The sequence below is a fragment of the Lygodium microphyllum genome, chromosome 9 (genome assembly GCF_053477565.2).
Source record: "Lygodium microphyllum isolate KBCC chromosome 9, Lygodium_microphyllum_v1.1.10, whole genome shotgun sequence".
Taxonomy (NCBI): Eukaryota; Viridiplantae; Streptophyta; class Polypodiopsida; order Schizaeales; family Lygodiaceae; genus Lygodium; species Lygodium microphyllum.
Window position 1 is genome coordinate 92,024,236 of NC_141143.1, and position 65,557 is coordinate 92,089,792.

At 43.8% G+C, this 65,557-nt stretch overlaps 1 protein-coding gene across 2 annotated transcripts; it reads right to left on the minus strand.

Moving 5' to 3' along the window:
* Nucleotides 1-2,365: 2,365 nt before the first annotated feature.
* On the minus strand, nucleotides 2,366-54,847 carry LOC148031294 (dynein regulatory complex protein 9-like). 2 transcript variants are annotated; one of them, XM_087685719.1, is made up of 7 exons: nucleotides 54,212-54,843; nucleotides 53,993-54,133; nucleotides 23,682-23,885; nucleotides 23,552-23,598; nucleotides 23,337-23,439; nucleotides 2,981-3,165; nucleotides 2,366-2,785 (listed from the first exon to the last, which is right to left on the minus strand). In XM_087685719.1, exons 1-7 carry the CDS (start codon nucleotides 54,674-54,676, stop codon nucleotides 2,533-2,535), a joined length of 1,398 nt encoding a protein of 465 aa, XP_087541845.1. In that variant the 5' UTR covers nucleotides 54,677-54,843; the 3' UTR covers nucleotides 2,366-2,532. The 2 variants fall into 2 exon arrangements, with proteins under 2 accessions (XP_087541845.1, XP_087541846.1); XM_087685720.1 differs by lacking the exons at nucleotides 2,981-3,165; nucleotides 23,337-23,439 and having other exon boundaries at nucleotides 54,212-54,847.
* Between the last annotated feature and the right edge of the window lie 10,710 nt (nucleotides 54,848-65,557).

Genomic DNA, 65,557 nt, shown 5'->3' on the forward strand with positions numbered 1-65,557 from the left:
AGTTTTGGAGGCATTCTTTTTCTTCTCTCTCATATTGACATTTGGTTTCATCTTGATCCTCTTTCTCTTCCTTCTCTCTCTCTTTTGTTATCTTTTCTTCTTCTTCTCGACCTTATTTGCCTGAGTATATCTTTTGCTCTTCTTCCTTTACCTTCCAATTTAAGTCTATCTTTTCTTTTTTGGCCTTTGGGCCTAAGTCTATCTTGGCTTGCTCATTTTCTAATTTAGCTTTTTCTTGCTTCTTATCGTCTTCCTTTGGTTTCCGATCTCTCCAAACTCTCTTTTAAGTTGGCTCCTCTACCTCTTTCTACTCGTTCTTTCTTCTTCCTAACCTTCTTCTTTTTGCCTTCTACTTATCTAGTCTTGTTCTCATTCTTCTCATCTCATTCTACCTTCACTTCTTCAACTATCTTCTTTCTTGATAAATTGATCTTTTATTCTATCTTTGCTATGCTCCATATAGCAACTCTTCCAATATTCTCATGTTGGTTTCAAATTATGAAGGTTCAAGTTGCCGAGGACAAGAGCATCTTCTCTCCCTTTTCTTCTTCTTTATGTACCTTTGCTTCTTCTAAATCTTCTTTTGGCTTTAGGACCTTCTCTTCTGTTGCAAGGGAATATGTCTCTTGATTCTTCTCACACATATCCTCTTCATTATCTTCTTCATTACCAGGCTTATCTTCTAAGCTTGGCGTCTCATTCCTACACAATGGAGTGTTGGCTCCATGTAGAGAATTTCCTTGCCCAAGGTACTTTCTCCCTACCATTCGTCTTTCATCAAAGGCGTTCTTGACTCGTGCACTTGTGCGTCTCCTCCCTCTTCTCTAACTCTTACTTTTCTAACATCGATTCATCTTTAAGTTGGGTTGCAACCTATGGGTGCAAGAACTCATCCTTCTCCCATGTCCATCTATCTTCATCTATCTCCTTGAGAGTGGTAGACAATGGGATATTCTTTAGGAGAGTAACCTTCTCCCTCTGGGTAGTAGAATTGATGGTGTATTAATCTTCTCGTTTGTCTTCTTGTGGGTATATAGCTCCTTGAAAGTCTTCAAGATAGTAGTTTGCTTCTAGCTACTAGTACTCTTCTTCTTATTTTGGCTTGGACTCATCTTCAAATGTCACCTCCTTTTCTTTGTCCTCCTTCAGCTTCTTTGCAACTTTCTTCTCTTCTTTGGTTGGCTTTACTTCATGGACTTTGCCAGCTCTCATCTGCTTCAAGTATAGTTTAGCTTACTATTGCACTTAAGACCCAAATGCGCTCTCCTAATCCCTTATTATGCCTATGGCTCCATGCAACTCCACGTCGAGGTCTCCTGCCTTTTTCACTTGCCACAACTTGGCTCTTTCACACCATGATCAACTAGTAGTTAACTTTGTCTAGATCCTCATCTAGATCTTTAGCTTTCAACTTGAGATTTCTTAGCACCTTGATTCCTTTGTGGATCCTCTTCAGCTCTTTGATCCTCCATGCTTGCGTGATCTATTTGCACATTTCCTTGTATGTTCCAACATGTGGCAAAGCTTAGGTTCCTCTTTGAATGAGATGTCCTTTCATATTTATATGTCTTTTCATGGGTTGTCATCTTGGACAGTATGCCATATGCACCTATTGTGCTATGGCTCCTTCACAACTTGGTTGGTACATCAATGTCAACTTTGTGTTCACTCAAGTCCACCTCTATAACCATGAGCTTACTTCACTATTGAGCTAGTCTCCTCTGCGACAACAATGGCTTTGATACCAACTATTATGCTCCCAAGAGGAAGCACCCAAGTGTTTCAAGACTTCACAAAACTTTGTACAATGACACAACAAAAAGAGACACAAAATGTACCTACAAGAAATCCTTGTATTATGAAGTAGAAAGGTACAACATGTAGCACCCCTCAAGACTACACCCTTGTGATGCCGCACATGTGAGGGGTCACTACTAAGTATAGGGAATCACTTATAGAGTGCACACCAAGTTGTGTTTTAAGTCACCAATGTTGCCTATACATGTGCATTTGGCTCTAATGCACACCTACAAAGCGCCAAGCGTGGGGAAGGGGGATACTACCCGTGTGTGTCCCCTAACAATTCCTAATAGTATGGCCCTACAACAATGAACTGTCACAAATTATGATGACTTCACAAAGAATATTACTTGAAATCCTTAACAAGAAAGATTCGTCATTTAGATATACTACAAATAATAGATGCAATTTGAACAATAGCTCCTATCAGATGAGGAAAGGACAAGTTAGAACAATAAACATTTAAGCAATGAGACTTTACAAATTTATAGTATAATATTTGCAAAATTTATAGTATAAGATAAGGAAAGGAGAAGTTAGAACAATAGACATTTAAGCAGTGAGACTTTAGAAATTTTTAGTATAAGATTTTTTAATATTTTCTGCTGAATTGCTACTCACCAAGTTCTAGTATCATTGATTGACATTAAACCGTAGCTAATTTTGGGTTTTGGGGATGAATACACGATTTACAAATTCACTTACATCTAGCACCCACTTTTAACCAATGACCTACTTCTTAACATCCTTTTTCTTTTTCTTGCCTTGCCCCTTCTTTTTCTTTTTCAGTTCTTTTCTCTTCTTTGCAATCTTCTTGAGTTCCTGGCTATGCTGCAATCGCACCTTGAATCCACGCCAAACTTTTTGAATTTTGATGACTGCTCGTGTCTCTGTCTCAAATCTCCCAAGTTCCTCAAGATCTAATGTTTGTTCTTTCTGTGAATCAGCTTCCTGGGCCGCTCTTTCTGCCATCTCAGCATTATACCTGGGAGAGGCAGCTTTGTTAGTTGTATGGTCAAAGATTGGCTATTACCTTCTCAAGGGATGGATCCCTCGACACGAAACATAGTTCTTTTCGTGGTAGTACTTTAGGTTGATGTAAGAAATGTGTGTTAGTTATGCAACCCTCAAATTTCAGCCCTTAAATACACATAAGTGCAAATGCATGTCTCCTAAATACCTTGGTTCCAACTCTGAAAGCAGTTTCTCCTTCTCTACTTTCTGATCTCGTAGCTTATTCAGCATCAAGTCCATGTATTGAACATCATTCTCATGTCCTGTTGCTAAATTTATGGCTTCCTCCATCAACATCAGATTTTGCTTCTTTAAAAAATCTACACAGACTACATTGACGCGCTTTTCCACCTAGAACCCAAAAGCTTTTAATAGAACGCTCTCTCTCTCTCTCTCTCTCCTTCCTGTAATTTTCTCCTTTTTGTCTGAAGAAAAAAAACAACCTATCCGAATATCTATTACAAGTGGGATAGGGGGAAAAAAAAGAGAATTTCACCTAAAAGCATATTACATGGGGGTGGACTCTCTCTCTCTCTCTTTTTTTTCGTAAAAGGTAATTATATTAATTACGAAAAAAAATACAAGATTACTTGATTACAAGATACATGACGACAATCTAAGTCATCATGTGAAGAGATTCTAAGTGCTACAAGTTACAATGTCATGGCAAAGATGCAAAGGAAATTGCCCTATGCCAGGGACGTAAGTCCTCCCTAGAGAGCAAATCAAAATGCCGGAGAAGATCCAACTGCCAATACAAGAGGCCCTTAAGCCTGGCAATATGCCGCTGAATATTATAGGCGGAGTCAAAAAGAAAAGCATTCCGGACGGTCCAGTTATGCCAGCAGCCCCAATATCGAAGAAAATGAAACACAAGCTTCATATGTGGCTGTGCAGGAGCGGGGTATTTGGGCTGCCCAAAAACCCAATCAAAGGGGCGCAGGGTGGGACCAACCACTCCTTGCCAAACAGCCGACATAAATAACCAGACTTTCTTTGCGAGGGGGCAAGAAATAAATCGGTGGCGGGCGGATTCCACAGCAGTGGTGCAAAAGAAACAGTGACCATTGGAGATTCGCGCTTGGAGAGAGCCGAAGCAAGCGGAAGACCACCAACCATTATTCTCCAAAGAAAAACTTTACATTTGAAGGGTGTCTTGTTCAACCAGCCCGCCATCACAGTTTCCCTCCACCATGACCGGGATTTACGTAATCCCCATAAAGCATTCACTTTGGTGACGAGCCATTGATGATCTTTAATCAGAATATGATACACTTGGTTAGCAGAAGCTTTGCTTACGGTCAGCCGGCCTTGTAGGTCCCAATCCTGCCAGGGATGATCCGAAGCAAGGGCAGGAAAGGGTTGTCTGCTCTGGAGCACCCTCAAAAGCTGTTCCCATAAAGGCCTGTAACCACGAGGGATCCGGAAAAGCCGCCTGGCTGTACGAAAAGATATAAGCACATTGCGACTGGCAAGGGTGGCATCCGCAACTGAAGACAAACCCAAACGGGCCATCCGGTTAAATTGTGGTCTGAGGTCCTGTTTACCGTCCCATGCAAGTAAACGGGAAACTGCCAGCAACTCCAATTGAAAAGAGTTAGCAGCTAGGCGATCCTCCGCTGGATGCCACTGGGCCTTCTGAAGGACGTGTTTCCAGGAACACACCAAATGAGTGAGCAGCAACGAAGAAGAGCTGGAGAACCGCGAATCAGCATTAAGAACATGCCACCAAGAACTCCGGATCTGGGTATTGCCATGTTGAAGCCCCTGGCCCTCAAGGAAATAACGGGCTATATCGACCCATGGATGATGATCCGAGCACATGGCGCGGAAAAGCGACCAACGGAGTGCCTGCATGTGAGTTTGGGCATCTAAAATAGCTCCGCCACCCATGCGTTTAGGAGTGCACGCATGCGACCAAGAGATCCAGGAAATACCTACGTGCAATGAGTCTTTCTTCCATAGCATGAAACGAATGGACTGAGTAAGAGCAGTGAGAGTCGTAGTAGTCCAGGGCAACAATGGTAAGAAATATGTGAGCATTGGCAACATAATAGACTGGGCCACTTTGAGACGAACATGGAAAGGCCAGGCTTGAGATTTCCAATACATAAACTTAGCCACCATTTTCTGAGAAATCCACTGCAGCAGCTGCTTTGGGGGAACATCAACACCCAAAGGGTACCCAAGGTGCCTGACAATGGAGCCACGAGGAACAACCAGACCCTGCCAGTCCAAGGACTGCAAATCCGACTCCGTGCAGCTGAGAATGGCTGATTTGAGGGCGTTAATGCGAAGGCCGGACGCCTGACCAAAGAGGCCCCAAACATCCAATGCTCTTCGAAGGTTATCCCTGTCTGCACGCAAAATCATAAAAGTATCATCCGCCAGGGATTGGCCAATGAAGTGCTGTCCTGTAGGAAGCGACAGTCCTGCCAACTGAGAAGAGGCTGCCATATGAGATAACATCGAAAGAACTGGATGTGTGGCAAGGGCAAAAAATAGAGGGCTCAAAGGGCATCCTTGTCTGACAGAGCGGGCAAGGACAAATGGCTCAGTAACACCTCCGTTCAGCATGACCCGCGAAGACGCTGCAGCGCTAATAGTGTATATGAGACTAGACATCCGCGGACCAAAGCCCATAGCAGACATAAGTTCAGCAACGAAAGACCAGTCTAGATAGTCAAAAGCCTTTTCCAGGTCCAGTTGAATCAGTACGACCTCCTGATTGGAATGCCTGGCATAATCAATTGCCAGTTGAGCATTCAATACATTGTGTAGGATATTTCGGCCCTGAATAAAACCATACTGTAGAGGGTGCACAATGGCCGGGAGATGCTTATGGAGCCGATTCGCCATCACCTTGGAAAAGATTTTGTACATTGAACCCATCAAAGAAATTGGGCGCCACTGTGTCAACTTAGATGGCGAAGGAGCTTTTGGAAGCAGTTTAATGAGGCCTTCTTTCCATGAAGAAGGCATGATCCCCGTTTCCCACACCTGCTGGAACAAAGCCTGCAAAGGTTTCACCAGTTGGGTAGCAAAAGCTTCAAAGAACTCGTTAGTGAGACCATCCCAACCCGGGCTTTTATCCTTAGGTAAGTGTAGCAATACGTCCATAACCTCTGTCTCAGAAATATCAGACTCCATAGTAGTTTGCATGTCCTGCGGAAGCTGATTGCGGACCAGGTCATAAAAGGCCGAACGGGCCTGAGTAATTTGGACCGAAGGGGGAGAGGTGGAACCGAGAAGGTCATGGAAATAATTCCTACACATATGCACAATAGTCTGCGGATCCAGGATAAGGTGGCCTTCTGCATCCTCGAGTCTGGTCATATTTTCTCGAGCAGGAGAAGCATGGAGCGCTCGAAAGAACTTATGGGTCTGACATGCACTATCTTGCAAAGTTTCTGTCAGATGTTGCAGTTTTGCCTGCTGATATGATTTTAACTGGAATGCTTTAATAAGATCAGCCAGCTGCATGTCTAGTGCAAGCAGAAATGCATCATCCGGAGTGTCGACCAGCAGAGAACGAACCAAAGCCAGCAGATCCTCTGCTGCCTTGCAACGCTGCCGACAAAGAGAGGCATGATAAATCCCATACTGCCGAGCAACCCGTTGCACATTAGAGAGCAATCTTTCAAAAGACGCAGTGCCCTGAGAAGAGAAGTCCAAGACAAATCTGTCAATCAATTGCTGCATATAGCCCTGAAAGAGTGCATGCTTCAGGTAAGATGAGTTGAAGCGCAAAGGGAGGCGGTCCAGAAATCGCTTGAAAGGTGCAATGGGTTGTGCAAGCAGCTCAAGCTGCAGAGGGAAATGGTCTGACAAAGCATATTGCTGCAACACTTTAATGTCGAGCATCTCGGGAAGAAAGTCATCATTCTGCATGATATACATACGATCCAGTCGCGACCATGTTGTTGCATACTGAGCCGAATGGAAAGTAAATCCTGTAGAAGACGGGTGTAGCCAGGACCAAAGATCTTGCTTAAGAACAGAAAGAGCCAACTGATGCCACATACGACTTTCAGGCGCGTCCATCACCGAATGCTCCGATGTGGACTGGGAAGAATCCACACACATATTAAAATCCCCCATGAAGAAGCCTCGTCTGCCAAGTGACAAGGAGGCCTGCAAAGTCTGCCAAAGCTCCCGACGAGATAACGAATCATTCGGAGCATAGAGGCCAAGTAGCCATAAGATTTCCCCTTCGAATAAAATTTCAATCACCAAAAAGCGGCCATGAACATCATTTTTAATAAGCACGGGCTGATATTTGTCATGTATAATCATGAGCACTCCCGAATAATGCATGGCCTGTGTCCCTGCATAGAACAGTCGAAAGCCATTGCAATCCACTACTTTTCCGGCTTCACCGTGACTCTTGTGCTCAACAGCGCACAGGACATCCCACTGATTTTCATGCAATACCGTCCACATGGCATGTTGCTTGTGGCGAGAGCAAATTCCTCGCACATTCCACGTGGCTATTTTTATGTGTAGTTAAAACCAAATCAGGTACGAGGCACAGCTTGCCTTGATTTGACCTTGTCAGCAAGAATGTCCAGGACTCCCTCGTCCAAGAAATCCGCCAACACAGCAAAAGAGTTCTGAGGACCAGATTTGGAAGTAGACGGCATATCTGCTGACTTGGGGTTGAAACGGGGGTAACGACGGTCCCATGGGGTAATGACATTACCTCTGGTATCAAATGCCAGCTTAGCAGGGGGACCCTTTGGACGATCTGAATACATTTTTCTGGCGGGTTGATGACGGGGGGCAGAGGAAACCATAGCAGGAGCAGCGTGCTCAGAAGACAACATTTCCTTCCTGCGCATATATGTACGCATGGAATCTTGTGAGGGAGTAGACACAGTATTTTCCATGCCAGCAACAACCCTGTTGCCTTTTTTTGCACGTACTTCCACCCAATCAGTGGCACGGGAATCCAGACCCGAAACCTGTTGTTTACCTTTGGCCAGAACTTGGGGCTGGTGGATAGCATCCAGCGACGGGGCATCACACGCCATATCTTCCGTGGGCGGCACAGCATGGCCAACATCGGAGGTATGTCGCTGTTCCGGGCATTCAGCCATGAAATGCCCCAACTGTCCACAGGAAAAGCAGTGCCCTGCAAAATTGCCCCATTTCAATCTAAAGTGTAACGGATGCATGCCCGAGCAATTAAGGCGCAACCAAGCAGGCCTTTTTCTTGCAGTGTCCCATAGCATACATAAGCGGTTGCGATTCACTGTCCGGAGACTGGGAGGGACGAGAACAGTGCCCACCGCGGCCATAGCATCCTTCAACAGTGGCCAATAAACAGCCGGGCAATTTTCCACTTCCACCCATACAGGGCATTCACGTTGCAGCAGACGCTGAAAATCTGCCATTGGGCGCCATGGAACCACATGAACCAAGCGGCGTTCAAAAAATAAAGGCAGTTTAGACAGGAGAGCAGCACGCTGCGTCTCTGATTTTAACAGAATCTCAAAAAACCCCCGGGAGCCAACAAAAATCTCTTCAACACATTCCCCTTGTAGCAGACTGTGCAGCCACTGGCGAATACGGGAGAGCAGCGGGATTCGACCAGTGAAGAAGAGTATCACAGCGCGATCATAAAATACTGAAAAGGAGCGCAGGACAGTTTTTGGGTCAACGGTGGCGTCCAGAACATCGTCAGGCGCTGAGTCGGAAAAGGCTTCCTGATTATGTTGAACGTAGTCGCCAAGCAACGTGTTGGCAAATTCCAGTAAATGCTCCCAGTCAACATCCTGGGAGTCCGCAGGATCCGAAGCAACCTGAGCATAGGAACGATCCTGAGGAACACCTATCTCTTCCGGAGTATGCTTGGTACGTTTACCCGCAGGCTGAATGTCGGGACCAGGGAGCATCTCTTCGTTGCACGGAACCATATCCTCAGGTTCCTCGGCATCAGAATCCGGGCCAAGTGCCGCCACTGTTTGGTCTATGAAATCCAGATCCAAACCAGCCATCGTATGACAATTTGATCGTGAAAGAGGACTGACCCTGTCTTTCTCCCGCTCTCTCTCTCGCCCGCTGGTCTGTACAGATGCGCTGTCCAGGGGTGTACTCTGCAAAGACAGCTAATAAAAGCTGAGCTGTACGAGGAAGAAGGCTAGCAGGCAACGGCAGGGCTGAACCGTCAGCCACAGACTCGCTGCGAAGCAGGGGCGACAAGAGATCGGGCACGCAGCCGAGGGCGACGGAGCCTGCAGACGGGGCCTGCAGACTAGGACGACGGGGCTCAGGCGGCGGGGCCTGCTGACGAGGGCGGAGGGCCTGCAGACGCAGGCGGCGGGCCTGCAGACGGGGCCTGCAGACGCAGGCGGCGGGGCCTGCAGACGCAGGCGGCGGGGCCTGCAGACGAGGGCGACGGGGCGCAGGCGGTGGCGAGGGCGAACAGGTACGTGCAGGGTTTTCGCAGGCGCTGACGAACGAGGGCAGGCGATGGCGAACAGGGAGGTCTCGCGGGCGATGGCGATGGCGACAGGGAGGTCGCGACTCTCTCTCTCTCTCTCTCTCTCTCTCTCTCTCTCTCTCTCAGCTACATCTCTCTCTCTCTCTCTCTCTCTCTCTCTCTCTCTCTCTCGGTTGCTGATAACCAAAGAATAATCACATGATCAAGAAGCCAGCTGGCCAGCATGCGAAAGCCATATTCACCTCTGCAAAAAGCAAAACCCCGAAAAAGTCAAAAGTGTGATCGCAAAAAGAGAGAAATTGTTGAAGCCCTTGAAAGGTAAGACTATCCTGCACCACCGAGCACAAGCAGTGAACAAAGTCATACAACTAATCTCTGACCATGGAGCAGCCACATCGCAAATGACAACCCTTGCTGATAACATAGAAGCTACTTGCAACAACAATAAGCCTCTAATGCAACCAATATGACCATGAATTCCAGAGGCAAAGTTGAAGATGAAAGTATTTCTACTACAAGTATGTGCCAAAGTTCATTCCAATGCAAAGAAATGAAGCAAAATGAGAATGTTGTGAAATGTGTCAATTTGGGGTCACCTTCACAAGACCCATGCGCGATTTGTAATTTCTATGGATGTCATGGAAGTCCTAACCTTAGAAATAAACTCCTAAATCTGTCTAGCAACCAAGCAAGAAAGAAAAAAATGACATCCAATTTCCACATGTAGTGCAAGATACACAATGGCCACCATCGCCACACCATATCACCAGTAGGGAGGATTCAATAAGAACTCTCCGTGCAAACCTTGCCTTAATACAAGATCATTGACATCCACAATTGTAGCAATCTACCCTACCATTTTGTACAGCTGTCTCTCCAGGATCACACCTCATTGGCCTTTTTAGTAACCCACCTTTAATCCTATATCATCTTACAGTCCATTGCATTTGCTGAAAGTTGCACAAAATCATCAGAACATGTGTCTCTCCAGGACCACACCTTATTAGCCTTTTTAGTAACCCACCTTTAATCCTATATTGTCTTACGGTACATTGCATTTGCTGAAAGTTGCACAAAATCATCAGAACATGTGAAACTCCAATCTTGCCAAGGATCAAAAGTCCTCAAAATCAAGAAGAGGAATATGCTGCCCAATTTTCTCCTCCAACCTAGACCACACCAGCCAGTGATTTCTAGGCATGTGGAAGTATCATCGATGACGAAGGCAAGAATAAAATCTTCATCGGTGACAAATAGGAGAATCTCCCACCATCTTCACAACTAATCCTGTCATACTATTCAACTTCTTTATGAACTATAATTTCTTTGGCCAATGCAGCAATTTCTGCTTACAAGAAATTTGGCATTTTGTCTAGACTTTGGTGGGTGCCAACAAGTAAACGGCAATAGGTATTGCCAAAAAGATCAAGCGTGATAACAAAACTTAGGGCATTTAATTCTTTGAATATAATACAAAACATGGCACCAAGAGGTCGGAATACAAGTATTGCCATGAGATTCCCCACCTCCTCAGCAAAAGCTTCTACAGTATCCACCAAGGGTTCTACTCCAAACTAATGTCCTATAAGAGACTTAATCAAAGAGCCACCATGTGTGTCTTAACATCCAAAAGAGCAGCACCACCCATAGACTTTGGAGAAGAGACATGGTTCCAAGACACACAATCTGACCCAAACAATATCCTTGGTTCTTCCAGAGTATAAATTGAATCGGTTGGACCAATTATCCAAAGATTCCAAAGTTCAAGGTAACAATAGAAGGAAGAAGGAAATTATAACAATGCACCACTGTAAGACAAGCATGCAATGGCCAGCCTTGAGATTTCAAGTATTCAAATCTATCCTACGCAAGAATTTTCAACAGCTCTGGGAACTCCCACGTCATAGATACTCTAGATTGGCACTAACCTCATCTAGACAACTAGAAGTAGGAGGCGAGAAGAACTGTTGGTTTTCACAGATGGCTATTTGGATGAGCCTACATGGTTTGGATATTGACCATCTTCCACCTTTTGGATTATAGCCTTGACTGCCCTACACTCTCTCTCAACCGATAAGAGTTGAACCAGGTGATCAGAGTTGATATCTTGAGGATTGAGACAGCAAGGACATGGATCCATCCACCACTCCCTCTAGGATCGAGGATGGAGTTCTACAGGAGTCATTTCTTGTCTCTCCGATGATGGTTTCACTATTTAGCTAGCATATATGGACACGCATCTCTCCCATAGCGTATGGGTTGCTATCGGACAGATTCTGTGAGAGTGCGCTGCGGAAGAGGGAATACGAATACGGAGGGAGAGAGAGAGAGAAAGCAGAAAATAAGGAAGAGAAATCTACACTGACTGAAATGAATACTGAATACAAACAGGAAGGCGGAAGGAAACTGATCAGTCCCCCTGCACGCAGCCCACAGCGTCAGTGAGGGCACCAGATTAGGCTGATGATGATGGGTGCACCACCACGGGGGGGGAGTGTCGGAATCTGCAAGAAGACAAGTGATCAAGTGGGGAGGGGGGCTGCCTATAAATAGGAAAAAGGACAAACCCTAACCCTAACCCTAAAATGGGCACAAACCCTAAAAATGCCCTAAAATGGGCACCCCACATGACCAAAAAAGTGGCCGGGCAGCCAGTGGCTGCCCACTAAAAGAGGCCAAAAAGAAATACACATCCTAAGACAGCCAGTCAAGAATGACTAGCCTCCCCCATCATAACATATGACAGACATGTCAGAGCTCCTAATGTCCTTGTCTGACTCAGACTGAGGCTCACAGGCAGGAGATGACAAGGCATGACAAACATGACTGCTAACACCCCCTCTCAGATCCTAGATGCGGCTGAAGGCCGAAGAAGAAATAGAGCCTGGGGTGGCAAGAGAAATGCCAATGTCGATGAAGTCCGTCGATGTAGACTGCCGGCTGAAGGAGCTCCTCACGATCCTAGGAATCCCCCTCTAAAACACTAGGGGCCAGGGAATCCACAGCCGCATCACTGAGATCATCCCCTGCTAAAAGGGATGGGGGGTACGAGGGAACCACCGAAGGAAAAGGTGGGGGATGGGAAGGAACCTGTGGAATAGAAGGTGCACAAGCGGGAACGGGTGTAGCAATAGACTGCCTCGGAGGACCCTGCATCAAAGAAGGGGAATGGAGCCTGTAAAGCCTGCTCTCCTACCAACCTGTAGATAAGACAGCTCCTGTAAAAGAATCCTCAATAACAACGGCATGCTCGGTGAAAATCACTGGAAGGGGCTCGCCGAGATACATGAATAGAAGGGGGACGGGAAAGAGGAATAGACTTCGGACGACGGTCCTCATGATAGAAATCACGCCTCCGTTCAGATGAGTGTCAAGACAAAAGCTCGTCATCTGAGTCATCAAAGCCCGTAAACTGATGAGAAGACATCTTCGATATCTACAAACACCAAAACACAACAAGGGAAGGTTGCCAGTGCCGAAACACAAACACTAGAAGCTCCTGAGCTGGCCGCCTTGCACAAAACGCAAGGATGATGTCAAAGGCAAGTGCTAACGATGCAATCACCACAGAAAAAACAACCTCCTGCCTCAAAACGCAATGAGAAATGAGGTTGCCAGCTTGGAGGAGTGCCGCCAGAGGTTGAACGCAGCCACAGAAGCTGAAAACGCAGCTTGGTGGAGTGTCACCCAACTAGAAGAGGGCTGCCCAGGCTGAAAACGCAGATTTTGGGGATGACGCCAGCAGCAAACACAAAGATGTAACACCAAAACAGGCCGCCTTGATCAAGGAGATGGTGCAGAAGGTGACGCCTCAGCTGTTGGAGACGTCTTGAACAGCAAACGCAAGGTTGTGGGTGTTCTCCCGCGTAGATCTCAGCTCCGTATACTCTCCTTCGGCTCTGATACCATGTGAGAGTGCGCTGCGGAAGAGGGAATACGAACACGGAGGGAGAGAGAGAGAGAGAGAGAGCAGAAAATAAGGAAGAGAAATCTGCACTGACTGAAATGAATGTTGAATACAAACAGGAAGGCGGAAGGAGACTGATCAGTCCCTGCACGCAACCCACAACGTCAGTGAGGGCACCAGATCAGGCTGATGATGATGGCAGCACCACCACGGGGGAGAAAGAGTGTCAGAATCTGCAAGAAGACAAGTGATCAAGTGGGGAGGGGGGCTGCCTATAAATAGGCAAAAGGACAAACCCTAACCCTAACCCCAAAAGGGGTGCAAACCCTAAAAATGCCCTAAAATGGGCGCCCCACATCAATGACCAAAAAAGTGGCCGGGCAGCCAGTGGCTGCCCACTAAAAGAGGCCAAAAAGAAATACACATCCTAAGACAGCCAGTCAAGAATGACTAGCCTCCCCCATCATAATATATGACAGACATGTCAAAGCTCCTAATGTCCTCGTCTAACTTAGACTGAGGCTCACAGGCAGGAGATGACAAGGCATGACAAACATGACTGCTAACAGATTCGCACCTCCTCACATAGGCTTCAGATGGAAACAAGCAGATGGACAAATACCCTAGCAGAGGATAAGACTTGCCCTCTTTGTGGTCAAGAGCCTAAGATGGAGGAGCACTACATATGCAGATGAACAATATACTATGACATACGAGGATGGTACCACTGCCTCTTCTGTGATGGATTTGGATCGCGTCATGGAGTACGAGAGCCAGAGATGCCTAGGTCTTTTCCTCTTGGAGCTCGAGAGGCGTTGAACTGCACTACTGCGAGACAGGAGGCTATCTCACCCAGAGGGACACACACAGAGAGCAGTGACAAACTTCTTCTACAGAGCCGACCCTACTGACACTACCAGCCTAGCAGAGACAAAGCCACCCTGCTAGACACTTTACAGGCCACACCGTGGAGTCATATTGGATAGAGCCATTTCCCTTCGTCGAGCACGACGACCCCGTCTACCAAGACCACGTCCAAGGAGGCCACACCACATTCGGATTAGAGCCATTATCACGAGACACCGAAGACTCACCACTAGGCATATCAGTGAAGTAGCTAGGGACTGCATCATAGCTGAGATCATGTGCAGAACTTGAGATCAGCTACATCCCGTAGTCTCCACCACACTTTTGTACATGGTTCTATCAGATCTGGTTCTCCTTTCCTTTCCTTTTCTTTTCTATCGATGGAACAACACTACACATGGTTCAACCCTAGTATAGTCCCATCGTATAGTTAATTTCAATATTGTTTCATAGGCCACCCACTTATTTGTAATGCTATCTTTACCTTACTGATGAGATGACATTAGACATGGATGTACTCTAGATTTTGTCTCATAGGCCACATTGGCCTTATGTAGATGTTAATATATCTTTCTTTCTTTCTCTCTCTCTTTTTCGTGAAGATAATTGAATTAAGTAGTAAATATTTACATCAGACCATCAAGTCAACATTCTCTCTGTATCTCTTACTTTCTATTACATCAGACCATCAGGTCAGCATACTCTGTGTATGTGTGCGCGCGCGCGCGCGCTCTCTACAAGTCGTCTCCTTTTGGTCACACAAGTCACCTATAAATCATACGAATCTCCAAATGTGCAAAATTGAACAGCCCTGCTAGTGGTGTCAAAGTGCAAGCACCCTACAAGGTGTAGGGATGTAGGTGCAGGGCTGCAAGCAGGCACCCCAAGTAGAAGGCGACCAATAGGACAAATGGCCTGAGGGGCAAGTGGGCAATATAGCAAGCCTGCAGGCCCATGCAATGACAGTAGGCTTAGCATGCACCGCAGATTTATTGCGCTAGAGCTAGGCACACAATCGCCAAGGGCTCCTGTGTGTGTGTGTGTGTGTGTGTGTGTGTGTGATTATAGAATGGTTGGTATGATGATGATTATAGAGAGACATGAGCATGCATCCAGCACAAGGTGGCACTTGATGTATGCATACATAGGCATGCTCGGACACTCTTCAAACACTTAAGAGCAAAAAATAAGCAAGAATATTTGGCTTGATTGAAGGAGAGATGTATTCTATATTTGTGGGATAGTTTTGAAAGTTAGATAAGTACCATACTAAACATCAGATAGAACTAATCAGATACCATCAAACATGACAACTAGGGCCAAAAATGCATGCCAATATACTTTGAACTTGGGATAAAATAAATGGTATTTGATCTTGGGACAAAATAAATGGATCCACTAGCACCAAAAAAATAAGAAAATCTACATAAGATTAGGCAAGAACATATAACACTGCCACTATAAGTCATACTCAACCATTAGATCCTCCCATAACACATATGGCATTTGCTTAAGTTCAAGCTGGGACCACAGTTTCACAGATCTCAACTAGTCAACCATAAACTCCCTCTAAAACCACAATAAATGTTTTGCAATGTTAAGAAAGTTGGTGTGCCACCAAAAGTAACACTATCTAGAAAACCTGACACCATGATTCCCCTTCTCTTGCTGGACTAGTCATGTACTTTTGCTGCACAACCCTAACCATGATTGATCAATTCATAGAGGGTCCACTATATAGAAAACTACATATCAGATACAAATCCTAATCCCAACCTCTTAACAACTTAGCAATGAGTTCAAAGACATCTACAAGCCCAAATCTTAAAAATCATAGAATTTCCTGGATGATCGCAATTGCAAAGGCAAGTTCATTCTAAGAAAGTAACTAGGGGAGCCTCTTTTGACAAGCAGAAACCATCATAGCCTTAATCTCTCACAGGAAAAGCAACCCATCACTCCATACTGATAGGTTCGTCTTTATGGAGCAGTAGACTATCCTAAGTTATCACAACCCCAAACACAAGTTCATTCTGGGAGACTAACTAGGAGAGCCACTTCTTTCTCGTGTATATTCATTTAGATTGTGGATCTAGTATGATGGGTTCTGCTACTCAGTCAAACATTTATTAATTGACACATATAATAGTGACAATTAAAATAACTCATTCAAGCAATCAAGTATTCATGTATCAAGAAATCATAAGGTGACATCCATGATTGTATGCCAACTTAATACAAGATCAAAAAGCTACAAACATATCTGAATATGAATACAACTAAGGCAACCTAGAAAGGTGGCACACCAAGGTTGGACATATTAACTACAATCATGATGCAAGTTTTGGTCTATAGAATGAAAGTTTGAAGGATAGCATGTCCCAATAGAGTTGGAATGGCTTCGAAAATGTACATAAAAGCTTCTTTAGACAACACTTCATGTGAAGACAACCACCACCTATTGGGGGTTAAAGGCCGCATCTGCCCAGCTGCTAACCTTTACTTGTACTTATTGCCCACACACCTATACACTACAAGTGGTGACCACACATCATTGTTACTTTATTCTTTTTTCTTTACATGACAATAGAATGAGGAAAGGCACGTCACGCGACTGTTGGAGTAGCCACACACTGTCTTGCTCTTTCTTGCTTGAACCTCCATAGCTCTTACTTCTATCTAGCTTCTGCTTACACTTCCACTCTTGCTCCACCTTTCAATAGATATCAAAGCAAGAGTTTGAGAAGCTTCTTTAGAATTGTATTCAACACAATAAGAAGAGCTTGCTTGAAGCTTTTATGGCAACCACATACTGAGGTATGCACCAGTCCCATTGAGCTCTCACCTGCTTGAGCTTGCTCCAAACTTGTTTTAGGCCTTCCAGAGGAGTGTTTGAGCATTGGCAACTGCTCTATTGTGGCACATACAGTTAGTAGCACTCCCCACCCCTGCAGGAACAACCCATGCTGTTTACACCTGCATTTCCAGCCTCTGTCACACATGCTCCAAATCACCTACAACTCGTTGCTCTTTTCTCTGTGCTTGGACAACTTGGACTTGAGCACCATTTGAAGTGCGTATGCCTAGCCATTGATTGTGTAAACAAAGCAGGTCTGCTGAAATACACTATGGGCAGTGTGTATTTGAATGCCTATGGCTCATGTAATGCTTATGGGGCAAGTTTGTAACTTCCGGATGTTGATTTGATGCTTAGGCAAACCTTTTTGGATCAATTATAGCTCGAATAGCTTGACAATTCAAGGGTTTATTGCTGCAGCAAAGTTTGCTCAGCAAGCATTTAGAGTGAATGTCTATGTATTGAATGCATACATGCTATTCGGGTATGCTACATGGTTATATTGATGCTTGGCATTGTTGTTAATGGTTGGATATGCTTATGTTGAGCTCTACAACTTCGATTTGAGCTCGATTGGTTGCCTTTGAGCAGTGGCTATTTGCTTCACTGATTTCTACTTACTGCCTTGAAGACTTATTGAAGGTTTATGCTCCCGGATATATACATGATGTATTTTGGGCACCCGAATAATATGAGCTCTATGCATTGAGCTTCCTTATTTACTTTGGGTACTCCGGATTTGCTCCAATGAGAGTATTTGGTACTTCTTGAGTAGAGCTTGGTTCTTTTGAGTCAGTGGAAGACTCTCTCATGCTGTCTTGGTTCATGCATATACTATCCCTATAGAGGTTTATGACTGAGCTAATTTGCCTTTGATTTGGACACCTTGTATCACTTATTACCAATGGGTCATTAGTGGTCAATACGTGCTTGGCATGCAGACGTAGGTTTACCAGAGTGCAAAAACAGCCAAGGTAGATTTGTTCTTGGAGTAAACTATGTGGCTGATTATGTCATGTTAACAGATTGGTGAACCGTCATGCTTCCAGGAAGCAATGGACAGACAAGATAGTAAGAAATGGCAAAAATCAATGCTATCAGAGATGTAATCTCTAATGAAGAATGGCACTTGGGATTTGATACTTTTCCCAAAAGGACAAAAAGTGCTACCCTACAAATGGATTTACAAAATGAAAGTCACTTTTGGTTCTTGCCCAAGTACAAGGCACGCTTGGTTGGTAAAGGATACAAGCAAGAACATGGAATTGATTTTGATGAAATATTTTCTCCTATAGTCAAAGTGACTACTTTGCAAACCATCTTGGGCTTGGTTGCATCTGAGGACATGGAACTCATACAGAAGGATGTGACAACCGCCTTCTTATATGGTGATTTGCATGAGGAAATCTATATGCAGTAGCCTGATGGTTTTGTTGCCAAGGGAAAAGAGCACATGGTATGTAAACTCAACATCAACATTGGAAGACTCAGATTTAGCAAGTATTGGCGCAAAAGAAGTAAGCTAAGGAATTGAAGTTAGAGAACAAAAAGCCAAAACTTTATGATGCAAACAACTGGAAAGGGCTTAATGAGCTATGTAAGTCTACCATTATTGTATCACCATTAAAGCCGGTGTACTTCAATGTCATTGAGACTAAGGGTAGTGCTTATGCATTATGCAAAATATTTGGGATCTCTACAATAAGAAAGTCCTACAACACAACTATACTCGCTTAAGAAACTAATGGATCTTCACACAAAGAAAGTGACATCTATGTCTCCTCATTCAAATGAGTTTCATTTCATTTTCAGTCAACTTACTTCACAGGGTCTTAAGTTTGAGAGGAATGAGAATTCTCTTTTCTTGCTTTTTACACTCTCTTGAACCTTGAGATACATTTCGCATTGCTATGAATGCAAACCCTCCTAAAGGTGACTTTGAGCTCAAGGGTGTAAAGGGTGCTTTGCTTACAGAAGAAGTAAACAGGAAGCATGTTGATGCAATCCATACTTCTCATACACTTACAGTGAGAGGCAAAAATAATGATAATGGGAATAATAATCGTGGCAATGATTCACAACCCAAGACAGGCAAGTCTAAGTCTCATGGGCAATCACGCAGCAAGTCTTGTGGTCTTAAGTCCTCTCTTACTTGTCATTATTGTAGATAACAAGGTCACATAAAGCAACAGTGCTATAAGATAAGCAATGATAGGCACGAAAAAAACAAGGAAAAAGTCCATGATAATGCCAAAAAATTTAAAGGTCTCACAGAATTGTTCCTAACTCCAGTATTAAGATAGAAGAGATAAATGCTTTGAAGTACCACTGAGATGATTACATACTTGTTGCTTCATCACTTGATACTACTCAGTTGACCAATGCTCCATCTTCTTACTCAAGTGTTGGTCATAGTCACCAAATATGTTTCATATTGTTTTGTGTTTCAAGGTTTCAAGATTTCATTTCCCATTTCATTTCATCAGCTACCTTGAGGTTTTGAGGTTTCAAAAAATATTATTAACAATAATTAAAATTACTACATATTAGTAATATTAGAGGGAAAAAACTAGATCCATATATAGTATTATTTGAGGAAGAAAATAAACTTATAAAATGAAAATGTTCATTCCACCTGGATCTTTGAGTCAAAAGTCAAAATCCTAAAACCAAAACATTTATTTCACCTCCTAATGTAGAAATTAGCATTCATGACTCACAAATCAAAATGAATAGACTACAATATACATATAGTATATAATGTAAAGGAAAGTAGAAACCAATCTTCATGAGTAAAAACCTTGTAAGAAGGTATTTTCACTTGAGATGGAAGCCCACGGTAGAGGGAAGGGTGAAGGAGGAGTGTGTGAAAGAGGAGGAGGATAAAGAGAAGAAAGAGATAAAGTGAAGATAAAGGAGGACAAGGTGGAGTATGAGGAGCTAGAGTAGAAAGAAATAAAGGAGGAGGAGGAGGAGATAGAAAAAATATGGGTTGTAATAGCAAAATAGCTCGCACATCCTTCTAATTAAAGAAATTATTGTAAAAACTTTTTTTACTTTGAAACCCTGTTTCACGAAATGAAACAAAGTAGGAAGAGATGGAGGAGGTGATTGGGCACATCGGGATGGTGGAAAAAATATAAACTATAAAAGAAAATATCCCTCATTTTTTAAAATAAAATAATTTTTTTTTAATTTCATTTCGCAAAATTATTTTTGTTTCGCAAAACAAAATGAAACATTTCGTATATTTCTAGGTTTGGTATTTTGCCAATACAAAATGCATTTTTTAATTACTATGGTGTTGGCTTCTTGTTTTGGGAGCTTCATTTCATGTTACTTTGCATCATCATTGGTTTTTTTACATACCATATTGTTACAAGTTCAGTTAGACTAGGAGATGACACATCATTCGATATTATTAGCATGGGTGATGTGAGACTGGAGTTTGATACTGGTGCTCCATTTGTGCTTCATGATGTAAGTCATGTCCCGACTTTGACTAAAAGCCTTATATCCACTAGAAAATTGAATGACAATAGGTATCATGTCTCTTTTGGTGATTTTACATGGAAGATTACCCGTGGTAGTCATGTTTTTGCTAGAGGTGCCAAGGTTAGCAACCTATACCCTTTTCTTATATCTAGATCTCTTAATCATGTCTTAGCCATGACTAATCTTCCTCATGTATCTCTTTGGTATCACCATCTTGGGCATATATCCCTTATAGGAATAAAAACACTCACTTATTTGCAATATTTGTCACCTCTTGACTACTCATGTTTCGACAATTGTGATCATTGTTTATATGGCAAGCAAATATGTAACTCTCATACAAAGACTAGCTCTATACGCATTAGTGAGCCTTTAGCTCTTGTTCATTCAAATGTTTATGGTCCCATGCCCTATCATGGTACTAAGTATTTTGTCACATTCATTTATGATTATTCGTACTAGGTTTAGGTCTATCCCATAAAGCAAAAGTCGTGTGTTTTCACTATGTTTCAGCACTTTCCTAGTTAAAAAATAGTATGTGCATAGGCTGAAATACCTACGATTTGATAATGGTGGTGAATATGTCTCTCAAGCATTTAAGTAGTTTTATGATGAGAGGGTTATTAAGCATCAGTTGGCTACCTCATACAACCTATCCCAAAATGGTGTTACAAAGCACATAAATAATACTATTTAGGAAAGAGTTTGCAATATACTTGGTCAAGCAAGATTACCATAGTACTTTTGGGCTGGGCCACTTACTACAATAGTTCATTTTATTAATAGATTCTCATGCACTACTCTTGGTGATAGAGTTGCAAAAGGAGGTATGGTCTGATAAACCTCTCTTATATGTGCACTTGAGTATTTTTGAATGTGAGACTTTTTGCCCTATTCAAAAAGGCAATCGCAGTAAGTCGAATCCAAAGTTGAATCCACTCACTTATGAGAAGGCCATGCGCAGAGGTGATAGTCACTCTTACAAAGAGGGCCATGCAACCTAAGTATGATTCATTGCAGAAAAAACCGTACATGGGATTTGGTTCCCTTGCCCAATGGAAAACATGCATTAACATGCAAGTGGATGTACAAGTTAAAAATATATATAGTCAAGATGACTACCCTACACTTGGTATTGGCCTTGCTTGCATGGATGGATCTGAACTTGTACCAAATGGATATAAAAACGGCTTTCCTTCATGGAGAGTTGTATGAGGACATTTATATGAAGCAACCTAAGGGCTTTGAGGGAAAGGGCAAGGAACCCCTGGTATACACCCTTTATGGATTCAAGCAAGCACCTCAGGAATAGTATCATAAGTTTAATACCTTTACACATTCACAAGGTTACTCCTATAATGATATGGATTTGTATATTTACATGAAGAAGGCTTGTGAAGGTAGCCTTACCATTTTGGTGCTATATATTGATAATATGCTGATTGTTGAGAGTGTTTATGATGAGCTAGATGCTCTGAAGACTCAGCTCAAAAAGAGTTTTGAGATAAAGGACATGGGATATGCCTCTCACATACTTGGTATACCCATTACACAATCGCTCTAAGAGACTCCTCTACTTGTCATAGAAAGAGTATATTCATAAAGTCCTTGAGCACGTCCAAATGCAAGGTGATAAGCTTATTGGCTGCCCATTATCTTCTCATGTGAAGATTAGTCTCAGCCAAGACCCCATATGCATCCACGATGGGCAGCTTGATGTATGACATGCTAGCCACTAGACCTGACATCACATTTGCATTGAAAGTTATGACTCATTATAAGGCGACATTGCAACACCGTGGAGGATATCACAAGATACCTTAAGGAAACTACAAATATGTGCATTTTTAATGATGGCCAGGATATTTGAGTTGTGGGCTATACAAACTCTAATTATGCGGAACATATAAACAGTAGTAGGAAGTCCATCTTTAGCTATGTCTTCATCTTTGCAGTTTCTCAGATATCCATAGTGCAAAAATACATGGCCTTGTCTACTACCGAGGCTGAGTACATTACAGCCACTGAGACTTACAAGGAGATCCTATGGTTAGGCCGTGGCAAACCTTGGTATGACTATGACTCCTACATTGCATTCACACTCTATGAGTGCTATTCAATTAGCACGTAATCTAGACTTTTATGCGAAGACCAAGCACATTGAGATCCGTTATCACTTCATCAAAGAGGTGGCTTAGGATATAGCAGATAGAGCTTGTCAAGATCTCGACTAACATAAATCTTACAAATCTACTCACTAAAAGTCTCCTAGTGGAACATTATCCCTTTATTAGAAAGATTATGGGTGTAGGATACAATGATGTCTATTCCTCATCCTATTGTATTTATATGTACACTTTGTACTTTATCACTTCTTTTTTTTCTCCACACTCAGACACATTCGCCTTTAAGTGGAAGGTTGTTGGAAGTTAAAAGGCCACCGGCCTATCTGCCTACATTTACTTTTACTTACTATCCACGCACCTATATTCTACACGTGACAATCGCCCATCATTGTCACTCTATTCTTATTCTTTACGTGACAATAGAATAAAGGAAGGCAAGTCACACACTGTGACTATTGGAGTTCCCACACACCGTCTTGCTCTTTCTTACTTGAACTTACATAGCTCTTACTTCTTTCTTGCTTCCACTCCTGCTTTCACTCTTGCTCAACCTTTCACTACCTAACCAATGATGCTTTTGGAAATGGATATACAACCTATTGAGATGCAAGCTATCATGAGGGTGTATAAACATGTGAAGAATGTTAAGTGTGTAGACTGCCACATTGGCTTGAAATCTTAGTTGCACAAAAAAAGAAGACAAACAAACACAGATTTTCTCTCAAATTGAAAAGGGAACTTGTTGAACAAGTAATCTGATAATCTAAAATAAACCTCTAGCCCTTGAAAACATCATTGTGAAGATTATTAGAGCTTCAAGTTGACCTCTATTTGATTTTCAAGTTGACTGATTTCATCTCTTAGTAATTTCAGTCTCTCCTCCCTTAGTCTGCGCTTACAATCTGCTTCAGCTATTGCCATATCTGCCCTACAGTTTTCACTATCCGTTTAGAGTACTTGAAAAGCTAAAATCTTCTGAATTAAACTAACAATTAAAAAACCTTCTTTGCATTTTTTTAACAAGAGCAAACTTCCCTTACCTGTACTGTGCAGTCAATTTGTTTTGCTTCTTCAATTCTTTGATTGCCTGAGACACCCAGAATCATCTTAGCCATGTAGACATAATGATTTACGGAGTGAGGAAAGCATCAATGCTTCCATTGGCCACACCTGTTTAATTTGAACTAAAGATTTGCTCCAGTTGACAACAGCCTGTTTATGTGCCAGATCTTCTACTTGCATTTGCTGCCTGAGTGAGTGCATTTCTGCATTCAGGCTTTTAACATGCTCCAGGCTTTCTGGCACTCTCTTTGCAGCAATGTCATGCTCTAATATTAGATTTGCTAATAATGAATATGTACCAGATTTCTCCATCTGCAAATTAAATTGGAAGTCTCATTCACTAGAGCCAAGATCTAGAGCACTCAACTTTGATGGTTAAATTCAACGGGTGCTGGAAAAAAAATTTGTAAACAAAAAGTTATTCCACAAAACAATTGGACCCCTACCATTATGTCAACTTTCAGAAAGGTAGTATACAATTATTGTACCCATGCTGTGACTAACGTGACAATTGTAATTTGGAATTGTGCAGTTAATTATTAAGCGTGTTGTGCTGCTTTTAGATTGAGTGCTTGCTGTGCTATCAAAAAACTTGGGAACCAAAGGCAACAAAAATGGAAGTCTGCAACTCATCCCAACAGCTTACTAAGCCACCTGAATTTTCATTTCAAAACTTCTGGCATTTTTCTAGCTCTTAAAACAGCCCGAAGAAAGCAATTTTGCAGTTTGGATGCCACAAGACTTTTCAGTAGGTCAACTGGCTCAAAATTTCCTATAAAAGGGGACTCAGAAGGCAATCCCACTTTTATCCTGATTCCCTCATCTCATTCTATGCCAACTCTCCATCATCTTCTTCATTATCTTCTCTCTTCAACGACTGCTGCCATTCACCCAGCCAGCTAGCACCCTTCAACTTGATGGCTGCCGCCTGCCCAGCCAGCTGCCGGCATCATCAGGAAGCTGTTGCCAGGCTTCTCCTGCTGCCACCTCTTCCCTGAGAGTTGTTGACAACCTGTTGGAGGCTTCATCCTGCTCAAATCAGCTGTATTATGTAAAGTTCTGACCCACACAAAACTCATAATGATCTGGGCTAGAACCCCAATAGAAAGCAGCAAAAAGTCCGAAAATACAATTTCTGTTTTTGGCTGAAGTATGTAATTGAGGAAGAAATTGGTAAAAATTTGAGAGAATAATTGCATTCCCCAAAGTTTTTTCTCTGTTACACAATGCCCTAGAAACCCTGATTTTGATGTATGAAAATAAAAAACTTCAGGCACAATCTGCAGTGGATAGTCACAAGTGATGGGGGACGGGGATGGTGACAGGGACAGCCAAAAATAGGGGGTTGCAGGACGGGGGACAGGGACGGCATTAAAAAATTCAAAATATATTTAAAAGATTAACATTTTTTTTGCAGTAACTTTGAAATTCAGAATATGCATCATCAAAGTAACATACAAAGGCGTAACTTCAACAACTCTAGCCAAGCTTTGAACCAGCTTCTTGCAAATGCAAAGAATTATTTCCAAGAACTAGTGGACTAGGCTACAATACTCAATCCACCCAAAGAACATCGGCTCTCAAAGGGCCTTGAAACTGTATCAATAGACTAGGCCCCAGCTGTTGGAGGGGCTTGAAACAGTCTTAGTAGACAAGGCTACAACACTCAAACAGTTCTGAAATAATCTCAATAGACAAGGCCACCCTGCCAGCCTCAAAAGGGACCGTCACTGTCCCCATCCCTGTCCCCGTCATGGGATTAGGTTGAGTGGTTTTCCCCTCAAACAGTTCTAAAACAGTCTCAATAGACAAGGCCTTGCCAGCCTTGAAAAGGACTATGAAAGGGACTATTGAAGAAGAGCAAGACAATGAGGAAGAGGATAAGGATTATGAAGATGATGACAAAAGTAAGAAGAGGGAAGATGATGATGATGGTTAGATTCTTCTCCTGTGATCTTACATGATTATCTATCCTTGGGTGTTGACCATAATTAGCAAAGAAAAGTTGGATTGAGTGGAGGTAGGGAAGGAATTATTGTATGCAAACTCACCAAGGGGTAATAGATCCACCCAATTGTCTTTATGATAGTTGACTGTGCATCTAAGATATTTTTCAATTCACTATTTCTATTTGTCCATCACTCTATGGATGATTGGCTGAAGAAAGATTCACTTGTACTCCCAAAAAATTAAAGATGCTTCCCCAATACCCAGATATAAATTGGGGACCGTGATCACAAACAACATCATCAAGTAACCCGTGGTGCCGATATACCTGTTCCAAGAAGAGCCTTACTGTCCCTTCTCCATTCATACTCTTGGTTATTGGGATAAAGTGTGTCATTTTTGTGAATCGATCAACCACCACCAAGATAGAATCATACCCTCTGGAATAAAGTAGTTCAACAATGAAGTCTATCAATAAGGATGACCATGGCTTACTTGGAATAGGTAATGGTCGAAGAAGGCCATGAGATCGATGATGAGGGATTTTAGCTAGATTCCGCATGTCACAAGAACGCACAAAGTCCTTAACTAGTTTCCACATTTGCAGCTACCAAAAATACCTTGAAGCCAGCTTGATTGCCTTTTTAACCCCAAAATACCCTGCTAAGGGGAGATTATGTCTCTTCTTAAGTATATCCACTTGCAAAGGACCAAGAGGAATGCAAAGGAGTCCTTTCTAATAGAGCAATCCACCAATGTCCTGAAAATCCCTTTGAGTTTGTTCTTGGTCTTGATGTGATTACCTCCTTATGTCCTTGCCGAATGAGTCTTTGTAATTTCCTTCTTGACCTTTGATTAAAATTCTAAGTCTTCTAGGGCTTTGCTGATAACTACCTTTAACTTCAGTTGCTCACGTTTCAAGATTACTGAATTCTGTTGGTTGGTCGTGGGCTTCATCACCTTCTTTTGGTGCCAAGTAGGATCTTTGAGATAAAGTATCTAGCTTTCCTTGTTGGTGGCCAAGCCTATAGGTAATGACGAAGTCAAATTGGGATAGAAAACCACTCCATCTTGCTTGGCGATGATTCAAGGCACAAGAAGTCATAAGATATTCCAAACTCTTGTGATCCATATAGATAGTGAACTTATAAGGGCCACCTTCAAGTAGATGTTGCCAAGTCTCCGAGGAGTCCATAGTAGCTAGAAGTTCTTTATGATGAATTTCATAATTGATCTCTATAGTAGCAGAGAATTTTGTTGAGTGGAAAGCTACTAGATGAACTCGATTGTCATCACCAATTTGGGGTGGAACAACTCCAAGGTAAAATTTGAGGCATCTGTCTCCATGATAAAGGGTTTCAATGGATCTACATGGATGAGAATGGGTACTAAGGTGAAGGCTTGCTTTGATCTTTGAAAAGCTTATTTAGCCTTTTGATTCCATACAAACATATCCTTTCCAATTAGGTTGGTTAGAGGGGCAACAATATCGGAGTAATCCTTGATAAAGATTTGATTAAAATTTACAAATCCCGGAAAGCATTGAACATATCGTATAAATGAAGAATCTCCCATTCTAGAACAATTTGTACCTTCTTAGATCCATGAAAATTCCCTTCTCAAAAATGACATACCCCAAAAACTCAACTTCAATTTGATGGAAAGAACACTTTTCCAACTTTGCATACGAGCCTACTTCCCACAATTTATTTAAGACTATTTTGATCTAATGATCATTCTCAACTTGGTTCTTGGAAAAGATCAAGATGTCATCCAAATAGATCAAAATAAAGCCATCCAAGTATTCTCAGAAAATATCATTCATCATATGTTGGAAAACTGTTGGAGCATTTGTGAGGCCAAATGACATGACAACATATTGAAAATGTCCATATCTTGTGCAAAAAGCTGTCTTCCATTCATCACCTTCCTTTATCCTAACAAGATTGTAAGCCCCACCAAGATCTATCTTGGTGAAGACTTTGGCTTTTCCAAGTTGTTCAAGGAGTTTTAGAATCAAGGAAAGAGGGTAGCAATTCTTAATAGTAATCTTATTGAACCCTCTATAATCCATGCAAATATGGAGGGATCCATCTTGACAAATAGAATTGGAGCCCTTGCTAGAGATTTTGAATGACATATGAATCCCTGTTAATATAAAGCTAAATGTTGGATTTGCAGATAGAAGGATACCTTCTTTTAGGTTTCTTGAAGCTTTGCCCAGCCACATGGTCTCTATAAGGCTAGATGTCAACGTTTCTTCCCGACAGTGATGGAGTAGTAGCAGCATAAATTCTCATCATTCCTTTGTTAGGACAATATTTAGCTATGTGTCCTAACTAGCCACAATACATGCATAATTCATTAATACACCACCTTTGCTTTTCTTAAGCTTTCAATGGCTTGAACACATCATATCCATTTGCATAGGCTCTGCCTCGAACACTTGCCCTTCTTGGGCAATTGGGTCTTCCAAAGTCTTCATCATGCTTGAATTCAAAGTGGCTCCTCGACGTCTTTACTGCCTTCTCTCAAACAGGCGGTTGTCACATTCAATTGCTTGAGAGAGAAATTCATTAAGTGTATGCACCTTTGGCATAGTGAGCAAAATATCTTTAACATTAACTTTCAATCCCCAACAGAATAGAGTAATAAAATAATATTCATGCCATGTTAAATCATTTGTAAGCTGCCGAAATTCTGATGCATATACCAATGCAGGTCTCAACCCTTGGCATAAATTTCTAATCTTTGTTTCAGCTACTCTTGCTCTATCTACTTCTCCAAATGTGGCAGAGAACTCTTGTGTGAAGGCCTCAAAATTATATAGCAATGGGGATTCCTTCTCAAGCAAGGGGGCAAACCAAGAGAGAGCTATACCTAAGAGAAGAGCTCCTACAAGACTGACCCGAGAAGCTGTTAGCCTCTCACTTTTAGTGTTGTCGGTCTATCATGTCCCGATTGTGAGCTCCTGTCAGAGTCTGACGAAGACATGGGAGCTCTGGCATTTTAGTGTGCATTTCCTGAGTTCTGTGAGCATTTTTCAGCATTCGCCAGCTTGGACCACTCCATCAGATTGACTCCCTGATTTTATTGCCACACCACTTTTTCTGCATTTTTTAATGCAGCCAACTGCATTAAATGCTGTTGGCCAGCTGACAGCTGGTTGACCGGGCCAATTTGGCCTTTTTCTGCTATTTATAGCAGGCTGGCTGGCTGGGGCAGATCACTAATTTTGCTGGCTGCTCCTCTAATTGTGGGCACACTCCGTCTCCAGTGCTGCTGCTGCAATCATCATTTCAGGCCAGATCTAGTGCCCTCACAAACAACTCGGGCTACATACAAGGACTGATCAGTTCATCTGTTTGCATTCAGTATTTATTTCAGTCGGTGCAGATTTCTTTGTTCCTTTATCTTCCTGCTATCTTCTTTCCCTATGTTTGAGTTCCTTAATCCGTTGTGCACTCCCACATGGTATCAAAGCCAAATGAGAAATCACAGAGGAGCTTTCCATTGCAATGGCCACCCCGAACTGACCAGCAAACTTTCCCAGATTTGCATTTGCTGCAAATGCAGCCTTCCTCGCATTAGGTGACTGCTCTCCCCTGCTTCTAGTCTTCTTTGCTGCCCAGGCGACTACCTACTAGGTTAGGCGAAGTCATCTTGGAGAAAACACAATTTTTTCTGGCCTTCCGCCCCCTGGTAACAATCTCTAACTGTAGGCGACTACTCCTGGGCACAGGCGACACCATCTAGGAGCAGGCAACAACTAATTTCTCCTATTTTCCTGCTCTCTGCTTGTCCAACGCAGTTTTCAGTGTGATTGCAAGTTTTTAAGGATGTCTCAAGACCAGTTTTTCAACTTTACTAACTTGGAGGATGAGGTCTCTCATCATTCTTTTGAACAATGGCAAGATTACTGGAGATCTAAGTCCCCTGTGCAGACTCTACGATCAAAGCGCCCCTCTCCTTCTCCCTCCCTTCATATTTCTCATAAGGTGCAATCTATCGGCTTGAAGATGCCTTTTACATGGCACCCACTCTACAAGTACCCATGCTTCTTTCCCTGCCCAAAGAAAACAAGTTGGATGGTTCCAACTATTCTCTATGGTCATGTAAGGTGGAGTGCATTCTCAATACCTTTGACCTTTGGGAGCTTATTTCTCCCCTTGTTCCCCAACCCATGAAGGACCTTGCCCTTGGGCCATCAATGGATCGTGCAGCCCTTTGGGATTGGCTCAACTCTAGTGCCTAATCCTTCCTCTTTACGAGTTTAAAAGATTCTATCTTAGTTCATGTTCACATATTGAAGACTACGGTAGAGTTGTGGAAGAAGCTTGCCTCTCTTTATCATTAGAAGGCATTTTCCCATAGGATCTCCTTGGAAAAGGAGCTTCAAATGCTCAATGTTGATGACTCTGCTTCCATAAAGGATCATATCAACAAATTGGAGGATATGCGGGATGAGTTTGCATCCCTTAGGAGGATGATATCTTCGGAGGATATGGCTAAGATTCTACTGACTCAACTACCATCTTCTAAGTACGATGTCTTCTATACCAACCTTCTGACTTCAAGGATGACTCGAGATACTCTTCTTTGGAAGAAGCTATCACCGCTTGTCCTAAAGCATGATGAGCATCTCAAAGAGGTAGGGACTAGTGGATCCGGCTCCATGAAGGCTTTAATTGTAGGTACTCGGGGCGGGAAAAAGAAGGGGAAGCCTCAAGCTAAGAAATAGAAGGACAAGAAGGATGATTCCAAGGATGAGAAGAAGAAGCAACCCAAGTGCCCACGTAGTGGAAAGGACACTCATCTTGAGAGGTATTGGAAGAAGTACCCCCATTTGGGTGCATGAGGGTGGACTCTACACACTCACAGCCCTTGTTGTGCAATCTTCACACAAGCTTGGACTACTTTGGCATGCTCGGTATGGGCATTTGAATCTTGATGCTTCGTATGGGCATTTCTTGGAGTACAAGAGCAAGGCATACTTCCGTTTCTACGAGTGGAAGGTGTTTGTAGAGAAGCAAACCTCCTTCAAAGTTCATGAAGTTCAAGCTCATCATGGCGGCAAGTTTGTTCTAACCTATTTTTTTATTTTTGAAGGGATCAAGGCATTCAGATGGAGTATTCCCATTCGAACACACCATCTAAAAATGGTGTGGTGGAGTGAGTCAATTGAGCCATGCTTGAGGTGGCCCAATCGATGTTGGAGCATAGGGGTCTTCCCCATTCTTTGTGGGGTGAGGCCGTGGCTACTATGGTTTATAGGTCATCTACTTCAGCATTGCATGATATGACTCCCTTCTAGGCTTTCTTTAGAAAGAAGCCTTCTATTTTTTGCTTTCACACCTTTGGATGCGAGCCATACATCCATGTGGACAAGAAGAAAAGGTGAAACAAACTTGAGTCCAAGTCAAAGAAGCTTATCTTCATTGGTTACCATACAACCACGAAGGGCTATCGGCTCTATAACACGTCGACTCGTGAGATTGAGGTGAGCAAGGATGTGATCTTCCATGAGGATGAAACCTCCGAGGATTCGATTGATGGTGCTTCAACTACAGGTGATTCTTCGTCTTCGACACAACCCCCTCCCCTTCCCCACCATCATCCCCTCCCCTTCCTTCCAGGTTACCCCTTGGCATCCCTTCTTTCTTTGTGACTCCTCCCCCCCTCCTCCTCCCACACCCTCTCCCCTTCCACCCTTGACAGCTCCTTTATCAACTGCTTTGTCATCGAGTATTCCTACCCCTTCCCCCGTCTCCTTAGGTTTCCTCAGGGGGGATTCAGCCATCAAACGGGAAGCTATCTTTATCAAGTGAGAAAAATCCTCCTTCCCTTAGTGAGGGGGAGTTCCTTACACAAACAGGTGCTTTACAGGTACTAAAGGGTACACGGAGATTCAAGGATTACTCACTTCCTTGAGGTACCTCTTAGCCACGCAGGTCGGCCAAGTTACAAGGTAGGCGGGATAGTTAACTCTATGTAAACTATGCTCTTATGTCTTAGATTCTTCAAGATCATGAGGCTACTACAATTGATGAGGCCATAGTCACAAGTGACGCAAAACAGGACGGGAGATGAAGAGGAATTGCCATCACTTGTGACTATATAGTCACATGGAATGGAACGTGAGATGGAAAGAAGCTACTATCCCCGCAATCCTTAAGTCCAAAAATGGCTATCACTTGTGACTATGGAAGAGGCTCTTGCACAAGATGTTTGACACAGTGCTATTCATCCAAAGAAGCGCAAGGTGATTGATGTCAAGTGGGTTTTCAAGACCAAGTATCTTGTAGATGGGACCTTAGACAAGCATAAGGCACGGCTTGTTGCCAAGGGATTTTCTCAAAGGGCAAGTTTGGATTATTTTGAGACTTTCGCACCGACAACTCAGATATCCACTATTCGAGCTATTCTATCTTTATCCGCCCATCATCGTTGGCCCGTTTATCAAACAGACATGAAGTCGACTTTTCTCAATGGCATCTTGAAGGAGGCAATTTATGTCTCATAGACTCCTAGTTTTCTTATGCACAGGAACAAGGACCATGTTTACAGGTTGTAGAAGGCTCTTTAGGGCCTGAAGCAAGCTCCCAAGGCTTAGTATCAACAGATTGATCAATTCTTCTTGGACAATGGCTTCCATTGATTGGATCATAACCCCAACCTTTATTACAAGGTTGTGGAGGATAGGTGCATCTTGGTCATGTTGTATGTTGATGACCTCATCGTTACAGGGAGCAACACATCGGAGGTCGATCATATTGGGCCAAGAGTTTGACACGACGGATCTTGGGATCCTACACTTCTTCCTTGGATTGGAGATCTATCAAATGGCACATGGCATTTTTAACTCATAGCACAAGTACATCTCCAAGCTTCTTTCGAAGTTTAGTACGGCTGAGTGCCACCTATTTTACACCCCTTGGATCCAAAGTCCAAGCTTTTGGCAACAAGAGATCCCCTTACTGATGCCACCCACTACAAGTACCTCATTGGCTCTTTGATCTAGCTGATCCATACTTGGCCGAGCATCTCTTTTGTGGTGGCTTTGTTGCCTTCTTTCATGAAGGCTCCTACATAGGCTCACTGCAGAGCCACCTACGCTACCTACAAGGGACTCGATTCTATGGGATCATGTATGGAGAGGGAGCTACTCTTTCAGGATGGAGTGACTTTGATTGGACAGATAATGTGGACTCACGGTGGTCCACTACACGTTGTGCCTTCTCCCTTGTGCTCAGGAGCCACCTCTTGGAGCAATAAGAAGCAGCCTGGCTCTTTCATCTACAGAGGCTTAATACCGGGCCCTTTGTTCTATAGCTCTGGAGGCAATTTGGCTCCATCATTTCTTGGTAGAGATTGGGTTTCCACAAAAGGACCTTGTTTTTTTCCAAGAAAAGAGAACTCTATTAATAACACCTCAGAGAAAGTCCCCCTAAGGTAAATACAAAGTACAAGAAACTCTATGAAGAGTAACTAAGTACATCAAAGATACAATGGTTGTGTAAACAACCAATCTGGTGGGCTCTAGTGCCAGACCATCTGAGGGGTAGTGTGAAAGAAGGTGTCTGAATCCCAAATCCTCAGGAAAGCCTCTCTTTTCTTCCTCATCCCCTCAAAGCTGCCCTGCAACCTCTCCCATCTCCCACGGAGAGTATGGACTATCTCTGTCCAAATCCTCGATAAAGACTCCCCAATGGATATATCCTGAAGATCAATGACCTGGCTACATCTCGCAATCCATATGTATCAAGCTATAATGCTGGAAATCAGCTCCCATCTGTGACAATCTCCCTGAGTCCACTGTGTCTATGAGTAATCTGGGGTAGGGATCCTGCTCAGATGTTGTCCAATGATGAGAAAAGAAATGCTCCCCTAAGTGTCCTCATAGCCGCAAGCTGGACCTCTGTCTGTGACCCAAGCTGCAGTCCCCCCACATCGCCACCATGGACTCTGTTGTACCATGGAATACTATCCTAAGAACTCTCCTCCAAATCTCTTGGGCTCTAGGACAGTCCCAGAGGCAATGTCTCTATGTCTCCTCTGGCTCACCACATTGCGCACAAGCCACTGGGTCCCTGCCATATTCAAGCCAAGTGCCAACTGCTAAACTCCTATGGGCTAGAAGCCATAGAAAGAGAGATATCTTCCTGGGCCTCAAGTTGTCATGTAGCCGCCTCCAAAAGTCGTATAGGAACTCATCTGAGACTCCCTCCCTATGCCAATGAGGGATGGCTGCAGGCTGTGCTCTAATCTTGCTCATTTGTATCCTCCGTCCCAATCTAGTAGTGTAGCCAAAGAAGGGAACGTCGGATGGCCTATCAAGGAAGGGATCCCTCCACACCCACTCTCCTGGATCCCACTAAGGTCTCTATAGAGGCCTCCTCTGGTATGCCCAATATCTCCATCCATCTATAAGACAAGTGGTTGGGTCTGGGTCTATGTGCCATTTTCTTTAAAAGTGTGCCACTACTCTGATTCTCTACCTGGAGCAGCCACTGAGTGCTATAAGGTCAAGGTCCTCTCACTGGAGGCGGCCATCCTCCTCAACTGTGAAAGTGAGTGTCCTGTCTTTGCTAGATGCAATGACTGCTAGAAGGATATCCCCTCTAGAGAAAAGACCAATCCAAGTCTGAGAGGAAGCTGTTTCAATTTGCCAATCTGGTGGAACCCCTTCCATCACGGCCTCAATCATAGCCCTGGCTCCCCTAAGACCATGTAATCTCTGCCTTTGGGTCTCATGTGGTAACTCCTGAAATGCAAACCAATCCCCCATTGATATAGCGACCTGTAAAGAGAATCTCCCCCATGATAAGTGTGTCCGCTGCCCAATGGTGTGGCCTGACTCTAATCTCAAATAATAATTAAAGAGAAGAGGTTGTCTCCTCTTCTCTTCAATAGTAGTCGGGGGGAGCTGGTGGAGCCCTGGAGATACAGATCTCCAAGCTCTAATAATGGCAGCTGCAAATCTAACCTCGAAGCTCCTCCCTAAATCTCTGGTGCTGATCTGAAATATCCAGTGAATGCTGGGCTGCCATGGTCCTCCATGTATAGGTGTCAAGTCCTCTAGCCTCCCCATCAGAAGTTCCTTCCAGAGCTCCTCTCTTGGAAGCAGACCCCTAACAATGAGCTTGATCAATAAGGCTTTCCTCTAACTATCTGGGTCTATGATCCCCAATCCTCCTCTGGATCTAGGCTGTATGATGACATCCCAAGCCACCTTTGCTCTGGCTGGACTCACATCTCCTCCTGACCAAGTGAAGTTTCTGATGAGGCATTTCACCTGGCCAATACACGACCTAGAGAATGCCCAACAAGAAGTGATGTGCCACATGGTTGCAAGAAAAACTTGGTTGGCAACCACTACTCTTCCTGCCACCAAGAGTCTCGCCGAGCTCCAATACAAAAGCTTCTGTCTGATGCTCAAAAGGAGGGGTGCCAGCTGCTGCTCTGAGGTGATGTCAACCCCCACATGGCATCCGAGATATCTCACAACGGTCCCGCGGGGAACCCATGTGAAATCCTCATGTGCTCGCCACTCTAGCTGTCTAGTGTTGCATATCCAAAATCCAAAGGATTTGTGCCAATTAATTAGTGCTCCTGATGCTCTGCAAAATGTCTCCATGGCTGTTACAAAGGCTCTAAAGTTGCCCTCATTCCCATCCAAGTAAACTGTTGTATCATCAGCAAACTCCACATCAAGAAGCTCCTCAAATTCAAGGATGGGTAGCCTGATGCCTCTGATATCTATAGATCTGTCTCTCAAGAAGGAACCCATGGCCTCTACTACAAATAGAAACAAGAACGGAGCAAGTGGACATCCCTGTCTAACTGATCTATGGATGCAAAATCTATCTCCTCTTGCCCCTCCAGTCATGACCTAGCTATGTGCTGAAGAATAGAGAGCCGCTACGCCCTTGACCCACTGCTCTGGAAAGCCCATCCTCAGCATTGTGCCCTCCAAGAACTCCCAATCCACGTGATCATATGCCTTCTCAAAATCGAGAAGGAGCACAATAAGGTCTTGCCTCCTGGATCTAGCCAAAGCTGTGGTCTCCCAGAAGGTGAAGATGTTGTCCAAGATGCTGCGCTCTCGGACAAATCCTGTCTGAGTGGGGTGTATAATATCTGACATCAATGGTGCCAGCCTAAGACTAATCGCCTTTGCGAGGATCTTATAGGCAGTTCCAAGCAAGGTGATCGGTCTCCACTATGTGATCTCCAATCTATCTCCACTTCCTTTCGGGATAAAATGAATCAGCCCCTCAGAGAGTCTCTCTGGCATAGTCCCTGATGCCATAATCTCTTGAAAGGCTGAGTAAAGACCTTTTTGATAAGATCCCAGTAGCTCACAAAGAAGGATTTATCTAGTCCATCTTCCCCTGGACACTTGCCTAAGGGTAGTGTCCAAAGTGCCTTCTCCAACTCCTCCTCTGTAAAATGGGCCATCAGATTTCTGCTCATCCTGTCTATAACCACCCTCTGCATGCTCTGCCAAACTGCTTTTTTATCTCTCTCATATCTAAGGGGTCCTAGTAGGGATGTATAGTATTGTGTGGCCACCTGTCTCGCCTCTAGAGGGCCCTGTGCAATGGATCCATCAGCTCTCCTGAGTCTCCAAACACCCTGTCTAGAGTGTTTAGGCCCTGTGGTGTGGAAAAAATTCCTATTAACCCTGTCCCCAGACTGAGTCCAAAAAGAGGTTCTCGCATGAAATATGTACTCTGATCTAGCTTACTTCATGGAATCAATCTCTGCCCTGGCGGTATGCATCCTCTCAACTATCCATCTGCATCCTAGCCGTCTCTCCTCCTCCCTTTGTAAGGCAACCAATGATGCCCTAGCAGCTCTTTCCTTCTCTAGAAGGCTCTGTCTCCTCGTGGCCTCCTCTCTGAAGAGGGAACTAATCTCCTCTAGGCTCTCATCCAAGTCACTAGCTGCCCGTCCAGCTGAGAAGGGTCTATATCTCCAGCACTGTGTGACTGTTTCTCTAAGATCATCCTCATAAAACAAGTGCTCTGGAATCTTGACACTTGAATGGGGTTCCCCTACTCTCTCAAGAAGAAGTATCTAAATCGGTGAGTGGTTCGAGAGGGTCGTGCCAGGTATGATGCCTGTAAGGCCGCCTCTGTCGCAGGCCCAGTCATCCACATAAAATCAATCAATCTTGGAGAAAGTCCTGGCTCCTATCGCCCTGTCTCCCCTAGAGAACTGAAGTGAGCCTGTGGTCCTACCAAACTCTGCTGTGAACCATGGGTGCTGGCCTCTAATCTGGAATAAGAACTCCTCCCAAGCATATTGCTCTCCTCCCCTAATGATTTCTGTGCATCTGCCTCTCCTGTCCTCAAGAGCCTCCACCATGTTAAAGTCATCCCCTACCATCCAGTGATCAACCTATGGTAGAGACTAATTGAGGGTGGTCCAAAATTGTCTCATGTCTCGTTGGCCATTCAAGGCGTAAATGGCCAACAAACCAATGAGTGCCTCCTCCACTCTCACCGAGACCCACATGGCTCTCCCTGGAATCAGAATACCCTAGCCCTGTACCGACTGAGTCCACTGCTCCCCAACACATATACATGCTCCAACCTGTATCTCGGTAGCACCTACAGCTGCTGCCCAATAAGTGTGACTCTGACCTGGCAATAGCTTCTGTCAACATCGGGATATCCTGTCTACCGAAAGATGGTGCTCCTGTAACATAAGAAAATCAATCGATCCTCTAGCTAGAGCTCTGTGCAGATCTTGTCGCATGAGGCTTTGTCCCTGCCTAACGTGACGACCTCCGAAGCCTCATACATTCCATAGAGAGTATCCTCATGGAGTGTGTCTCAACCTCTCAGACCGGCGTGGCTATACAGCCCATGCCTGCCTCCTAGTATATACCCGATCATGTGTCCTCTCCGCTATCTCTACTACGGGGTGTAATGGGGGGAAGTCCTCAGAGTAGGCATGTGAGTCCTCTACCTCCTGCTCACTGTCCTGGGCTATCACGGCCTCCTCTACCTGTTGTGTGTCGGGTACCTGAGATGGGCTAAGCTCGGGAAGCTCAACCTAATGGAGCAATGGTCTGAGGGACTGTGGCGAATCTGAAGCCTGAGAAGCTACTAGTGTCGCTGCCTCCATGGGCTGAGAAGCTACTAGTGTCGCTGCCTCCATGGGCTGAATCACATCCATCTGCAGTGCTGCCCCTATCGGTGGCTATGGGACCTCTGGCTCTTGGGCATCCATAGGAGCGTCTATGGGAGCAATGGGGGGCTGCAGTGGCTCTGCATGGGCTGACGGCCTGAGGTCCCTGATCACTCTCCACCGTCTCGGCTCTAGGCCCTCGTGGCTCTGCCTCTCATCAGCGCACTCTCTCTGCTAGCGTTGTCTCCTCCTCTGTCTAGCCTTGCGCCGTCTCTGGCACTCTGCATCACTCCTCTGATGCATCTCAGGTCTACCACCTCCCTCATCCCTAAAGGAGGTCTGGAGTCGACGTGTCCTGGGGCATGTCCTAGGGCATTCAGCTGCAAGATGTCCAATCATCCTGCAAGCAAAGCACTGACCAGGGAGGCCTATATAAGAGACTGGCTGGATAAGAAAGCCCCCGTGAATGGAGGGAATTCTAATATTCTAGGGAAGGCATTGCAAAGACTCTGTGGGTATTATCACTCGGACTGATGGGTATCTATGTGGGCCTTCTGAGACTGCGTTAGCAAAAGTCCTATCCCTTTGTATGACGTGGCTGAATGCACTGCCAATCTCAAAAAGGTATGGTGTAAAATACTCATCAAGGCCAGGAAAAGAGATGGTGATGGCAGTGCCATCTCCAAGCAATGAATAGTCTTGGCCCTCGATTCATCTGTCAAAGTATGCTACTGAGGTCCTGACATCAAGCAGGCTGGTAGCAAGGGCTATCTCCATCTGCTCGGGTGAGCTGAACTGGAGTCTGAAGCATCCCTTTCCAAGGGGCACCACTCGCGTGATCCTGGCTGGGGTGCTGATAAGAGCAGATTGGATGGAGTCCTTAAGACTGTGGATAGGTGGACAATCTCCAACCATTCTACAGGCCAAGGATGATGCTTCTAGGGATGTCACTCTCTCCCTCAGTGCCAGCTCTGTGTCCAAAGCAAAGCGGATTGGTGGGAAGGCATCGGTCGAGTGCATGCAAGGGGCTGCATTGGAACCCCCTAGGGAAGGTGGAGGACCGGCTGCGATCTCGGGCGATACGCTAGCTCCATGTGTCGGTGGTGCAAGTGGTGCAGGTGCAAGTGGTCTGTTGGCACAGGGTATAGCCGTTGGTCTGCCTGTTGGGATTGTGCGGGAGAAGGGGAGATGGATGTTGCTTGTGCAAGGAATCTTACAAAGGCTGCAAGGGTGGATGAGGAGGCTGAGGAAGTGTCCATGGCTGCAAAGCGAGGGGTTGCTGCCAGCAAATAGCCGATGAATTGATGATGGGTCTTGTCGGATCTAGCTCCCCTGCAATTCTGCACAGAAGAAGTCGTTTGCTGGGCCCAGGGCAGTGTGCACCCTAGCAGGGCAACTAGACAAGAGGGGCGTAGAGCAAACAGGACACGTGCAACAAGTAGGGGCACAGGCACAACAACGTGAGGGTAGTTCCTGCAGGCTGCATCTTGTCACTGACATCCTACTCTCACGTGCATACTCTGTCTCTGATGTGGGCGCTCTACAGACAACAGGAGACTGTAGGCGCACATATAAGGGGTGCAGTTATGGCGTGCAAACAGGAAGCATGGGGTCTGTGGCATCTAGGAGGAGGACAAAAGCATTTAAGCATTATTGATTCTAAACGACTTTACAAGAGCTGTGTCATATCTACGTCAGTACTGAAGCCTGCGCTTCTTCGTAAGGAAGCTGGAACAGAGATCGCGCCTGACAGTCGAAACCCTAATCCACAGGTCTGACGCTTGACGCCTGATGGGATGATGACACCTGACGTCTGACGCCTGATGCGTGATGGGATGCTAACGCCTGACTCCTAACGCTTGACACCTGACACGTGATGGAATGCTAACGCAAATGACGCCGCCTGATGCGAGTGATGCCTAATGCGTGACGGGACGCCGACGCCAACGCCTAACTCCTGACACTTGACGCTTGATGTATGACGGGATGCTGGATGAATAAACCCTTTCACACTTTCCAATTCTAACAATGAGAGTAATAGGGAACTTCCACAAACAGGACCTACAAAGCTATGCATGGACAACCAGAGAACCCGATATTTCATGCTCCCACGAAACACATCGAAGTTCAGTACTACTATGTTTGAGAGCAAATCGCAGATTTCGAGTTAGCGGTGGCCTACTATCCTATTGGATCTCTTCACAAAGCCTTTCCCCAAGGCTTCTATGCTTCATCACATGAGATTGTTGGATCTCTAGATACTCCCAAGATCCGAGAGGGGGCATTAGCCTATCACTTTTAGTGTTGTCAGTCTTGATTGTGAATTCCTGCCAGATTCTCACAGAGGCATGGGAGCTCTAGAATTTTGGTGTGCATTTCCCAAGTTTTGTGAGCATTTTTCAGCATTCCCCAACCTAGGCCACTCTGTCAGACATTATCCTGACTCCCTGATTTTATTGCCACCCCAGCTGTATTTTTTCTGCAATTTTTTTATGCAGCTGACTACATTAAATGCAGTTGATCAATCAGCCAGTATCAGATCGGCCAGTTTTGGTCTTTTTCTGCTAGTTATAGCAGGCTGGCTGGCTGGGGCAGGCCACTTCCTTTGTAGACTGCTCCTCTACTGTGGACACACTCCTCTATCTCCAGTGCTGCTGCTGCTGCCATCATCATTTCAGGCTAGATCTAGTGCCCTCACTGACGACTCAGGCTACATGCAAGGACTGATTAGTCCATTTATTTGTATGCAACATTTATTTCAGTCAGTGCAGATTTCTTTCTTCCTTCATCTTCCTATTGTCTTCTTTCTCCATGTTCGAGTTCCTTCTTCCGTTGCACACTCTCACATAAGCATGATGCATCATTTGGGTAATGATTTGGTTGCATATGTATAAACAATCATATCTGCTGGAGTAAACCTTTGAATTTTGACCTTGTGCCATCAAATTTCTTTGGAAGACTAACCTTGGTTCTTTCCTATGTTGATCATGAAGGTTGCTAGTAGTAGAGCTGATAGACCTATGGTTTGATGTAGGCTTGTCTCTTGAATTTCTTGAAGTTGTTGTAGGTCATGCACAGCTAAGCCCAAAGCTTGTGGTTGCTCTGCTTGTAGCTTTGCATTACTTTCTTGAAGCTCTTGATTTGTTGTTGGATGCTTTCTAAAGAAGCAACAATACCTTCCATCATGCACTTCATCACGACTAGGCATGATCGTGGTATGAGAGACTTGCCAAACTATTATGAGCACAAGTGCTCTAAAGTTGCTCCTCCAAGGTCGACCAAATGCGGCTATAGCCTTGCGGCACCAAAAAGCACTAGCATATGCGACAGATGTAATAAAGATGCGGCTGCCCAGGAATGACAACATTTGTCACCATTTGCCGCCCCAAGTGAGCCATCCTATTGAATTTATCTCATTGTAAATATTTATCTAGCCAATCGAGTAGCCTAGAAGTGGCCCAACACTTCTATCTATAACGAATTAGCCTCCTGTCAAAGATCAGGAGGATGCCAAACTATAAAACAAATAATCTTTTTTTTGCAAGTAAAATGTGGCTAAATATATTACTCAGAAAGCTGATTACAACGGAGTGCTCATGCTCAACAAACTAGCTGCAGCTTATGCAAATCACAAATCCATCATGTATACAAGCCTCTCAAGGTGATCTGGGGGGGATGGGGGCAAGAATCCATGGAGGGGGGGGTGTATCGCCATCTGGGCCTGCCTGCCTGCATCATGAAAAACAAGTCCTGGCCACCCCAAGTGCGCAGAAAGTGAAGACGGAGCTCCTGACGAGCTCGAGACTCACCCTGCACCTGGCCCCATCGGCCACGGAGGGAGTGGATGATGGAGGTCCACAGCCCTGCCAAAGTCGCTTGTACTCAAAGGCATTCCCTGCCAAAAACCTCTTGATAGCGTGTCTTCCAGATGTGCCATCTTGTAAGACTTCCTATGATCTCCCATACCTCTAAGCGGTCTACTGTGGGCTCCAGTACTTGGCGGCTAGGTAAAGCCTCCAAGCTAACCACTGCGCAAGACCCAACCTCAATGATGAAAATCGTGTCCTACATCCCGGCCTCATACAAAAGGTGAAAGCCCTAGCTGACTGCCTGCCAGCAGAAAGCCCCCCACAAGATACATCCGAGATTGGGTGCCACGCGGCGGAGGATACAGCGGCTCCTCTCCACACGAGTTGTGCTGCCTCGCAAGACCAAAGGCGGTGCTTTTGGGTTTCCAAGTATTGCTATGGGCAGTGCTTACACCCTCCATCCTGTTGCATCTGGGCCAGCTAACTCTCAATCACCAAACCTCCATGTGCCAAAAGCCAAAGGAAATATGACATCCTTCTCAGCCTCCAGCTATCCCACAAGCGGCACCAAAAAGTCCGCCGAAAGGCATCCATGATGTTGTGCTCCGCCCAATATCTGCTACGCGAAGGCGCACAATCCATGTCCTCCTGCATTAGTTACATGTCTACCAATCCTAACTGTGTACTCCAAGAACCTCAATGACTTCTTGGCAACTGCAATGGCCAGCCATAGCCACTCTCCAAGGTCCCACTCGAGCTCATCAAGTGGCCTGCTCTCCCATATCAAGGGTCCAAACGTCAAGTCTTCCCCTAGAGACCAACCCCACAAATCCTTCTCCAAGGAAGGACAACAATCTCCTTATCCTACTGCCATCTGTCAAGGACCAAACGCCTCCCATCCTGCACGATGAAGGAAATTCCGTAGGGGGCACCGCCCACTCAACCTATCACCTGTAAGGGGATACCTGCTGGTGAGAATCTAGTAGTATACACCTCACTGGGCTCCACCAGCTTTCGGATTAGGGGGTCAAGCCACTCCTGAGGGATCGCTGAGTTAATCTCCCTTCTCCTCACCCCAACTCCTCACTGACAACATAATGCCAGCTGCATCACCTCTCCTGATTCAACATCCTGTACACCTCCTGCCACGTCCTGATAGTACGAGCAGGGCCAACCTCCCATCCACCCCACTGGATGTGGGGGCGCTCGCCAATCTGTATCCTATCCTAATCTCTGACCTAGGGATTCGGGACCACCAACTGGCGGTCTATCTTCTCCTGGCATCCTGGGGGCCTTTGAATTAGGGACTTGCAGAGGCCCTGCCACACACGAAGTAGGCTACAGAGAAAGAAAGATCTAGGTGGCATGATCCGGGTAATCGTGAAGATCTATCTCAAGGATGGCCTCCAACCACCACCAAGCCTCGGTCTGCACTCCTGGTGGAGACCCTCCTGCAAAAGGACCCTCCAGGTCTGTCCTCCTTGAGTGAGCCCACAAACTACTAGCTTGCCCAAAAGGGCCAGGCTCTGGCACTCTGGGTAGATGATCCCAAGCCCTCCCTCAGACCAATGCCGGATGATGGTCGCCCTGTTAAGAAGACTGCTAGGGTTTGCACTGAGCACACACAGAGTGTACGACCACGACAGAAACACAAAGACACAGACACAGATGGCAAAACTCAAACCCTAAATGCAAAACTCAAAACTCAAACCCTAAATGCAAAACTCAAAACTCAAACACAAACAGAAGAAGGGAGAGAGAGAACACAACTCTGAAGTGAATGAATGCTGTAAATGAATGTAAGAGTGTACAGTGTTCTCAAGGGCAGAGCAATGTCGGAGTGTAACATCCACTGAAGACGGATCCCAAGTCTATGACCACCAATCAGAGTGTAGAAGTGCTGAATAGTGAATGGCAGCAGGCTGGTCACCAAAACGCAACAGTCTGGAGGCTAGAAAAAACTGGTAAACGCAGCAGTGTACCACCGATCGGGGGCTGGAAACTGTGCACAATATGCTGTAAACAGCAGGCTGAAACAGTGTCTGAGAGTGTCAGGGCATGCAATGCTGAAAACGCAGGCTGGCTGACCCTGGAGATGATGAACAGCAGTCTGGGACAGTTTGGAGCAGTCGCCGGCAGCTAAGAGGTGTCGCCTACAGCAATGGACAGGCTGAAGCTGATGTGGCTGCAGTCGATGATGGCTGGACAGCAGATGGAGGCGGGCTGCAGGCTGGAAACTGGGCGCCAACAGCAACAGAGGGTGTGTGGGCTGGTGTAACCAGCAAAACAAGGATGATTGCTGAATGGGGGCAGCCTGTCTATTTATAGATGTGGAAGGGCATCCCAAAAATTAGGGTTTCCACTAAACTTTCTCGAACCGCTCCCCGTTTTTAGAGTTTCCACTGAACTCTCTCAAACCGCTCCCCGTTTTAGGGTTTTACTCTAAAAGAGCATTTTTAGTGTGTTTTGGGGCTGTTTAAGAGACTAATCAACAAGTAATGCATATTTTAGCTCAACACCCCCTCTCAGGCCCAAAACTGAACCGAAAGCTTACGCCAACCATTGTGATGTTGATGTACCCCAAGGCGTCCCACCCCAAGGCAGCCAAGGCATTGGACAAAGGGTGCACGTCGGCTGCCCAATGGCCTACAAGACTACAGAGGCGATGGTTATCTTACGAAGGGAATCCAAGTAGTCACCTCAGAGAGGACAGGGCATCGGACAAAGGGTGCACGTCGGCTGCCCAGTGGCCTACCAAGCCCTACAAAGACAGATGGAACTACATGAAACTTTTGTGTGTTGTTTTTTTTTTTTAAGTGAATGTGGTAAATTTTATGGGATGTGACCGATTGGGAAATAGTGACCCAGAAGACAAGAGTAGGGATGGTACACCCAACACATCACAAAACAACACAAGCTAACCCTGAGTGGTGAGAGAGACCACCTCAAACCTAAAAGCAAGGCTTGATATTCTGCCTCATTGTTAGAATGGACATCCTCCAAGCTGATACCTTCTCCATAAAGTTTGTCACCTTCGGGACTGAACACCACTATTCTTGCTGCCGCTCTGTCTTTAATACGCTTGTAGGCCCCATCAAAGTAGAGGGCATGGGCATTCTCCACCTGTGGCGGGTCCTCAAGAGGAGGTGTCTCCTCTTTTACCTTTCCCTTCTCTTTTTCCTTGTTTTGATGGCATCTATGGGTCAACAAATCAGCTAGGCAGGCCCGAGTAGAGTCCTCCGCCTTGAAGGTGTAGTCAAACTCTTGGAGTTATATCACCTACTTAGCAATTCTGGGTGAAACATCCATGTGTTGTAAGGCATAGGGAAAATGCTCTTTTGTCACAATCACTGTGAACGGCCTAGGGAGAAGATAAGGCCGAAGCTTTCTTACAGCAAACATTAGAGACAAAACCATCACCTCCACCATCTTGTACCCTCGTTCTGATGCTCTTATTACTCTGCTAGAAAAGTAAACCGGCCTCATAAGGCTAGTTTTATTTAGCATCCTTTTGTATTAGTGCTGCCCCTAGAGTATCTTCCCCAAAACACGGGTTGACAAAAAACTCTTGATCCCAACAAGGCTATAAAATTATGGGAAGGGTGCTGAGAGCCTTCTTCACCTCGTGAAAGCACCTTTCGCTTTCGTCACTCCACAGGAGCTCCTCAGAGTGGGTCAACTGTTGACAACTACCGCATCTGGCGCGTAATGATGTTGGCCATCCTAGAGTCCTATGATTTGGCGGAGCTTGTACAGGAGGAGATCGACCGGCCCTTGGTGAGAGATGAGTCCAAACTCTCTTCCGATGCTCGTGCGGAGTTGGCCAAGGCACAATCTCACTGGGACAAACTGAATGCAAGGATTCGTTCCTTTCTTTTTCTGTCTTGTACTACAGCCGTGATAGCTCACATCGAGCACTTAACGGTGGCTCGGGAGATATGGCTGGAGCTTGATCAGATGTATAACCGGATGACCCTTATGAAGCGGGTTTCTTTGGAGGTTCAGATGCGGACCTTGTCCGTGAAGAAGTCTTCTTCATTGCGGGAGCACATCAACAAGCTTAGACAGCTTCAGATGCAGGTTCAGAATGCGGGGAAGCCGATTTCCTCCAAAGACATGGCGATCACACTCTTGTCCCAGTTGCCGCCACGATTCAGTGCTTTCTACTCCGCCCTTATTGATTCGGGGCGGGAGTCCGTTCCTATGGTCTTGGACCAAGAGGAACAACTAAAGGGACAAAATGCTTCCAAGTCGGAGGCACTGACAGGTCAAGCCTCTCAGAAGAAGGGGAAGGACCAAAAGAAGAAGGGGGATAACAAGTCAAAGAAAGACAAGGACAAGGACAAAGAATCCACATGCCATATTTGTGGAAAGACTGGCCATTGGAAGAATGATTGCCCTGACAAAGACAAGGACACCAACAAGAAGGACACAAAGGATTCTGGAGCGGTGGCTGCATCCTCATCAGCTGCATTTCTTCATCTTGCTGTCATTGAGGACTCTACACCGAATGCTTCTGATGCTGCAATGACAGCTCCCCAGGCTCGAGAGTGGATTGTTGACAGTGGTGCCTCTCGGCACATGACTCCTTCATCAGATGGTGTTGCCCAGTTGCGACCTTCGCGTGGGCAGATTCTCATTGGAGATAGCTCTTTAGTGTCTATTGCCGAACGGGGTGAGATTCAGCTTATTCCAGATGGACGTGGTGGTACCCATACCTCAGAGGTCTTGCATGTACCAGGTTTAGGGTATCATGTACTGTCAGTTCATAAGATTTGTTCCCTTGGCCTTATAGTGGAGTTTGACAGTGATTCGGTGCGCGTCCTTGATCCTGGGTCAAGGAAGGTTCTCTCATCAGGATATGAGGAGAACGGCATCTACAAACTGGTCTTCTACCGCTCTCTCTACTCTTCTTCTTACCTCTCAGACACAGTCAGAGTTATGGTATGCTCGGTTTGGTCACCTCAACTATGATCATCTTCGGAGGACGTCACGTGGACAGCTTGTTCGAGGGTTGCCGGATATAGTGGTGAGCCAACAAGCATGCGTCTCCTGCATTCGTGGGAAGCAGCATAGGGATGCCATTCTCCACAAAGCTTCGCGGAGGTCTACTTCACTGATGGAGCTTGTATCTACAGATCTTTGTGGCTCTATGAGGAACGAGTCCTTGCGACAGAGCTCGTACTTCATGTTGATCATAGATGACTACAGCAGGATGACATGGGCCTATTTTTTGGCCTTGAAGTCAGAAGCTTTCTCCCACTTCAAGGATTGGGTTCTCTTTGAGGAGAACCGATCAGGCCGGAGATTGAAGACCTTGCGATCCAACAAGGGTGGTGAATTTGTTTCTAATGAGTTTGCTCGTTTTTGTGCAGATAAAGGTATTCACCAGGAGTTTGCTAATACCAATACTCCTCAAGAAAATGGCATTCTTGAACGGAAGAACCGAAGCGTGATCGAGATGGCGCACACCATGATGGAGCACGGATAGACACCTCAGTTTCTGTGGGCCGAGGCTGTGGCTAATGCAGTCCACATTCTTAACCGATCCCCCACTTCGGCCGTTGATGGGATGACACCTTTTGAGGCTTACTTTGGGACTAAGCCCGATGTTTCTTATTTTAGGGTTTGTGGGTGTGATGCCTATGTTCACATTCCCAAGGCTCATCGTGATAAATTTGAAGCAACTTCCCGAAGACAGGTATTTGTTGGCTACAGCTCCCAGTCCCAAGGCTATCGTTTGTATGATCCCGTCAAGCGGGATGTGTACACCAGTCAAGATGTTCGGTTTGTGGAGGTTCCGGCCATACCAGCGGCAGGTGAGGAGCATCCCGTTCTTGGAGATCCAGGGGAGAGTTGGGCTCCCGCTACAGTTCCTTTGGAGCCCGCGCCTTTTGATTCTAATTCTGTTTCTGACACAGAGTCTATTGTTCCACCGGTCACCCCCGAGGAGTTACCACCGGTGGATATCCCAGAGTCTTCAACTGATGGAGAGAGACGAGGGGAGGTCCGGCCTCCTCGTTGGGCCCGTGACACACTCCGTGATTCAGGGATCGAGGGGGTCCCTGAGGAGTGGAGACTACAGGATGGTCCGTGGCGGTCACGGAGGCACCAGGCACATTCTACAGAGCTTGTTTGCTCTAACTATTGTTTAATGACCCGTGTTATGCATGATCTAGAGCCCACCTCCGTGAAGGAGGCTTTACAGACCGCGCCATGGAAGAAAGCTATGGGAGCCAAGTTGGAGGCTATTGAGAGGAATGGCACTTGGTCACTCGTGCCACGCCCCCCGAATAAGAAGGTGATTGGCGTCAAATGGGTCTTCAAGACCAAGTACCTTAGCGATGGTTCTTTGGACAAGTACAAGGCTCGCCTTGTTGCTAAAGGTTTTGCATAGCGCCCAGGGATTGATTGTCATGATACTTTTGCCCCCACTGCTTGTATGGTGACTATTCGAGCTGTTCTTGCCTTGGCTGGCCATAGGAGATGGCCTATCTACCAGTTGGATGTGAAGTCGGCCTTCCTCAATGGTGATTTGAAGGAGGAGATCTATGTCGAGCAACCTCCTGGCTTTGGATCTTCAAATGGAAAAGTCTACAGGTTGAAGAAGGCCTTGTATGGCCTCAAGCAGGCTCCGCGTGCATGGAATGAGAAGATTGATTCGTTCCTTCAGTCACAGTTGGGATATCGGCGTTCTAAGGCCGATCCGCAGCTTTATGTACACACTTCCGAGGCTGGTTGTATGCTTTTTGTGTTGTATGTTGATGATTTGATTGTCACAGGTGATCATGCACAGAAGGTCCAAGAGACGAAGGCAGCTTTACATCGGACGTTCGAGATGACGGACTTGGGTCTACTCCATTTCTTTTTGGGCCATGAGATTTATCAGTCTTAGAGGGGAATCTTCATCTCTCAGCATAGATATGTACAGGAGCTCTTGGTTTCTTTTGCGATGGAGGATTGTCGGACCCTTTCTACTCCTATGGATCCGAACTGGAAGGCCACTTTCCATTCAGCTTCTCCCATGGCGGATGCTTCCCGCTATCGTCAGTTGATTGAATCATTGATTTGGCTCCTCAACACTCGTGTTGATCTTTGTTTTGCTGTTGGGCTCTTGGCAGGGTTTATGAGTGAACCTTAGACAGTGCATTGGCATGCTGCTCAGAGGATACTTCGGTATTTGAGGGGGACATCTGCTTTAGGGATTCATTATCCAGCAGGAATAGGTGGTTCAGATCTTGTTCTTGCAGGTTGGAGTGACTCGGATTGGGCCGGTGATGTGGACCACATGTGGTCTACTACAGGTTACTGTTTTACCTTGGGTGCAGGTGTTATCTCATGGAGTAGCAAGAAGCAGCCCACGGTAGCCCTTTCGTCTACTGAGGCGAAGTATCGGGCCGCGTCTTCCACCACATATGAGGCTGTGTGGCTTCGGAGATTGTTGGAGGAGCTTGGCTTCCCCCAGACTCGTCCTACTTTGCTACAATGCGACAATGAGAGTTGCATTGCCTTGGCACGGAATCCTGTTTTTCATGCCCGGACGAAGCATATAGAGATCCAGTACCACTTCATCAGAGAGAAGCTTCTGGATGAGACCATCACCGTGGAGTACTGCAAGACAGAGGACAATCTTGCAGATTTGTTTACGAAGGCGCTACCCCAGGCTCTACTTCGGAGACATTCTAGATCCCTCAGGCTTCTGCCCCGCCCAGGCTCTGAGAGGGGGTGTTAGAGATCATTGCCTGGTCGGACTGCACAGTCCACAGTCCAGTCGGACTGTACAGTCGGACTGCCACGCGGCCTGCTGCAGTACAGTCGGCTGCATTTATTGCAGCCGACCTGCATATTTTATGGGCCCTGATTCTGGCTATTTATAGCCGAGTTTTCAGTCTTCTGCCTACACTCTTCTGCTCGCAGATTTCAGACTGGAGGCTCGCGCAGATTCTGTCTCTGTTCGCAGATTTCAGACAGGAGATCGTGCAGACTGCAGCGGACTTCGAGGTGAACAGCAGGTTGCATCGTCGAGGTGGAGACACGCAGTCCAGCGCACTGCACCCGTGTATATATCTGCATATCTTTGTATACAGCACACTTTATACAGCAGATCTTCATCTTTCACTGTCTCTTTCTCTCTCTTCTCTCTCTTTGCATTCTCTCTCTCTCAGTACTACGCTTCCGCACCGCTGCACTCTGACAGAAAGTACATATCACCCTCATCCTAAGAGGCCTAGAGGGACAAGGGGATCAGGAGGTGTGGCAATTTTATTTAGAGAAGAGCTCTGAGATGCAGTCCAAACACATGCAATCCGCCCTTCCAAAGACTCATCTTGTAGGGACTGTGTTCTACAAGCTCCCTCCAAAGTTTGAGGATGACTATGATTGTAGAAGGGTGCTTGGGCAAGTGAACAATTCCCCTAAAATGACATTGTTCAAGTGTCACCCTTGCATAGCATTTTGCATGAGCATGATGATCTGCATTGCCTCTTGCATAACCCCATGCATTAGCATTCTCTCCTTGTAAACATAATATGTGCACATTTATCCCCTTTCAGTCAAAGAGTGATCAAGTTTGAATCCACCATATTCGGGACAGCTCACATGGCAATCTCATAGGTTAGTATCCCTTGCTTCCATCTATCTTTTTTGCTTCTTCACATACCCCCCTTACTTTTCCTTTGTCATCAACACCCCAATGGTCATTGGGATCACTTGTTTGTTTTTATGATGTGTTGGGTTTGACCATCCCCTTTGTTCTCCCCTAGGTGCGCAAATTACTCAATAGCACGAATAGTGATTGAAAATCTACACTTAACACTAAATCAAATCAAAGGTTAAAATAATCCCTTTAGAAAAAGAGAGAGAGGGGGGGAGGGAGGGGAAAAAAGCAAAGTCTGTTGTGGTTCCATTCACCTTCGCAAGTATGGTGGGCCATTGGCAAGCACCCTTTGTCTGATTCCTTGGCCTCTCTTGGGTGATCACTTGTGGGCTCCCTTGGTAACAAAATAACCATCATCTCTATAGTCTTGGTAGGACATTGAGTAACCGATGTGCACCCTGTGCATGATGCCCTAGCTACTTCACGTGGGATGCCTTAGATTTACAAAAAAGAAAAATTGGGCTTGGGCTAGTAGAGTCCCTTTCCAATTCCTGTTTTGGGCCTAAAAGGGGGTGTTAAGCTAAAAATGCATCATATGCTGATTAGCCACATTAAACAATCCAAAACTAGCTTAATTAATTAATTTACCAAACTTTCATTAAAAGAAATGTATTCCTAGAGAGAGTTTGTGTCCCTTAAGTCAAACCCTAATTTGGGAGGACCCATCCATCTGTAAATAGATAGGCCACCCACTACTTAGTTTTAATCTCATTTTTGTAGCTTGCGAATGTCATCTGCTGTCCACACCCTGTTTGAGGAGAATATCTCAATTTGAGCTGCTACCCACTATTTTCCTTCATTAGGCGCTTGCCATCCAACCTTCTACTGCTCTTCATGATTGTTCTCAACCTCTCCTACTTGCTCTCCAGCCTGGTGACTATTGTCTGTACCTTGACTAGCTACCGCTTAATGCTACAAGAACAACTGTTTGCATTGCAATCATACGACCAACTATTGTCTGTGTTGTTCATGGAGCCGCCCAATCTTGCCATGTCATCAAACTACGGAGAAACACCCTAATACAAAAACTCAAACACAATCATACGACAATAACACAAACTAATAAAAGAACACATTTAAGGTTAAGGTAACTCAAAGAACACGGTGAATAAGAAACAAAATGAATGTGAATAGAATACAATGCTCATACAGCAAACACACTATGCAGTGAAGGAATACTGACCCCCGAACTCCCATGTCTCGAGGACTAGGGCAGAGAGTGTGAGTTGGAGAGTGTGTCGTTCTCTAACGGATCCTAAATCGCAGCCACCAAGGCAGCCTCCCTAAACATCTAGCAACAACAAAAATAGCCCAAGTGTGGTTGGATCAATGTGAGACAAACAATTAGAGGAGAGAGAAAATCGCAAACACAATAGTAGATGATGATATGGCAGCTAGGCAAGGGGTTCCAACAGCAAAACTCGGATTTTGATATAGTCTAGATGGTGGAAACTGCTGGTATTTGCAGGATGGGAGCCCAAAACAGCAAACACAAGCTTCTAGTAGGTCGCCAGCTGATGGCATCACCTCTAGGGCAGCTCTTACACATAGAAGAGTCGTCGCCAGGAGCAAACACAAAGTTTGGGACAGGTTGATACCAAGCAATAGCAGATTTGGGGCAAATGATTGCGAAGGAGTGATGATAGAGAAGCGCCAAATGATAGGATATAATGAGCAACAGTTCCTCCTAAGATATACTCCGCGAACAAGGTGTGGAAAGCAAAGCTTTAGCAACTCCAAACCGCAAAAACGAGATTGACTGAGTGGGATGGCAACGTGTCTATTTGTATAAAGTTTAGGGCCTCCCAAATTAGGGTTTACATGTGGAACACAAACTCTCTAGGACGCTTCTTTCAAATAAAAGGATAAATTCATTAATTAACGTGAGTTTTGGGGTTGTTTAATTAAGGCTAATGATTTTTTAGCTCAACACAAACTGTTGTCTTTTGTTGTTCCTAGAGCCACCCTATCTTGCCATGTCATCAATTTACTGTGTTTTATGGTTTTTCTTCATCGCCTAGCTGCCACAACATCAAACCTTGCTGCATTTTCTGCTTTCTGCACTATTGCCTGTTTGATACTAATCTAACCTTTCATCAAAGTTGCATTTGTTGCTATCGCACTTCCTAGGAGGCTACCTACTGCAATTTGAGGATCCGTTGGAGTATGACACTCTTCTATTCATATTCTTTCCCTTGCTCCTAGGGGATTAGGAGTTCAAGGGTCAATATTTCACCTACCATAGTGTGTTTGCTGCATTAAGCATTGTGTTCATTCATTACTCAAATTTCTTTCATCTCGTGTGTTCATTGTCTCTATGTTAACCCTAACCCTAACTATGTTTCTTTATCAGTTTGTGTCTTTGTCGTACAATTGTGTTTATATTCTATAGTTGAGCATTTCTTTGCAACACTTATAGATAGTTGTCTTGGCGGAGAGAGGGAGACCATGCCCACAAGTGGTGAATCAGTGATGCCCAATCTTTATACCATTTTTGTGCCTTGGTATATGGATTCCATTTCCCAAGCATATCCTTCCCGAGTTCTACTCTTTGCAATCGTGTTCTTTCTTCTTCTTTGTGCTTGTGCAATCTATCATACAACAATTTCTCTCACCTCCATTTTTGACACATTATTACAATTTGCTCCAGTTGGATACGAGGACAAGGATCAAGCAACAATGGTGATGAGAATATGCCCATAGAGGGGAAACAATAGTCGACGAAGGGGCAAGCATTGATCATCTAATTATGGAACAAACAGTAGACTATGCTTCTCCTTCAAACAAGTCGTTCATAGGTTCAATGGTTTGCGACGAACCATAAGCTCTCCCCCTGACTCATCTTTTGACCCATTAACAATTAAGAACCCATTATCTATTTTAATTTAATTGAATCACATTTTCACATAGGAGAAATACAATTTAATTGTCTCCCAATTACTAGTTTTAGATGGATAAACTCCAAGGATTTGAAGAATTTTAAGTACAAATATAACTCTATAGAGATTAATCTCTAATATCAAAATAATATTTGTTGATAAGTACGGTGAAACATCACCAGCTTGGGTTTCAACAATGGGGAATCAATTAAGAGAAAAAAGCTATCACTACAAAGATTATCAATGAAACTTCTAGAGGCAAGCCTAAAATTAGTACTTTAGGTATTGTTATGAAACCACTCATTTCAGAATATGGTGAGATACCGTAAGCTGTTGAATCCCCTCATCTCCATCCCACCCACTATCAACTGCTTTACTCTAATGACTCTTGTCAATCCATAGTCATCAATCATTCCGAAAGAGTGGAAGTGCCAGGGTAATCTAAGCCACCCACAGCATCTTTCTAAACCATTTTCTAGACTGTATTAACATCATGCACAGCTGTGAGCAGATGATGGTCTACCAATTGGCAAACCCACTCTTTCAGGGGTCAATATAGGAGTGCGCATGATACCAAACATGCAGAAAATTCGAGCAGCAATAATCCACAGTGATAAATGAGGTTAGAGAGAACCATGAAAATCGTGCTGCATAAGTATGGTCAAAATCATTTAAATTATCCATTGCACCCTTGATACTGCTGATTTCAGGCTGTGATAAAGCAGTGACTCCATCGTTTTGGATATTTCCTGTCTTTATATATAACAGTATATTTGGTGAATGTGAGTCCAAGGCTCAACCTACATGATGGCACTTGTTAAATATCATGATAGTGTGCTTTTCAAGGAGAAAAATAACAGGAATACGTATAAAAAACCATTTATTGATGTTCGTGTAGCTTGCGCCATACCTACTTTCAAACATTTTATAAACTAAAGCACAATTTTGAAACAGAGACCTTGCACTTTTGCGAGCTATGATTCCCACCTCTGACAAAGTTGACTGGAGTGTGCTGTAAAGCCATGAAGCATCGGCAGCATGTTTCATTTTCTTAGAGGTATGATGGAGGAGGTTCAGATGAGGCGGTTTGCTGTCATCTAGAATCTCTTTCGCAGGCATATTGACGTCCTGCCAAGCAAACACGGTGTCAAGAGAAATATGAGATGATGAACGCTCGACTTTCCATGTGGAAAAAGAATGGCTCACATCTGGACCAGCGACTGATGAAGCAGGCGCAACCGGAGGGCACAACATAGAATAGCGCTCCAAAAAGACTTGGAAAGACCTGCAGATGAGCGAGCGCAATGAGGGGGACAGCACTTGGTTCTCTTCTTCGGTGCGCAGGTCTGCGGCCCCAGCCGCTTCTCCTCTGCCAGCAGCAGGCGCGGCCGCTGCCTCGGCATCATGCACCTTCAGACTAGGCGCCTGCGAAAGCGTCCCTCGAAAGCTTTGCTTGCTGCGTGCTAGGGCCGCTGCTTCTGCTGATGCTGCCGCCGCTCCGTCGAAAACGGCCGCCGCGGTCTGGTGAGCATTGCTCCCGTTCAGAGAAGGCACCTCCGAGAGCGTTACCCGCAGGCTTTGCTGCTTGCGTGCAGCCTGTTGTGCGTGAGCCTGTGCTTGTGCTTCTGCTGCTGCTGTTCCTCCCGCTGCTGCTATTGTGGCATCCTCCATACAGCGATGGCAGGTGGTGGTTGGAGGAGACGGCTCCCGAATTCATTTCTCAATACCATCCGAAATGCTAGTTTTGTTACCCTCGTTGTCCTTGTTTTAACGTAAGGATGATCGAGGGTACCATGCACCACCTCAGCTTCGTCAGTATAGTCTATCTCGCACGGAGATTGTCGCCTATAGGGGCCGAATGGCAAAAACGGTAAACCCTTTGCGCAGTCTCGTGACGTTGTCTTCCTCACAAGACGGCACTTTAACTTTTGGTCCAAAAAACCATCACACAAGATCTCCTAGCCAGCAAAAAAAAAATTATGTGAGAAATGGTGGAAGGTGTCGGAGAGTTCCCCTTCAAAAAAAAAAATTTGAGTTGCACACGGTGACAAGAACATAAACAAAAAACGAAGACTTCATCCACCAATCATCTTCATTTTTGCTCCATTTCCTCCAATGATTAATTAAGAAACACACAAAAAAGAGAAATTTTTCTAATATGAATGAAACTCTTCTGAGGGTAGTGATGTAACCGTACAGGGGGCCACTACCCTGCTAGCCCCCATACCCTAACCTACATAAAGTTAGTGAGTCACAACCCGTTGTATGTGACTCCTCCCCCTAACCTTGTGCAACCCTCAGGTAACCTTGCAATGTGTGCCTAAGACTCCAACCCACGACCTCCTCATTGGCACGCCAAGTGCTTATCCACTTACCTATGGTTTCTTGCAAATATTTGTAACCCCTTGTAAACACAAAAAGTCATTTGAACCTTTTCATGCTCACGTGTCACATCATGCAAAGGTTACCACCTTTTACATAGGTTACTATTTTACACATGCAAGGTAGATATGTCCCTTCCAAATGTTCATGTCATTTTTAGACATTGATCCCATCACTTGCAAGGGGCAACTCTCCGTGTGAGATAGTGATGAAACCACCCTAGCGTAATGTTTCTTCCAAAATCTTCCAAAACATGGAAGGAAGAAGCAAGAATGACTTCACATGCGGTCCATCATTTGTGCTCCAAAAATCCAATGTAAGTCAAGAAGCACATCTTGACAAAAAGAGCAAGGGTGGTCGATGCACACCACTAGACGCATACTGCATACACATGTCCCAACTCACAATTCAATTATGAGCTTGTTAATTGCAACAACTTAAATTTACAATACACTTTAACAAAAACTTCATTCACATGCATATGGGTTTGATATAATCCTTTGCATACATGCATTCTAAAGGACTAGAAATATGACCCTCTAAAACCACTTGCTCCAAATTTTTGGAGGGTCTTCACTGCCATCAATCAGTCATCAAGTGATGTTTCCATAATTTGTAAATATTTTCTGTGAAATATAATATCCATTTGATGGAAGAGATGTTGCCTCTAGAAGTTGAGATTCAAACAGTCTTGATGGTTGCAAGCAAGTGCATGCAAGTCTTAATGGGTGCAGACAATGTCTAGAGCTACACATTGTCATTATTAGTGCAAGCAACAATCATGGAGGTGGATCATCCAACATTCATGGAGATAGGGTGTGTCACTAGTTGTGGAGATCCTCTCCAACAGCTGTAGGTGAAGTTGTGTTTAGCAATTGTGGAGATTCTAATGATTGGTGGTGGTAGAGATGCAACAACCTACGTGCAATTTGGTAATGGGTGAGTTGGAGATGTGAAAAAACACAACCAAGGTTTTCTCTAGAGTAGTGCCAAATGGCAAGTAGTGGCAAAGGTTGTGGATTCTAACAGTCTTACATATGGGTTCAAGCAATCTCAAGGGACACAACCTTGCCCATGCAAGTCTTAGAAACTTCTACTACTTATGATCAACATTGGAGATCAACAACCTATCAATAGTCATGGTGTAGAGTATCATCAACAATACTAGCATAGAGTACCATCCAAAGTCATGGAGATCAAATAAAGGTTATGATCGTAGTTGCCTAGTGGTGAACCAAGCATGTAGATCCTATAGTGTAGCAATCATGGCTATCTGTAAATAAAGTAGTCATAGTGGTTGCAGCTTTAAAAAACATAGAGTGGGGTGTTCTCTATACAATCACAGGTATGGCAATCTATAAAATGCACAATTAGAGTTTGTGGGAATCACTTATGTTCATGTTTCTTCACTCTGCTTTAGGTTATGGCTTGGAAACTCCTACAGATCTAAGCTTTATGCAAGTTAGAAGCAAGAAATTGATGCAAGAGGAGATGAAATTAGGGAAAGAGAGGATAGTTGAGTTGTTGGTGAAGAGATAAGGTTATGGTGAGATAAAGAGAATATACAGAAGATAGTTGCTCAATTGAGAAAGATTAAAAACTTACCTCAAGAGCTTAAAGTAATAAACAACGGCAAATTGCTTGTGAATGCCAAACCCAATTGATTTTCTTCTCTTCTTTTGCTCCATGCTATGTATTCTTCTTTTGTGCACCTTCTCTCTCTCTCTCTCTCTCTCTCTCTCTCTCTCTCTCTCTCTCTCTCTCTCTCTCTCTCTCTCTCTCTCTCTCTCTCTCTCTCTCTCTCTCTCTCTCTCTCTCTCTCTCTCTCTCTCTCTCTCTCTCTCTCTCTCTCTCTCTCTCTCTCTCTCAATATAGACACCAAATTAGGGATCCATAGGCCAAAACATATGCAATGCTTTTCCAATAGTTGTGGCATACAAACAAGCAATAGTTGTGGGCGTGTGAGTAGGCAACAAGTTGTTGCCAAATGAGCTAAATTAATCCGATAATAACAAGATATGTATTTTGATAACCATGCAATTGCAATGTTTCTTTTAAGGTAGTGGGTTTGGAAAAGCAACGTATAGTTTGTGATCAATAGTCTTGCAAGCTACCTTTGATTGAAATCTCACACTTGAGATCACATAAGACAGAGCTTGAGATTGCTTTGAAAGCTTCTTTTAAATCTTTTGTCTGGAAAATAAATCTAACCTAATTTACTCTCTATTCTATGCCATCTTTTTTTCCTAAAACAATTGTCTTTCAATTTGGCCTCTTACCTAGCCATATGTGTTTCGGAGTACACAAAGCTTGCAATCACAGTGCAGGTTCCTAATCATTTCATTCCTCTCAAGTACCTTAATGGCTCCTATTCTATCACATGGTAAGAATACAAATACTTTCTAATGAGTTGATTCTATCTAGGTCTTGGAAATGGAACCAAATGTCATGATTAAGTGCAACAACGGTATATTGGTAGAGCTCTTATCCTTTCAAGAGCTCAATCCAACCTATGGCTCAATCTACCTCTCCCATAGCTAACTTGTACCATTCTAGGTGTTGGCGATCTCACGTTCGAAGTATAGCTCTTCTTAATTTGCCGATATTCATCCATCAATCTATCTATCGCCACCACTCCATTGCCAGAGAGGAGAATAGAGGAAGGAGAGGAAGAAGAATATCATGTGGAAATGATGATGATGTTTGAGAATGGAGCTTCTCACCACCAATCCCTCTCTCGTAGTCTCTCTTCCTCACTCAATCCCTCAGACCCTAGTCCCAACCTCTATATAATGTTCTTATAACATTTGTGAGTCTTCTAAATCTAAATCTTAAAAATTCTACAAATTTCACACAAGTGATCCCCACTCTCAAATTATTTGATAAAAATACATGTTTCTTATATCCATTAGCAATAAAATGAAAAAAAAACAAATATCTACCTTACACATTAACACTACTTAAAAATAATACAATGAGGCTAAAAAAAGTACATTACATTATTTTTTCCTTAAACGTCTTAGGCGCCAACTAGTCATTAGTTTTAGTTATTATCCTCCAAATTGACTAGCTTTTCCTATAGCTTGTTATCCCATTGGGTTAATAAGATATTGGGTACAAAGTATATGAGTTTACCTATAAAACCCACATCTTAACCCATTAAATAATGTGAACTCTACCAAAAAAGCATCCAAAGTGATTCATAATGCATAAACTCAAAATCCATGGCCAAATTATCACCTCTATTACATCTTACACTACAAGGGAAGGGTGGAATAGCGATGCTAAGTTTTGACACAAATTAGCAGCGTTGCTATTTGTGTCGCAAATGTGCGCAACTAGCAATGGTACTCAGACAAAAAAAATGCGACTAAAACCAGAGCGCAACATTTTGCGAAAGAGTTTGCAAAAGAGAGAGCAAAAGAGGGAGGGAGATGAAGAGAAAGAGAAGGAAGGAGAGCTTCTCCCCGCTGCATCACCGTTCGCAGAGAAGAAAAGGAAGTGTACAAAGGGCAAAGAGGAGCCGTCGTGAAGAGGAGACAAAGAATCCATCTTCGAGCCTTTGCGTGAGTGCATTGCTCCCTCTTGCTTTGTTCTTGTTCTTTCTCATTTTCTTTTGTTTGTTTTTGTTGAGAATGAGGTGCATTGAGGGAGAAAGAGAGCAAATGAGAGAGGGAGAAGAAGAAAGGAAAAGGAAGAAAGAACGAGAGAGAGTGTGTGTGTGTGAATAAACATGAAACATGATAGAGAGAGAGAGAGAGAGAGAGAGAGAGAGAGAGAGAGAGAGAGAGAGAGAGAGAGGGAGGGAGGGAGGAGAATGAATGAGAAAACACAAGGGGATAGAGGAAAACAAAGAGAGACCGTAGTCATGCAAGAGGACATTTCATGGTTAAAAGCTTGGTGAAAGAAACTCCCTACACCTTAATATGTCACAAGGGCCATTGCACTTGAGAATGAATAATCAAGTCTTCACTAACATGAAGCTCAACTCAACTCACTTGTTTGGACACCTTTAGGAGTGTTTTCAGAGTGCTAGATAGAGGCAAAAGAGATTATGCCAACACTTCTGATACACACACTTCCAAAGTAAGTGCTAAAGGCTCAGTTCATACCTCGAGAAGTGAACTTGAGTAGTCAACCTAAAACTATTCTTAAGCTCACCTGGAACCGTTTGGTAAGAACAACTTGAGTGGAGGTAGCACTAATAGTGATAGTCAAGCCCTTGGACCTCATGCAGCTAGGTCATCGGAAGTGACTACATCTAAGAGATGACAACCCTAGGAAGACTAGGATCTCACCTTAATTAGCGTACAAAATCACTCACAAGTGGTTGGATCATCAAAAAGGGGAGTTCACACATTGTGTAGTGTTGTAAAAGTTGTGATTGAATGCTTGTTTGCATATGTCATAATTGAATTGGAAGTTTGAACACCATTATCATGAAGATACTTGCATTTATATTGAATCACATTGATTGTGGAAAACAAAAGCCTAGTTGTGCATGGTGCACCTACATACACTTGTTAGTAAAATTACAAATTTCTAACAAAGGAACACAATATACATAAAGAAATAAATTTTAAAAAAATCACAAAATACATAAAGAAATTTGAGAAATAGAGAGACCAAATATTGATTGACTCTAGAAACCCCTATAATCATAGCTTAGACAAAGAAAATACACTATGAAAAATGGACCTTATCATCAAAAATATTTGGGAGAGAAACAAAGAGAGGGGCAACAAAGAAAGAGAGAGAGAGAGAGAGAGAAAGAGAAATGGGAGAGAACATAAAACAAAGAGCGCAAATAAAGGTGCAAAGTAAGGGAGAGAATCAAAGAAGCGGGGAGAAAACCAAGATGAAAGTTGATGTTACTTTTGTTGAGTTATAAGAGAAGAAATCCCTTCTCAAATAAATTTAGAAAGAGAATGAGAATGAGAACAAAAACAAATTGTTTGTTGTAACGTAGAAAAAATGGAAAATGATGAAGGTCGTAATGTTCAAGATCGCGAGACATATCTTAATCAGCATGTTCCATGTCCTTGCTCTCAATGCAAGCTGGCAATAAGTAAAAACCTTGATGAGACACTTTCATACCTAACTGACATAGTTAGGATTTGTATAGCCTATAGGGATCTTAATTTTAATTTATACATATTGGGACCTAAAATGGGCCCAACACTGACTCTAGGGTTCTAGTTGGGCCTCCTATACTCACTAAACCATTCTCATGGCCTTGCGACCAGAAGCGTCGGGTGGCTATACACTACTCTATATAAATTACGTATAGAGAGAGCATCCCAACATATAAGTGATCAACACCTCGATTCATGCACCTAAAGAGTGCTCCTACAGCTCTTCTACACCTCGGGGATTGGCCACATGATGCACCATCTTACACATATTTTTTTGAGTTTTCTAATATTTATGACTTATGAGAAGTGTGATTCATTAGCATATTTAATTTCATGCCATATGAACATCATTTGAACTCCAAAATTTAAAAAAAACCAATTTTCCATTAAATCTCGTGTTTTGGGTTTTGCTATTTTCATTATATACACTAATGATTCATCATAAAAATTAAATAACAATCATTTACTCTAAAGTATGCACACATACATCTCATAATTCGAGAAAATGGAGTCAATGGTGCAAATTTCCACCTTTATTGCTGACGCATCCAAATCACCTGATGTACGTTCCATTACCCTTCCAAACTATCATCCATCGGCAATTCATCAAATTAGCTCTCTCTCTCTCTCTCTCTCTCTCTCTCTCTCTCTCTCTCTCTCTCTCTCTCTCTTAAAGAGCCACATGAATAAAAAACAAGGAGGAGAGCAAGAGAGAATGATTGATTTTTTATCTTGTTGAATAGTACACCATTTTGCACGAGAATCAGAGTGATGGAGAGCGAAAAATTGAAGAATCTAATGCCCAAGAGTAGGAGGGAAATGATTGTAGGCTGAAAAATCCAAATTTTTAGGGGGAGAAGGAGGTGCAAAAAAAAAAAGCTCCCCCCATGTCGTTTCATTTTTTGTTTTGTGGCTCTTCTTTAATCAAGATTAATACTAATCTCTCAAATAACTGGTTCAAAGTTGGTCATTTCACACTTGCTTGAAGTGGTTCCGAGTTGATTGGAGTGGTAAATGGTCTTGGATTTGCGATCTGACAGGTAGCTTTCTAGTGTCAAAATATATCACCTTGATCTTCATCACATGCTTTCTAGCTTCTGGATTCAATAGGTACATAATGCTAAACCTTGTAGCTATTAAATGGAGGGTCAAATGGACTCTAATTGACTTCTTTTATGAGTCTCGAACTTCTTTTGCACTTGAATTCCAACTCTAAAATCTGCTCTCATTGGAAACCACGAGATAGGGAAACTTAGCTTGTTAAACCCATGAACTGATATGCACAAATAGAAACCATAAAGAGCATCAAGCTACTACAAAAAGAATACACAACAAAGTACAAACACAACTCTCACTCTATCCCCTAACTATATCAAAGCATGAAGTCCACGAGGGATAGGCTAAGCATAATCTAACAGGGATCCAGAGCTAGTCGCTACCAATTGCTCGAACATAAGTTAGCTAAAAAGAACTATCAAAGGAGTCATTCCAGGTGGTGGTCTGACTTGCCTACCTAACATAGGACAACGGGACCAGAAACTCCTACTAGGTGAGTACTCCTATAGCTTGGTTTATATATTTTCCATTTTACCACATTCTTCTTCAGTATTTTAAACTAAGACAGCTGAGCATATTATGTTCTAAGGAGAATAAGCATTTGCCTCATGTCTTGTCTTGGTACCCAAGAACCTACCAAGCTCTCGCAAGGTGACAATCATTTTCTTCTTTTGCTCACTTTTATTTTCTCCCAAACCATCCTTATTTATTTTTGGCCTCAATGTCACCCCCAGGAAGACAAGGCACCAGCCATGGATTTACCTCGTTCTTAAGAACCTACCAGGCCTTCACAAGGAAATGATATTCTGCTCTTTGAATTTTTCTTTCTTGATTTTCTTATTTTAGGTATTAGAATCCATTTTTACACACCTCTATATTCTTATATATTTCAAATATATTCATTGTTTTTGTGCTTTCTTTTATTCGGCAAGCTTCGCTATCTACCTCACAACCAACATGGATTCCTAGAAACTGTTGTCCAGCAAACTAACAGAATAAGGCTACTAGGACTACTCTTAAAAATACCTCTTAGAATACTTGACAATGTCTTCACAGGAGGTGGGCAACTACTCAATCCTCCCCAAATGCACCGAACCTAACCCTGGGACTTCATGCCTTGAATGTTGGTCCCTAACAAAAGGAAAAAACATTCCCTCAATTGATTGATAACTAACTACGAGTCACCTTTCACCACTATCCAGCGAGTACCATCACGTCTAGCTAGATTCAGTCCCATAATCAAGGCCTTGTATTCCACCATGTTATTCGTAAAAGCAGTGCCTAAATACACTCCCATTTTTAAAACTACTTGATGATGGAGATCTTTTATGACAACCCCAATACTCATATGCTTAACAGGTCCTCAAGAAGCTCCATCAAAATAGGATGTATAAACCAAGGCTTCATTGATGTAACCTACCATGGCAATCAATCTACTCGTACTTATGATAATCAAAGTCTAACCGAGAGAGAGGGTGTAAGACAATTACAATCCCTCCTTCCTCATTGAACTCAATAGGGACACTAGTCAAAAGTTTATGATAGTGATGGCACTAGACCTTAATATTTCACATAAAAGATATGTCTTTCCACTTAGTAATATGATAACCTTTACTCTACCAGACCACTTTGCCTTGGTGGTTATGCTGCTCTAAATATGGATGCTTAAGATAATGAATGGATTTCCCAATAGTCTTGATACCCTTTGTAAGTTTAAGCTGTAACTTGAAGGACCTACGAAGGCATCAAGTCCAATGTCAGCCTCCCCTAGACATAATAGGGCTTCAGTTTATTGAAATTTACTTTAGTTTTGAACTCTACCCCTTGCAATTTTGCTAAAAGGGCTATAGAGACATTTTTTTCTAGACGAACGATCTTATAAGGACCATTTCATTTGGGTTCCAACTTACCTAGGAATAACTCACGACAAGCATCATAATATAAAACTAATTGACCCTTAGCAAATTTATACTTCATATCTCAAAGCTCTGAAGTATTTTCATATGCTTTTTCCCTACTTCCTGATGTAACAAGGCTTGTAATCAAATCTCATCAAGATGTGCAAAGGAAATAAACATTTCCTTCAATGCTTCCTCTTCTCCTAGAGAATGGTTTGAAGCAAACCTTATTTTCTTTCAAATGTTATATTATAAGCCCCAACAGCCACATATAACTTATTGTCCCAATCACGCTTACCTTTAGATTCATTCTTAGATAAAATCCCCACAAGCTGCTTATTGGTACTCTTAGTTACCTATTAGCTTGGGGGCTACAAGACATGGTGTTATTATATTTAATCTTCAATGCATCTGTGAAAGTCTCGATGACTTTATTTAAAAGAATATGTCCCACCATCAAACACAAGTTCCTTAGGTGGACCGAAATGGCAAACAATTTGCTCCAAAATAAAACTCATAGTTTCCTTGGCATTATCCTTCATCAACGTAAGGTGGCCTTCGGACCACTTCATGAAATAGTCTATCTCCACAACAATATAACGCTTTTACATAGTTGAAGAAGGATGTATAGGTTCAATGAAATCAATGCCTCACTTCTCAGATAGTAATATAGCCATGATAGGAATCAGTGGGTGCTTCATATTCTCCCTATTATCATGTCTTTGACATGTATTACATCTTTTGACATATGCAAATGCATCATGAAAAATGGGCGGCCACTAATATCTGGCTCTCAAAAAAATTTGTGCAATCAAGTTTCTAGCAAAGTGCCTTCCATAAGTAGAGTCATGAACTCTTCGAATATAAATGGAACCTCATTAGGCATAATACATCGGTGATAAACATTGAGTAAATGTCATCTATCCCTTACCGATATAATGTTCTTGTAATCAAGGCAAAATTTTCACCTAATTTTTCTCTTTTAAGCCTTCGACAAAGTGGCTACAACCTGTCATGTGGATAAATAATGCATTATAGTAGCATACCATGATGGAATGGAGGCTATATCGATTTTGAATAGATTCTTGAGGTCACTACCTTCAACCAAAACTTCCTTCGACTTCCTGAAATCTAGCAATTTCTTCCTCAACTCTCTCTAAATTTGAGACTTCCTTTTGCCTCATGTCTTCTTTGGATTATTCCCCCTCCCCTTTAAGTGGAAGGTTGTTGGGGTAAAGGCACCTCCGCCTAGCTGCCCATGTATTACTACACTGACAATACTCGCACATGCACACTGCAGGCGGCGAGCGCCATCACTATCGTCCAATGGGGTCTCAAGACTACATGTGGCCTCAGCGAAGCAGAGACTGACATATGGCTGGCTGTCCAGCCTGCAAAATTACCATATCATGATCGTGTAGATCAGCTGCCCCTTGCTCCATTGATCCTTCAATCCATTGCTTCAGTTCTTAACATTTAACAATGCCCTGCAACTTTCCTGGCTTACTCTTAATTTCATAGTCAAACTCCTGCAAAGTGATTAGCCACTTCACTAGGCAATCAAGTGGTTGTAACTTATTCAACAATAGCCTTAGCCCTCCTACCTTCATATAAAATACTACCATTTCATATAGGATGTAGTGCCGAAATTTCTTCATTGCAAAGACCATCCCAAGTACATTTTCTCCATGTAGTTTTAATTAATCTTGGATATCCCTAATTTATGACTAGCAAACGCAATCGGATGGTACCACATCTCCAACTGATACTATACATCATAGCCACTGAAAATATATAAAATATCTCACCCCTTTTAGGTGCCTTCAAGACTGGCGCTTTTGTCAATTTCTGCTTCACATCCTTGAAGGATACTTGACATGGATCACTCCAAAGAAACAAATAGTTATAGTAAATTCGTTAATGGCATTGTCCTCTCAGCTAGTGCATTAATGAATCATTGATAATATTCAATTGACGATTAAAAAAATGCACTTCTTTAGGGGTACATGGTAGACTCATAGCGATAATAACCTTTATATATTTAGGAGCGATTGCAATACCAACCAAGCTAACCAAATGGC

Bases quoted from the DNA above. Each gene is read 5' to 3' on its own strand.
- LOC148031294 (XM_087685719.1), bottom strand. From the start codon at position 54,676: ATGGAGGATGCCACAATAGCAGCAGCGGGAGGAACAGCAGCAGCAGAA. The intron at 54,134-54,211 runs GTGAGCCATTCT...TTTGCTTGGCAG, and splicing joins CATCAGTCGCTGGTCCAGAT to GACGTCAATATGCCTGCGAA. The intron at 23,886-53,992 runs GTGGGAATCATA...TTTAATTTGCAG, and splicing joins TCCAGTCAACTTTGTCAGAG to ATGGAGAAATCTGGTACATA.